The following is a 72,089-nucleotide window of genomic DNA, read 5'->3' on the forward strand; positions in this document are numbered from 1 at the left end:
ATCTCATGGTCATTTTGACTTGTCTTTCTCTGATTGCTAAGGACTTTGTACATCTCTTCAGGAGCTTTTCAGTTATTTGAGATTCTTCTCTTGTGAGTTTTCTGCTTAACTCTGTACCACATTTTTAAAATTTAGTATATTGGAGGTTAATTTCTTGAGTTCGTTATATTTTGGTAATTAGCCCTCTGTGGGACATAGGGTTAGTGAAGGTATCATCCCAATCCTTGGGATACACATTTATCCTATTTGTTGTGTCTTTTGCATACAAAAGATTTACAATTTCATGAGTTCCCATTTATCAATTGTTGATCCTATAACCTGAGCCACTGGTAGTCTGATCAGTAAACTGTCCACTGTGCCAATGATTTCAAAGCTCTTTCCCACTTTCTCTTCTGTTATATTCAGTGTATCTGACGTTATGTTGATCCACTTGGACTGGAGCTTTATGCAAGGTGATAAATATGGATCTATTTTTGTTGCCCTTCGCACAAACCACCAGTCAAACCAGTATCATTTACTGAAGGTGCATTCTGTTTTCTACTGTATATTTTTGTCTTCTTTGTCAAAGAAGTGTCCATAAGTGTATGGGTCTACTTTTGAGACTTCAATTCCATTCTGTTGATTGATTTTCTGGGTCTGTACCAATACTAAGCAGTTTTTAATCATTATGGCTTTGTATTACATCTTGAGGTCAGTGATGGTGATTTCCCCAGCAGTTCTTTTACTATTGAGAATTGGTTTGGCTACCTGGGGATTTGATGTTTTTCCATTTGAAAATTAGGAATTACTATTTTGATTTCTGTGAAGAATTGTGTTGGAATTTTGATGAGGATTTCATTGAATTTGTAGATTGCTCTTGGTAAGATTGTCCTTTTCACTATGATAATACTACCAGTTCATGAGCATGGGAGACCTTTACATCTTCTGAGGTCTTCTTTGTTTTCTATTTTCAGGGATTTCCAGTTCGTGTCATACAGATATTTAACTTAGTTTTTAAGAGTTACATCAAGATATTTTATATGATTTTTGACTATTGGAAAGGGTGTTAGTTCCCTAATTTCTTTCTCATCCTATTCATTATTTATATAAAAGAAGGTTACTAATTTGTTTGAGGTAATTTTACATTCTGTCACATTGGTGAACTTGTTTCTCAGCTGTAGTAATTCTTTGGTAAAAATGTGCGGTTTGCTTATGTACATCAATATATCATCTGCATATAGTGACATTTTGATTTCTTCCTTTCCAATTTGTGTCCCCTAAATATCCTTTTGTTTTCTAATTGCTTTATCTTGAACTTCAAGTACTATATTAAATAGATAGGGAGAGAGTAGGCAACATTTACTTGTCCCAGATTTTAGAGTGATTGGCTTCTAGTTTCTTATCATTTAATTTAATGTTGGCAGTTGGTTTGCTATATATTATTATTATTATCTGTTTAGATATATGCAAGGAATTCCTGATCTCTCCAGGACTTTGAAAATGAAGGGGTGTTGTAGTTTTTCAAAGGTTTTTTTCAACATGTAATGAAATGATCATGTGTTTTGTTTGTTTGTTTGTTTTGTTTTTGTTTTGTTTTGTTTTTGTTTTTTTTTTTTGTTTTTGCATTGTGTTTGTTTGCCTAGGGTATTACATTGATGGGTTTTCTTATACTACATCATCCCTAAATCCCTGGGTTGGAGCCTACTTGATCTTGCTGAATAATGTTCTTGATGTGTTCCTAGGTTTGATTTGCAAGAATGTTATTGAGTATTTGTGCATCGATATTCATAAGCAAAATTGGTTTGAAGTTTTTGGTCTTTGTTTGGTTTTTCTGTGGTTTAGTTATCAGAGTAAATGTGGTTTCAGAGAATGAATTAGGTAGTGTTTCTTCTATTTCAATTTTGTGGGATAGTTTGAAGGGTATTTATATTAACTCTTCTTTGAAGATCTTGTAGATTTCTGCACTAAAACCATCTGTCTTTGGGCTTTGTTGATGTTATTAAGTTTATATGTGACCATTTCTCTTTCCTTAGGGGTTATGATACTGTATAGATAGTATACTTGCACTGGATTTAACTTTGATAAGTGGTATCTGTCTAGAAACTCATTCGTTTCATATAGATTTTCCAATTTTGCTACGAATAGGCTTTTGTAGAAAAATCTGATTTTTTTTCACTTTTCTCGTTCCTGTTGTTGTTTCCCTTTTCATTTTTGATGCTCTTAATTTGGATGCTGTCACTGTGCCCTTTAGTTAGTTTGCCTAAAGGTTTATCTATCTTTTTGTTTTTTACAAAGAGACAGAACTTGGACATTTTGTTGGTACTTTGTATTGTTCTCTTTGTTTCTAACTGGTTGATTTCACCAAGTGTTTGACCATTTCCTGTCTTCTGCTCTTCTTGGATGTGTTTGTTTCTTTCTGTTCTAGAACACATAGGTATGCTGTTAAATTGCTTGTATGGGATCTCTCCAATTTCTTTAGGAAAGCACTTAGTGCTATGAATTTTCCTCTTAACACTACTGCCTTGAGTCCCATAAGTTTGGGTATGATGCTTTGTCATTTTCATTGAATTCTATATGGTCTTTGAATTTCTTTCTTTATTTCTTCCCCAACTAAGATATCCTTGAGCAGAGCGTTGTTTAATTTTCATGGGTTTGTGGGTTTTCTGCTTTGTCGTTGTTGTTGTTGTTGTTGTTGTTGTTGTTGTTGTTGTTGTTGTTGTTTGTTAGTGAAGTCTAGGCTTAGTCTGACATGATCTGTTAGAATGCATGAGATTATTCCAATCTCCTTGTATCTATTGAGAGTTCTTTTTATGTCTGATTATATGATCAATTTTAGAGAAGACTGAGGTGCTGAGAAAAAGATATATTCTCTTGTTTTGGGGCAAAAAGTTCTGTAGATTTCTGTAAAATCCATTTGGTCCATAACTCCTTTTAGTTTCACTGTGTCTCTGTTTAGTTTCTGTTTCAATGATCTATCCATTATCAGATTGGAGTCTTAAGGTTTTCCACTATCATTGTGTGTGCTGTGAGCTTTAGTAATTTTGTTTTTAACAAATGTGGTACCCTTGCATTTGGTAATTTTAGGATTGAGAATTCCTCTTGATGGATTTTATCTTTGAAGAATATGAAGTGTCTTTCCCCATATCATTTAATAACTTTCAGTTTAAAGTCCATATTATTGAACATTAGAATGGCAATTCCAGCTTGGTTGTTGGAAGCATTTTCTTGCAAACCTTTTGTTCAGCTTTTTAGTCTTTGTCAATGAGGTGTGTTTCTAGTATGCAGCAAAATGCTGGATCCTGTTTACATATCCAGTCTGTTTGCCTGTGTTCTTTTATTGGGGAATTGAGTTGATTGATGTTGAAAAATATTAAAGACCAATGATTATTAGTTTTTGTTATTTTGTTAATGATTGTGGCATTATGTGTGTATGAATCATTTCTTGTGTGTTTATTTGTGAACTCTTAACTTTCTTGTGATTTGGGAAGAATAGTTACCCTCCTTTGTGTTGGATATTTCAGTATGTTGGGCTGGATTAATAGAAAGATGTTTAAATTTGGATTTCTCATGGAATATCTTGGTTTCCCCTTTTATGGTAATTGAGAGTTTTGTTGTGTATAGAATCCTTTGCTGGCACTGTGTTTCTTAGGGTCTAGATGAGATCTATCAAAGATCTTCTGAATTTAGAGTATCTGTTGAAAAGTCCGGTATAATTCTGGTAAGTCTGCCTTTATATGTTACTTGGCCTTTTTCCCTTACACATTTTAATATCCTTTGTTTGTTCTGTGTGTTTATTGTTTTGATTATTATGTGATAAAATTTGTATTGGATATTTTTATTTATATTTCAAATGTTATTCCATTTCCCAGTTTCCTATCCATAAGCCCCCTATCCCATCCCACTCCCATTCTTCTATAAGGGCATGCCCCTTCCCTGACCAACCCCCTTTCTGCCTCCCATCTCTGACATTCCCCTACACTGGGAGTCCTGCTTTGGCAGGACCAAGGGCTTCTCCTCCCATTGATGCCCAACAAGGCTGTCGTTTGCTATATATGCATCTGGGGCCATGGATTTGTCCATGTGTAGTCTTTGGGTAGTGATTTAGTCCCTGGGAGCTCTAGTTGGTTAGTATTGTTCTTCTTATGGGGTTACAAGCCCCTTCAGCTCCTTCAGTCCTTTCTCTAATTCCTCCAACTGGGACCACATTCTCAGTTCAATGGTTTGCTGCCAGCATTTGCCTCTGTATTTGTCATGCTGTGGCTGAGCCTCTCAGGAGACAGCTAAATCAGGCTCCTGTCTGCATGCACTTCGTGGCTTCATCAATATTGTCTAGTTTGGTGGAGATATATATATATGCTAGATCCCCAGGTGGGGAAGGCTCTGAATGACTATTCCTTTAGTCTCTGCTCCAAACTTTGTCTCCATATCCCCTCCTATAAGTATTTTTGCTCCCTTTTTAAGGAGGACTGAAGCATCCAACTTTAGTCATCCTTCTTCTTGTGTTTCATGTGGTCTTGGGGATTCAGACTTTTGGGATAATATCCACTTATCAGTGAATGCATACTATGTGTGTATTTTTGTCATTGGGTTACCTTACTCAGGATGATATTTTCTAGCACATTCCTTTTGCCTATGAATTTCATGATTTCATTGCTTTTGATAGCTAAGTAGTACTCCTACGACTGTGTAGATTTCACATTTTCTGTATCCATTCCTCCGTTCAAAGGCATCTGGGTTTTTTGCAGCTTCTGGCTATTATAAATACGGTTGTTTTGAATGTAAAAGAGCATGTGTCTTTGTTGTATGTTGGAGCATCATTTGGGTATATACCCAGGATGGGTATAGCTGGGTCCTCAGGTAGTACAATATACAATTTTCTGAGGAACCTCCAGACTGATTTCCAGAGTGATTGTACAAGTTTGCATTTCCACCAACAATGAAGAAGTGTTCCTCTTTCTTCACAGCCTCACCAGCATATGTTGTTACCTGACTTTTTGATCTTAGTCATTCTGACTGGTGTGAGGAGGAATCTCAGGGCTGTTTTCATTTGCATTAAAGGTTATGCTCACAACCCAAAATATAAGAGAATTTTTTGATCCAATCTATTTGGTATTCCATAAGCTTCTAGTACATTTATGTACTTCTTTTTATGTTAGGTAAATTTTTTCCTATGATTTTGTTAATGACATTTTCTAGCTTTTTAATCTGGGATTCTTCACTCTCTTATATTTCTATTATTCTTAGGTTTGATATTTTCATTGTTTCCAGAAGTTCCTGAACATTTTGAGTTAGAAGCTTTTTATTCTTTGTTTGTTCTTTGAGCAAATTGGCAATTTTTCTACGGTATTTTCCATGCCCACAGTTTTCTCTTCTATGTCTCATAGTCTGTTGGTGATGCTTTCGTCTGTAGTTCCTGATTTCTTCCTTAAGTTGTCCATCTCCAGGGTTGTCTTCATTTATGTTTTCTTTATTGTTTCTATTTCCAGTTATAGATCTTGGACCATTTTGTTCAATTCATTCATATAGTTGATGATATTTCCATACATTTCTTTAAGGGATTTATTTGTTTCGTTTTTAAGGGCTTCTACCTGTTTGCCTATGTTTTCCTGTATTTCTTCAAGAGAGTTCTTTATTTCCTCCTTAAAGACCTCTATCATCTTCATGAAGTGGAAATTTTAGGTCACTATCTTGCTCCTCATGCATATTAAGGCCTTGCTGTTGTGGGAGAACTAGTTCCTGATGGTGCCAATAATGTTGCCTTCTGTTGCTTATGTGCTTGTGCTTGGACCTTGAAGTTTGGTTCTCTCTGGTGTTACTGGCCTAGGGATCTCATTCTCCTTGGAGGCAAGTGGAGCTCTGTGACCTGAGTTAGAGCTCATCTTCTTGAATGCAGGTAGTGTTGTTTCTTGCTAAGGTGGGCCTTCTGTGCACTTGGTTTGAACAGGCCTTCTGTGCTCCTGTTTACTCTGAACTTCCTGTGTCTTTGGTCACCAAAGGCCTCCTGGGATGCAGGTAGGCTGCAGTGTTTGTCTGAGTTGCCTGAAAATTTAAATATATACATGTACAGTTATTGGAAGCATGTTTACAATTTCAACTTCTTTAATACCACTTAGCTTGAAATACATAGAATAACATTATGAAGAAATGGCAGAGTCAATGTACCCAATAAATCTTAATTTAAAGGGGTTGTCTATGAGTTAAAACATATGATCAAATTTCCAGCCTCGAAAAAATAATACTTCACAGAAGATATTGGTATACCTTTGTATTACTTTCATTTAGTATTTAAGACATATATTAGGACCACGAATTTAAAGGCAACCCTAATGCTTATCCATCTTGGCTTTTTAGTATTCAGATAGTGGGTGAAAGAGTAAAAAATTACCTGTTAAACATCAAGCAACTAATTAAACTTAAGTCTCACAGTTTCTTTCTCCCGGAATAAATTTTAGTACTTTTCCCCAATAGGAAAAATGTTTGTTTAATTAAATATATTAGTGTATCACAATATATTAGTTGAAATAATAGACCTGTTCACAAACAGATGGTGGGTATCTGGTATTTAATCACACTTCTTGAGTTATAAGATCTGAAAATTCCAATTTTTTAATCTAGAGCTAATTCATACTGGCCTTCACAATGTTTTCTATGTGATTTTAAAATGTTAATCAGTTAGAAAAAATTCTTCCATGATTATCAGATAAATGTATTTTTGCAAATGAGAAATTGATTGATAGTCCTAATCTAAAACTCACCTATAAAGGGCACAGAGCACAGAATCCACCCCTGCAGCCATAAGCTTTCCAGCAATATGTCCTTGGTCCCTCTGTAAGCTGTCAAAGCAGACAATTGCCTAGATCGATGATGGATGGCATGTTTTAGGTTTTTACTTACCCTCAGCGGTCTTTGGAATGATATATAAAATGTCTATTTTTCAGTTACTGTCTGAGTCATTGCCTGCTTGCTTGCTTATATAAAGAATGGCAGGCCTCACTTGGCATTATTGTTGTTACAAGGTCCCACTTACCTAGCCTTCCAAGTCTTAGAATGAGGAGGAAACAGTTCTACCAGGTGCATATTCATTGCCCATTAATGGTACTCAAAGACGTAGCCAAATATGCCACACCCCATAATAGAATACCCAATCCACACAAATTTGTTCAGATTCACTCCAGCATTACCAAATTCAGAGTAGGAAATGAGGATGGTTCTTTTTCTTTCATGCTACAAGATTTTTTTCCTAATATTTTTTCTTACTACCTTACTTGGCCTTTAAATATCTCTTAGGTAATTGACTTATACTGCAATCAGATTCTGTATTTTTTAGCACAGATTTCTAGGCTCTTTCTTGTCAACCTCTCCAGTTCCTTTCTGAGTAAAGACTCTAGTTGAATGGCTCGCCCAGTTGCACATCCTTTTCTTCTCTTCCTTTAAGACACTTGACCCCTTCACCTCTAAGCCCATGCATGTGCTGTTTTCTCTGCTCGAACACCAAGTCTGTTGTCTCTACTTTATTCACAGTTCTCATTTTATATTAACTGCCACCTCCATCAGAATCTCTTCTGTGACTCCAATATAACATGTCAGGAGCCTTTCTGTTATTCTTCCCACAAGATTGCTTAATACACTAATGGGAATGTATTCTTTCATCGTCTGTCTTGCCTTTTAAACTTTCAGTTTCAAGGGGGCAGAAAGTATGCAAATCTTTCTGATGTGGCATCTCCTGAGTGCCCCTTCTAACATCCCAGAAGAGTCAATAAATACACACATTTTACAGAATGAATTAATCAACTCCTGAGAATGAAGACTAAAGTTAAGGCAGGGACAAACAAGGTTAAGAGCAAGAAGAAAATTTTGCATGGTGACTATAGATCATGTAAAAAGCCAGGCTGTTGAAAGACAGGTGGTGCAGTCAGCTCTCATACTGAAAGGAAGTGAAGTTATTAACCGTTCAGATACAAAATAACAAAGGTAAAGAGAACGGCACATTAAAGGGCTGGGTTGAAATGGTAGCTATAGGGACACAAACACCTCCATTAAATAGTTTTATGAAGTATGGAAACAATGTAACACATAGTGCCTCTCTTATCTTTATGAATTAGTATGAGATCACTGGTTACTAGGGTACTTTAAAAGTCTCTGCGAATGCTTTAAAATACATTAAAAAGTACTGTGGATATGGAGCGTGTATTAATTATACTCAGTGGATTATTGATATAATTCAACTTGTTTTACCAAATAAGATAAACTTTTTTTTTGTTTTGTTATATTTTTTGTGGTTCACTTTAGTAACACATTTAGTGGTTAAACAATGATTAAACTCTAAAATGTAGCAGTGAATCTGTGTTATTCTAAGTATTTTGGCTCCCTTTTGTCTGATAGGCCATTCTATACATGCAAATATAATAGTTATTGTGTGAGTCAGGATTTTCTATGCCAGTGTTTCTCAAGCTGTAGGCTGTGGCCCTTTTCGGATCTAATTACATTTTCACTTGAGTCTTTTAAGACTATCAAATCCACAGGTGTTTACATTCTGATTCAAAGCAGTAAAAAAGATGACAGTTATGAAGTAGCTATAAAAGTAATTTTATTTAATGGGTCACACAACAGGAGGAATTGTATTAAAGTGTCCCAGCATTAGGAAAGTTGAGAAACATTGCTGTAGAGTTACAAAACTAACAGAAAGAATCTCTCTATATATAGGAAAAGAATTTCCTAGAATGACCTACAATCTATGGTTCAGGTTTTCAAAAAATGACTTGATGTCAACTGAAAGTCCAAAAATCCAGTATTTATTCAGTCCACAAAGCTGGATGTGTTGGCTGGTTATCATTATATGTTGGTATCTCAATGAGGTAGGCTCTAAAGCCAATGAATGTATGAATTTGTTTGAAAGTCAAGAGAAAGCAGACAAAAATCAAAAGCTCCCTTCTTCTGTGTCCTAAAAAGGCTTCTAGCATCAGGAGTGGCCCAGAACACACCTGGATTACAGAAATGTCTTCCCATCTCTTTCCCAGCTCTCCCCAAAATATCTGAATTAAAGACATGTCTTTTCACCAAAGGGATCAGTATTAGAAGCCAATCTTGCTTCCCCAGATTAAACAATATTTCCTTAGAGTTGTGCCCTCCATTTTATGTTACAGTTCCCAATGTAGTCAAGTTCAAAAACAAGAATACCTATCACAGATCCACTCCTTTTGAACTTGAGATACAATCATATCTTCTATGTTTATTCATACATTTCCAAATGAAAACCATAACCAGATCATATTCCATGATATAGCTATCCTACACAGCTATCCTATACAAAATTGCAAACACATTGTATATTTAACCAGATCATAATTATGCCTAAGGTGATATGACTAGCCTTCATGTAACTACAAACCCATTATACTTTTAGACTAGTTAGCAATGTCTCTTGAGGACCGTTATTTTAATATCTGAAAATGAAATATGATAATCATATTAGATCATATGATAAAGAACTCAAGGAGAGAAAAGACAAATATCTGTATAAATGCATTCTTAACAAAGTACTACAGAAACATTTTTGTCAACTATAATCCTCTATTGTGCAACTGGTAGTGTGTCCTTATCTGGTATTTATAACTATCTTCCTCAACTATACATTCTATAGTTCCTTCAACCTTGGCAAACAAATATATCAATAACCTGTACTGACGTTTCACAAGTTTCATGTCTTAGCTGTTTCCCATGACTATTTTATGCCTTCAAAACCAGTACTACCTGGGTAACACTTTGATGACCAAGTTTGGTTGCCAGTCCTTGGGAACACTACCAGAAACGTGAAATGAGGAGGAAAGTTTATTTTGGACTATGGTTTCAGAAGAAGAGTTCATAATGCAGGGGAGGGCCAGCAGTAGGAGACTGAAACAGGAAGCTGAGAGATCATATCTTTAACTACAAACAGGAAAGAAAGCAACCAAACCGAAAGTGGGAAGAAACTCTGAACCCACGAGGTAAACCTCCAATGATTTACATCCTTTACCAAGATTCCACTTCCTAAAGGTTTCATCATTTCCAGAGACAGCGCCATTAACTGAGGATCAAATGTCCCAATGCCTGAGGCTATGATGAATATTACTTAGACTGCCACACTAGGTATACACAAGTCATTAAAAAGGATCCTTAACAAATATATGTTATACAAAGGGAAAATATGTTGTTACATAAATATGCTCTCTAAACATATCTATAAGAATTATTCTCTATAATAATATGTTTTCTGTTTATATTTTTGAGAATCCTTCATATTAAACCTAAATTCTAGGAAAGCGTCGGTAATGGTCGTCTCCCATGTACTTTAGCTACACTGACAATTGAATTTTACAGCAGTGACAGTCATTCCCATTGTTCCTTTTAGATTTATTTATGCTTCGTATTTCCATGATTCTGAGCTCTATGCCTTTCCTTCTGAAAGTCAGTTCATCAAGTACCTGATTTCTTCAGAGCTGTGTCTGAAAGCTTTAGTAACCATTAATCTAGGACTCTTTCCCTTTCATTTTAAAAACTCACGTTTCTCCAAGGAAAATTCAATCCATTTAATCCTCATTGATTGGCATTTAGTGCTGCTAGATGATGCTTTGTGAGAACTCTGGGTGTCTAACCAGCAGTTTGATCAATTTGGTATGCTTCTTGTCATACTAATCTTATTTTGCACCTGGAATCCATGTTTCCCCTGAAGTCATCTAACTTCATTTAAAACCAGTGTTATCCTTAATTGGACAGTGAAGAAACTGAGGCACGAGCTTCACTGACTTTCTTATATGATTCTTGACTATTCTTACTCTATGATAAACAAATTCCTGCATAAAAAAATAGCATTATCTAAATGTCTTACTTTAAAAAAGAATGTCTTATTTTACCTTTATAATGTCTGCACTTTTGTGAACTTGAAAACACTAAATTTTTCTAATACTTTTAAATATTTGTTTGAAATAAGGAAGTCAACACTTATCTTTGAAACATTTTATAAAAATATATTTAAGATGAATTATGAGAAGGTAGTGCCTAGATCTGATAGTTTTAATAAATAGAGCCTAAAAATGAAAATAAGGAGTAGGGAATAATGATACCATTTGAGAATATCATAAGATATAATTTTTGAAGTCTGAAATGGAGTCCATCTTATCATGTTTAATTTTAATACAATACTTTTATTATTAATCTGAGATTTCACATATATATACATATATATGTATATTTTTTTCATTATATTCTCCTGACTCCTTCCTCAAACTCCAGTCTAATCTAAGTCTAATTCTCTTAAATTTCCTCCTAATTTCATGTCATTTAAAAAAATATATGCATTGGGACTAATTAGAGGTGTATATATATGGGGCTCCACACTGGAACATTGGTTATTTAATATATATTTTTGCAATTCTTTGAAAGAATACATTTTTCTTATCCATCCAGTGCTCCCTACAGCATCATACTTAATATCCTCCTCCTGACTTTATGTACTTCTCTTTTAATCTTTTTAAAAAATTGATTTGTTTTTAAACAACTAAGTCCAATTACTGCACCCATAAACATGTAAATGCAAACTCACCCACTGGGAGATGAGGTGAATAAAAGTGCTAAATAAAAGTGACTGTCCTTTCCTCAACATGCAGAAGCTTGCTAAATGATAAAGATGGAGACACTTTCTGTGGGAATAAAAATAATGAAGGGTAGAGGTCTGGATGAGTAGCTGTTGCTGCCGCTGCTGAACTGTAAAGGTTTCCGTAGAGTCAGACTGTAGGGCAATGTGGTAGAGTGGAAAGAATTGATGGTAAGATCAGGTCCAGAAGAAGTAAAAGCACAGATGAAGGAACAACAATTTATGTAGGTAAAGGTAACAGCAGAAACCAAAATAGGGAAAAGCCTCTGAGAGAGCCAGGAGTTCTGTGATATTTTGTGGTATAATAAGTTCATTCTTGATATTCACATCAAATAGTAAGATAGCCTGTTGTTGAGGCTGTCACCAGGAAATGTTGAGTAATTTCTTTATGAAGTCCACATAAGGGTTTTGTTCCCTTTCTTGGTGTGGCATATTTGGCGAGTTTCAGACCTTTCTTTATTGATGTGATTTCAATAGGCTTTTGGGCTCCTTCAGTCCCAATTTATTCTGGTACATTTGTTGGATGGGCATCTATCTCCTTCTAGGAATAAGTTCCGATTTTATGGGCTGTACTAGAAAGATGGTGTCATTTGTCCTCTAATGGGCAGAGTCTTCCTGCTTCTGCATTTGTACTGAAAATATTTAAAGGGTACACACATAATGGAATCCTTAAGAGTATGGCACGGGTCCTCTAAAACACTGTTTATCGAATATGAATTAACTCAGGCTAGTCCAGTCTGATTTTAATTAACTTTAACTGTAAAGTTAGATTATTATAATAATACATATGTAGTGTGCACAAACATTGAGAACTCCATTACAGACTAACATTTTCTATACATTGAAATAACTTAGAGAGATTTAAAATTCTGATACAAGAGTCCTATACTCAGACATCAGGATTTTGCATCTGGAAAGTGGGTTAGGCTTTAGAAGTTTTAAAACATCCTTGGGTGACTATATTGAACAGAATTGGAAATCACTGGAGTAGAAGCAATTGCAAGGCTTCAAGATTATTTCTTCTTTTATCACTTATTTTTTTAACTTACTTTTCCCCCTATACAGACATGTTTGTATTTAATTGGCTAAAATTTGAAAGTGTTGACAAGCTCTCAGCCTTCAACACTCTGGGATCTAGTTCAGGTGATGTCCAGTGTAGTCATAATTCTACCACTCAATAGAAAAAGGCTTGGGTTATTTCATCAGAGATCTGTTGTCTGATAGTCAAATGCCCCTTAGGATTGTGAGTAGTTAACCATAAATTCTTGAAAATTAGTTGTTTATTCTAATGGATTGTAGGTAAAAGATCAGTCTCCAGTGATGCTATGGTGGCTCAGAACTGGAAAAAGACCCATAACAGGAGAATACTATATGCATGCATGCATACAAACATACATGTATACATACATACATACATACATACATACACACACACACACACACACACACACAAGTACATTTATAATCTTTGTAGGCAATGGGTGCCCACATCATTTTATGTGTACTATACGTGTGAAAATACTTATGGAGCCCGAATTAAGCATGAGATACCCTGCAACTGATTTACATGGGTTGTGAGTTGGATAATGAAGGTGCTGAGAGCTGAACCCAGGTCTTCCACAGTAATAGTAAGCACTCTTTACCAATGAACCATCTTCATCCCCTCTGGATGAACATTTATATAGAAAGAAGGAATGAAGGTTTTGTAAGAGCAAGTCTTTGAGTCATAATCTTGGAAAGTTTGGCTAAATCTTTTCTAATTAAAATCCCTTATTTTCCCAAATACAAGTTGATGAATTAATGTAATTAAAGAAAACATAACCGATTGAAAATTTTCTATTCACATATGATTATTAAATGCGAGAACTTCAGTATGGCATACGGTATTTCAGGAGATAAATAACCTCAACTCTAATGTTAAATGTGAACTGCGAAAACAGAAATTACTTGCTGAAAGGTTAACACAAACAGTCCCATCCCTCTTGTTCCATGTGGCAACCATACCAAGGCAGCCCCATTTCACTCACATGCATCCTTAGAAAGGCTGACACTCAGGTCTTGAGACTTTGTCTCCATCCACTCGTTCATGGCCTCGCTGTGTTAATCTGCCTCTTGCAATGTCTATAATTAAGTGCTCCTTCATTTACTTCATAGCTGTTTCCTTATAAACATTTTTATTACATCTGTTAATAATTAAAATTTACCAAGCAATTTCTAAAAATATGCCTTCACTGGAAATAAATAAGAAATAACAAATAACTGTTAGCACTGTGGGATGTAGAGTTGCTCTCGGATGCCTGTGTTTATCTCACTGAATATCTGACATTTATTGCAAAAGCACATCTGCATTATATCAGCCCCATACTCCTACTGTGTGTTTCAAAGTCATCTACATATGAGGTCCTCATGAGGGGCTTTTGCCTACCCTTTCATCTACACGTGGGAGACACCACACTTTCCTAAAAGGAAATGTTAATATCTCTTACAATTCCTTAATAAGAGGCCCCTTGGGTATATAACAGAACTATTCTTAATCTTTTGCCCCTGGTAGTGCATAATATGACTAACCACTCCATTTGTACTGTATGTTATTGGGTGCATGCAGCTAAAAGAGGGAAAGCATAAAACAAAAATGAGCTTTTCTACTGTAGGTTACTAAAATATTTTTTTGAGGTGGCTATTGAAAGCAGCATGACATCACCTGCTTTAATGGTACAATATTCTACAGCTGCACTTGCTCCCAAGATCTTACATCAGCTCACTGATACCCGCAATTAGCATATACAAATAACCCTATCATCTCTCCAAGCCAATTAACCTCATTATGCTTATTGAACTGCTCTGATAACAGTCTTCTACATCATTCTGCCTACACAAAACCTATCTATCAAACGTACTTTGAGTTTTCATGTCTAATGATTACTGATCACTCATTTTTTTTTTACCAAGAATCATTAACTCTTTCTTTACAGGAGTGGAGTTGGAGTTGACTTCTGGCTGTTCCACTATATCTTTCTTAGGATATCATAGTTGGTTATGAACATAGATACTGATTCATTTTCACTAAATAATGACAGAAATTCTGCATGTGCCTTCAGCATCTTCTCTCGAAGCTGAAAATAATGAATCTTAATTATACATTTTTTTATGCTAACAGAAACATGGTCAGGTCTGAGAACCAATTCAAAGGGAACAAAAGAGGTCAGGAAGAAGGGACAAGACTGAGTAATCCACATTCCTATACGATTTCATGGAATAGAGGAAATAATGTTTGTTAGACAATGGTTTGTGTAAGAGAATAAACTTTCCTGTTGATTGGGAATTTTCATTTTGAAATATATTTCTTAACTGCCAGACATGTATTTCACTCATTCAATTTGTATGTGATACATTATATTTTTCCCATTCAACTAGGTTGAATTTCAGGCAATGGAAGGAAGACACTTCTCTCTCGTTTTTAAATTAAAAACTTCTCCCTCCCTTTCCTTTCATTGCTCCAACCCTTTCAATTACCTAAATCTGTAATACTTAAAAAGCGTGGTTATCAGAAAAGTAAAATAACATAAACTAGAATAGTAAATTTTACCAGAAATGTAAAACTTGTATGATTTGATATAAACATAAAGAAGATGGAGCACATACGTGTCAGCTCTTTGAACACTTCTTGGTAATAGAAGACATGGATTTAGAGTGTCTATTGCACCTAGCTCATAGACTTTGTTTATAGACTAAACAATTAATATTTCATATGTTTCAGTATATAGTGAGGTGAGCAGAGAATGATAAGAATTCTCAATCTCAAAGGAGAGTCTGAAATTAAATTAATTGTAGAATAAGTATGTAAATAGTTGAGGTATGGAGTTTCATGTGAGACAAGAAAAGAAATATAAATGTAAAAATCTAGATCCCAGCCCGCAGCAGCTCTCTGCTCCCAGACCCGATGAGAGACCCAAACGCCTGGTCAGGTGGGCACTCCTGAGGCTGCAGAGCGGAAGAGACCACCAACACTGCTCACCTCTTCCCACATCCCTGGCCCAAGAGGAAACTGTATAAGGCCTCTGGGCTCCCGTGGGGGAGGGCCCAGGAGCAGCAGGACTCCTGCAAGAGACACCTCCAGAACCTGAAAGAAACAGACCGGATAAACAGTTCTCTGCACCCAAATCCCGTGGGAGGGAGAGCTAAACCTTCAGAGAGGCAGACAAGCCTGGGAAACGAGAAGAGACTGCTCCCTGCACACACATCTCGGACGCCAGAGGAAAAAGCCAAAGACCATCTGGAACCCTGGTGCACTGAAGCTCCCGGAAGGGGCGGCAAAGGTCTTCCTGGTTGCTGCCGCTGCAGAGAGCCCGTGGGCAGCACCCCACGAGCGAACTTGAGCCTCAGGATCACAGGTAAGACCAAATTTTCTGCTGCAAGAAAGCTGCCTGGTGAACTCAAGACACAGGCCCACAGGAACAGCTGAAGACCTGTAGAGAGGAAAAACTACACGCCCGAAAGCAGAACACTCTGTCCCCATAACTGACTGAAAGAGAGGAAAACATGTCTACAGCACTCCTGACACACAGGCTTATAGGACAGTCTAGCCACTGTCAGAAATAGCAGAACAAAGTAACACTAGAGATAATCTGATGGCGAGAGGCAAGCGCAGGAACCCAAGCAACAGAAACCAAGACTACATGGCACCATCGGAGCCCAATTCTCCCATCAAAACAAACATGGAATATCCAAACACACCAGAAAAGCAAGATCTAGTTTCAAAATCATTTTTGATCATGATGCTGGAGGACTTCAAGAAAGACATGAAGAACTCCCTTAGAGAACAAGTAGAAGCCTACAGAGAGGAATCGCAAAAATGCCTGAAAGAATCGCAAAAATCCCTGAAAGAATTCCAGGAAAACATAAATAAACAAGTAGAAGCCCATAGAGAGGAGACACAAAAATCCCTGAAAGAATTCCAGGAAAACATAAATAAACAAGTAGAAGCCCATAGAGAGGAGACACAAAAATCCCTGAAAGAATTCCAGGAAAACACAATCAAACAGTTGAAGGAATTAAAAATGGAAATAGAAGCAATCAAGAAAGAACACATGGAAACAACCCTGGATATAGAAAACCAAAAGAAGAGACAAGGAGCTGTAGATACAAGCTTCACCAACAGAATACAAGAGATGGAAGAGAGAATCTCAGGAGCAGAAGATTCCATAGAAATCGTTGACTCAACTGTCAAAGATAATGTAAAGCGGAAAAAGCTACTGGTCCAAAACATACAGGAAATCCAGGACTCAATGAGAAGATCAAACCTAAGGATAATAGGTATAGAAGAGAGTGAAGACTCCCAGCTCAAAGGACCAGTAAATATCTTCAACAAAATCATAGAAGAAAACTTCCCTAAACTAAAAAAAGAGATACCCATAGACATACAAGAAGCCTACAGAACTCCAAATAGATTGGACCAAAAAAGAAACACCTCCCGTCACATAATTGTCAAAACACCAAACGCACAAAATAAAGAAAGAATATTAAAAGCAGTAAGGGAAAAAGGTCAAGTAACATATAAAGGGAGACCTATCAGAATCACACCAGACTTCTCGCCAGAAACTATGAAGGCCAGAAGATCCTGGACTGATGTCATACAGACCCTAAGAGAACACAACTGCCAGCCCAGGTTACTGTATCCAGCAAAACTCTCAATTAACATAGATGGAGAAACCAAGATATTCCATGACAAAACCAAATTTACCTAATATCTTTCTACAAATCCAGCACTACAAAGGATAATAAATGGTAAAGCCCAACATAAGGAGGCAAGCTATACCCTAGAAGAAGCAAGAAACTAATCGTCTTGGCAACAAAACAAAGAGAATGAAAGCACACAAACATAACCTCACATCCAAAAATGAATATAAAGGGAAGCAATAATCACTATTCCTTAATATCTCTCAATATCAATGGCCTCAACTCCCCAATAAAAAGACATAGATTAACAAATTGGATACGCAACGAGGACCCTGCATTCTGCTGCCTACAGGAAACACACCTCAGAGACAAAGACAGACACTACCTCAGAGTGAAAGGCTGGAAAACAACTTTCCAAGCAAATGGTCAGAAGAAGCAAGCTGGAGTAGCCGTTCTAATATCAAATAAAATCAATTTTCAACTAAAAGTCATCAAAAAAGATAAGGAAGGACACTTCATATTCATCAAAGGAAAAATCCGCCAAGATGAACTCTCAATCCTAAATATCTGTGCCCCAAATACAAGGGCACCTACATACGTAAAAGAAACCTTACTAAAGCTCAAAACACACATTGCACATCACACAATAATAGTGGGAGATTTCAACACCCCACTCTCATCAATGGACAGATCATGGAAACAGAAATTAAACAGTGATGTCGACAGACTAAGAGAAGTCATGAGCCAAATGGACTTAACGGATATTTATAGAACATTCTATCCTAAAGCAAAAGGATATACATTCTTCTCAGCTCCTCATGGTACTTTCTCCAAAATTGACCATATAATTGGTCAAAAAACGGGCCTCAACAGGTACAGAAAGACAGAAATAATCCCATGCGTGCTATCGGACCACCACGGCCTAAAACTGGTCTTCAATAACAATAAGGGAAGAATGCCCACATATACGTGGAAATTGAACAATGCTCTACTCAATGATAACCTGGTCAAGGAAGAAATAGAGAAAGAAATTAAAAACTTTTTAGAATTTAATGAAAATGAAGATACAACATACCCAAACTTATGGGACACAATGAAAGCTGTGCTAAGAGGAAAACTCATAGCGCTGAGTGCCTGCAGAAAGAAACAGGAAAGAGCATATGGCAGCAGCTTGACAGCACACCTAAAAGCTCTAGAACAAAAAGAAGCAAATACACCCAGGAGGAGTAGAAGGCAGGAAATAATCAAACTCAGAGCTGAAATCAACCAAGTAGAAACAAAAAGGACCATAGAAAGAATCAACAGAACCAAAAGTTGGTTCTTTGAGAAAATCAACAAGATAGATAAACCCTTAGCCAGACTAAGGAGAGGACACAGAGAGTGCGTCCAAATTAACAAAATCAGAAATGAAAAGGGAGACATAACAACAGATTCAGAGGAAATTCAAAAAATCATCAGATCTTACTACAAAAACCTATATTCAACAAAACTTGAAAATCTTCAGGAAATGGACAATTTCCTAGACAGATACCAGGTACCGAAGTTAAATCAGGAACAGATAAACCAGTTAAACAACCCCATAACTCCTAAGGAAATACAAGCAGTCATTAAAGTTCTCCAAACCAAAAAGAGCCCAGGTCCAGATGGGTTTAGTGCAGAATTCTATCAAACCTTCATAGAAGACCTCATACCAATATTATCCAAACTATTCCACAAAATTGAAACAGATGGAGCCCTACCGAATTCCGTCTACGAAGCCACAATTACTCTTATACCTAAACCACACAAAGACACAACAAAGAAAGAGAACTTCAGACCAATTTCCCTTATGAATATCGACGCAAAAATACTCAATAAAATTCTGGCAAACCGAATTCAAGAGCACATCAAAACAATCATCCACCATGATAAAGTAGGCTTCATCCCAGGCATGCAGGGATGGTTTAATATACGGAAAACCATCAACATGATCCCTTATATAAACAAACTGAAAGAACAAATCCACATTATCATTTCATTAGATGCTGAGAATGTATTTGACAAAATTCAACACCCCTTCATGATAAAAGTCCTGGAAAGAATAGGAATTCAAGGCCCATACCTAAACATAGTAAAAGCCATATACAGCAAACCAGTTGCTAACATTAAACTAAATGGAGAGAAACTTGAAGCAATCCCACTAAAATCAGGGACTAGACAAGGCTGCCCACTCTCTCCCTACTTATTCAATATAGTTCTTGAAGTTCTAGCCAGAGCAATCACACAACAAAAGGAGATCAAGGGGATACAGATCGGAACAGAAGAGGTCAAAATATCACTATTTGCAGATGACATGATAGTATATTTAAGTGATCCCAAAAGTTCCACCAGAGAACTTCTAAAGCTGATAAACAACTTCAGCAAAGTGGCTGGGTATAAAATTAACTCAAATAAATCAGTTGCCTTCCTCTATACAAAAGAGAAACAAGCAGAGAAAGAAATTAGGGAAACGACACCCTTCATAATAGACCCAAATAATATAAAGTACCTCGGTGTGACTTTAACCAAGCAAGTAAAAGATCTGTACAATAAGAACTTCAAGACACTGAGGAAAGAAATTGAAGAAGACCTCAGAAGATGGAAAGATCTCCCATGCTCATGGATTGGCAGGATTAATATAATAAAAATGGCCATTTTACCAAAAGCAATCTACAGATTCAATGCAATCCCCATCAAAATACCAATCCAATTCTTCAAAGAGTTAGACAGAACAATTTGCAAATTCATCTGGAATAACAAAAAACCCAGGATAGCTAAAGCTATCCTCAACAATAAAAGGACTTCAGGGGGAATCACTATCCCTGAACTCAAGCAGTATTACAGAGCAATAGTGATAAAAACTGCATGGTATTGGTACAGAGACAGACAGGTAGATCAATGGAATAGAATTGAAGACCCAGAAATGAACCCACACACCTATGGTCACTTGATTTTTGACAAAGGAGCCAAAACCATCCAATGGAAAAAAGATAGCATTTTCAGCAAATGGTGCTGGTTCAACTGGAGGGCAACATGTAGAAGAATGCAGATCGATCCATGCTTATCACCCTGTACAAAGCTTAAGTCCAAGTGGATCAAGGACCTCCACATCAAACCAGACACACTCAAACTAATAGAAGAAAAACTAGGGAAGCATCTGGAACACATAGGCACTGGAAAAAATTTCCTGAACAAAACACCAATGGCTTATGCTCTAAGATCAAGTATCGACAAATGGGATCTCATAAAACTGCAAAGCTTCTGTAAGGCAAAGGACACTGTGGTTAGGACAAAACGGCAACCAACAGAATGGGAAAAGACCTTTACCAATCCTACAACAGATAGAGGCCTCATATCCAAAATATACAAAGAACTCAAGAAGTTAGACCACAGGGAAACAAATAACCCTATTAAAAAATGGGGTTCAGAGCTAAACAATGAATTCACAGCTGAGGAATACCGAATGGCTGAGAAACACCTAAAGAAATATTCAACATCTTTAGTCATAAGGGAAATGCAAATCAAAACAACCGTGAGATTTCACCTCACACCAGTGAGAATGGCTAAGATCAAAAACTCAGGTGACAGCAGATGCTGGCGAGGATGTCGAGAATGAGGAACACTCCTCCATTGTTGGTGGGATTGCAGACTGGTAAAACCATTCTGGAAATCAGTCTGGAGGTTCCTCAGAAAATTGGACATTGAACTGCCTGAGGATCCAGCTATACCTCTCTTGGGCATATACCCAAAAGATGCCTCAACATATAAAAGAGACACGTGCTCCACTCTGTTCATCGCAGCCTTATTTATAATAGCCAGAAAATGGAAAGAACCCAGATGCCCTTCAACAGAGGAATGGATACAGAAAATGTGGTACATCTACACAATGGAATATTACTCAGCTATCAAAAACAACGAGTTTATGAAATTCGTAGGCAAATGGTTGGAACTGGAAAATATCATCCTGAGTGAGCTAACCCAATCACAGAAAGACATACATGGTATGCACTCATTGATAAGTGGCTATTAGCCCAAATGCTTGAATTACCCTAGATCCCTAGAACAAACGAAACTCAAGACGGATGATCAAAATGTGAATGCTTCACTCCTTCTTTAAATGAGGAAAAAGAATACCCTTGGCAGGGAAGGGAGAGGCAAAGATTAAAACAGAGACTGAAGGAACACCCATTCGGAGCCTGCCCCACATGTGGCCCATACATATACAGCCACCCAATTAGAGAAGATGGATGAAGCAAAGAAGTGCAGACCGACAGGAGCCGGATGTAGATCGCTCCTGAGAGACACAGCCAAAATATAGCAAATACAGAGGGGAATGCCAGCAGCAAACCACTGAACTGAGAATAGGTGCCCTGTTGAAGGAATCAGAGAAAGAACTGGAAGAGCTTGAAGGGGCTCGAGACCCCAAAAGTACAACAATGCCAAGCAACCAGAGCTTCCAGGGACTAAGCCACTACCTAAAGACTATACATGGACTGACCTTGGACTCTGACCCCATAGGTAGCAATGAATATCCTAGTAAGAGCACCAGTGGAAGGGGAAGCCCTGGGTCCTGCTAAGACTGAACCCCCAGTGAACTAGTCTATGGGGGGAGGGCGGCAATGGGGGGAGGGTTGGGAAGGGAGCACCCATAAGGAAGGGGAGGGGGGAGGGGGATGTTTTCCCGGAAACCGGGAAATGGAATAACACTCGAAATGTATATAAGAAATACTCATGTTAATAAAAAAAAATAAAAAAAATCTAATAAAGTTCCAAAGGCAGAAAACATTATTTCTAGTTTGGGGAAGGTGGTGCATACCATTTATTACAGTTCTTGGAAGACAGAGGCAGAGACAAGTGGATCTCTGTGAGTTAGAGACCACTCGGAGGTACAGAGTGAGTTCCACACCCATTAGGACTATATAATGGGATTATCTCAAAAATAGAGAGAGAGAGAGAGAGAGAGAGAGAGAGAGAGAGAGAGAGAGAGAGAGAGAGAGAGAGAGAGAGAGACACAGAGACAGAGAGAGACAGAGACTGAGACAGAGACAGAAAGAATATCTTTTTGCCCTTAGAGCTATCTTTTAGATAATGTGCAGGAGAAAATTTTTTTCTTGGCTTTAGTCAGAGTGCAGGTATAATACTTAAGTCATATACATACAAACAAGTCTGTTGAGGAATGCTAAAGAATAGCATCAAACATTGTGAATTGATGTTAAAAAAATGAAAATGTTTGTAGATGAAGTTAAACTTGATTTTTGACTCTTTGTTTATATTAATGTAGCCAATTAAGAAGTGAAATCTATAATCTTTATTTCGTATCAAAGGAATTATTTTTATTTCCTCTTGTGAACAATCATAATTAAGCAATTTCGTAGCATTACTTTACTACAGATTCTAAACAAAACAATGACTTAAAGCAAACTTAACATAGGGCTGGAGAGATTGATCTGTTGTTAAGGGCATTTATTGCACTTTCAGAAGAAGACTGAAGAGAAAGAGAGATGCAAAAGTTTGAAAGAGACAGGCAGTCAGGACATGGGTGGGAAACGAAGAAGATTATGTCTTTATATGAACAGTTATGAACAATTATTCCCAGGTTCCTCTTTATTTTGTATATCTGTAGAAGGAAGAAAATTGGGGTAATCCAGTCACTTCTGGTAACACCAGTCAGTTATGTGGAGTATGAGTAATAGTGAGTTTGTGTTAGACCTGCAACAGTATAGCCTAGGTGCTTAAACAAGAGAATGAAATAAAGAGAATTGTTTGCACTGAAGAGCAACATTTACAAAAGTCTTCTTGCTCCTTATTTCTTCTTTTTCTTCTCCTTCCCACATTCCCCAACTCTTTCCTATCTACTCTTTATTTTGATTATGTCATTTCTACTATCTGTGTAGTGTGTGTTGCTAAGATATTGTTGCTCCTTCTTAGTCACTGAAATAAAGGAAGCCATGAGAAATTATTTATTTCATATTAGTGTGTTTGCCTCCTACATTTCTTCTCCCATTATGGCTTTTAAATTAGTTTATGTAAATAATGGTCTCTAAATGAACTTATTTGCACCTCTTGAATGCATCTTGGAAAGAAATCTTTTAATAGTGTGCATTTAAAATTTTGACTCATGATTTAATTAAGAAAGATAAAGCACTTTTCTAAAATGTAGTGTGCTCAATTTCAGTATGTTTCTTAATCCCCTTTCTTAAAAGGTCTTAACCCTAATTCTATTCCTTGTCTGTCACTAGAGAGCTGTGAGACATTGTTAAACTTCTTCACTTTTCATCTTTAAACCCAATTGTGTTTAGTAGTAAAACAAAGAAATTGAATAAGATTATTTCCAAGAGCCATTTCATCTCTGTTGGCCTACAAGTAAGATCAAATAAACTAAACACACAGAACTTGGTAGGTGGCAGGCAAATGCACTCTGCCTTGAAGACATTTAGATGTTTTTAATGATGTTAAGGTGAAATTTGGAATGGAACCTACACGTATTTGTCCTCTTCTCCATTCTGTGGTGGTAATTTAGATAATGTATTTGAGAAAGCAAGTTTTGGATCTATACAGAATTAAATATGATACAATGAAGAATCTGATAGTAATTGTCTCTTACTAATCTTTTTTTTAAAAAGAACCATTTATTTATTTTACTTATATGAGTACACTGTAGCTGTCTTCAGACATTTCAGAAGAGGGCCTTGGATCCCATTACAGATGGTTGTGAGCCACCATGTGGTTGCTGGGAATTGAGCTCAGGACCTCTGGAAGAGCAGTCAGTGCTCCTAACCGCTGAGCCATCTCTCCAGCCCTCTTACTAATCTTATACTATGCATCCTTTCTAAGTCACTGCCTTAGTGGCACCAGAACAGTGATATTCTGTTTTTCCATCAGAAGGGAAGCATTATATGTTAGTTCTCTTTGACAATCTCTTGTCCCCAAGCCTCTGCCACAATTTCTTTCTAACATACTGTTTACTAAGACTGAAACATGAACATTTTATCCATTTCCTATTTCTCCCGAAATTTTCAGATTTTTCACTCTCCTAGACATTGTATTTTTCAGTTCTGCAGTTTGATTAGTTGACAAGTATGCTTACCTTTCTTATGTTTGATTTGTAGTGCAGGCTTGCCTTGAACTTGTCACATAGCCTATGCTGACATTTAACTTGCAATTCTCCTTCCTTTAGCCTCAAAGTACTGGAAGTATAAGAAAGCAAAGTAGCCACTTGCCTGTCCCTTTTTAAATAATCAGTTTTATTATCTAAATCTATGTTTAAGACGTCAAACCTCAGCTCACATCAGTGGGTTTTAAAATGAAGTTTGAGCAACTGTAAATACTACCTAAGAGAAAACTGGAGTATTAACTGTATTCTAATTGCTTCCTGGGCCTGTTGTTTTATTTGCTTGTTTGTTTGTTTTCTGGAAATCTTGTGAAAGAAGGTGGGCTGTACCAAGGCATCCTAAAACATCATAGCTTAAGACAATGCCCACAGTCCTCCACCACACAACAGTGGCTTAGCTTCCTGAAGTGAGCCAGTGCAATTCAAGCTCTCTAGGGCTTCAGCCTGATCCTAAAGTCTGAACTCAGAAGCTTGGAACCAACTCTGACACTTAGTACTGGGGCTCTTTTCTTGCTAATCAATTCTGACCTTCTGTTTTGAAGTTTAAAAGCCTCCAAAGCTCTTTGGACATCAAATAGCTCCTACCAAATGCCATTTGGACAATTTAAATGCAAATGAATTGGCAATATTTGGTCTGCTTCCAGTTAACTCACATGCATTCTCCCAAAAGAAAAGGGAAACTCTACCAGAGCAACCTTTTGTCCTAAACTGTGTGCTATCCAAATAAAATCGCACAGGACACTTGTTAAAAATGGCAATACACATTTTAGTTGTTATTGTTAAGGCTTGTGTGACACAAGAAAGAGATCTTCAGAATATTGAGCTCAACTCTACTGAAGAAAAAAAAGGCTGGATTTTTCTTTAGCATTGCAAAAAATAGTGGAAAATTACTGCAAATAATTAGTGTGGGGGCTGGGGGGTGGGTCAAAGTGAGGGCATCTGCATCTGCTAATTTTTTTCCTAAATGAGCCTTGCCAACTATCCTCCCATAAAGCACTAGGAAAGGGAGTGTGGCCCCCAGGGTCTCCAGGAAAGCTCTTTTCTTTTCTTTTGGTTGTGAAGTGGTATCAGGCTCGGCTCAGTTTATATATCAAGAGCTCTGGAAGCAATTTAAACTCACACCTCTTCCAAATTAAACATCCTAAGAAATCAGGATCTCATAGTTATGGTGAAACTTCTCTAAATTTAACCAAGTTAAGGAAAAAAATTAAAGCAAATTTGATCAGTAGACTTCAAAGTTCTTTCCAAAAAATCAAGAGTTTGGATTGGTCATAGGCTCTGAATAAAGTATGCTTTGATTTCAAAATGAGCAGATGTATTTTCATTCAAGAAAAGAATTTGGTGGTGATACATTCCCCAGGAATAAACATGCACGCACACACACAAACACACACACACACACACACACACACACACATACATACATATAGGTATGTATATATGTTGGAAATCATAGCTTCTATTTCATCTCATATTAACTGTGTGAGTGTTCTTGGAAAATTACATTCCCGTTTTGAGTATCAGTTTCATCAGAGAAATGAGGAAGTTATCCTTTATAGATCCCAAAGGAACATTTCAGATTTATGTTTTCCTATGATTACTTGATTCTTCACAACTATGGTAAGAAAAAATATACCTATAGAAAAATTCTGTATTTATTTTAGGGATAAATCTCTTTGCTTTGAAAGACAAATAGACTTTAGGAAAGAGTGTGAACAGAGGGACTAATGCAGCATAAATAGGAACAGGTAACACAATCCGTGTGAGTCTTAAAATGAATTCTATGTTCCTCTAGGGTCTTGTGGGAAATGAACATACACACACACACCCACACCTACACACACACACACACACACACACACACACACACACACACACACACACACACACAGAGCTGTCATTTGCTGGGAGTCATTCTAACGTTCATAGCTAATAGTAGTCTGATACTCTAGAAAGACAATAGGTGAACTTGTTTAGTCTTTTATATGAACTTGTTCAGTCTTTAGTATAACTCCTTGTGGAACATACTGTTGTTTTTATCTGACATGAGAAGGAATTGTTCAGATTCTCATATCACTACTGTGAAGGCACTGAGTTATTCTAACAGCAAAATAAGAGCATGTTATAGGAGACACACCTGGAGGGGTCAGTGAATGAGCTATTCTATGTCTTAAATTGTGCTGGTTTGTGATATAAATTTTTATTCATTTATTTCTATATATTTCTTTAAAAGAACACTTTTTTGTACACGTTCTCAAGAAATTTATTTTATTAAGATTTTTTCAAAGAAGTTCCTTATCTTTGAAAAATTATTTAATGTATAAAGTGTATCATTCTTATATGTACCCCTACTTCTCTCTGTGTGTCTGACCCCACACAGATACACAATACATCACTCTCTCTCTTCTCTCTCTCTCTCTCTCTCTCTCTCTCTCTCTCTCTCAATTACACATATGTTCTCTCTCCCTCTCCCTCTCTCCCTCCCTTTCTCCCTTTCTCTCTCTCTCTCTCTCTCTCTCTCTCTCTCTCTCTCTCTCTCTCTCCTCTTTCCCTCCCACTGAATCCAATATGACATTTCCATATGAGCATGTGTATCAACTTATCCATAGGGCCATAATCATTTTAGCAATCTCCACCAACTAACCTGACTCTTCTCCTCTCATTACCACCCAGCCGCCAATTTATTTAGCTGCAGAGGTATCCCCTAAGAGAACTAGCCACCCCACACCATGATACAAGTTTCTTGACTATATTCATTGTTTTAATGATTATGTATGTGTGTTTTGAATAGATTTTATTGCCAAATTCTAACCACCTAAAGTCATTTGGGAAGACAGAATCATTTGAAGAATTGCTTAGATCAAATTGGCCTGTGGCCATATTTGTGATTAACTGTCTTGATTGATGATTAATTTAGGAGAGTTTAGCCATTGTGAGAAATATCATCCTAGAGCAGGTAGGACTAAACTGCATAAGAAAGATAGTTGAGAGTAATCCAGAGCGCAACCAATAAAACACATTCTTTCATGGCTGCTGCTTCAAGTACATGCCTTGAGCTCCTACCATAACTTACCACAGCGAAGGCCTCTTCTCTGTAACTAGAAATTGAAATACAACCTTTCCGGCTTCACAATACCCCTGGCTATAAAATTTTACCACAGCACCAGTAAGGAAACTAGAGGATAGCACCAAAGGAAGAAGTAAGGTATTGCTGAGATGGATCTGACAACATGTTTGGAGGATGTTTGTGAAAGAGTTTTGAACTTTGAATTGGAAAAGTCAGTGAATTATCAGAATTAAATGACCTGCTTTAGTTGAAGTGTGGAAGATAAGAGTTTTAAGAGAAATTGCAAATAATGGTGATTTAAATTATATTCATAATGAAACAGATACTCATTTGGGGTCTTTTCTGAGACATATTTGGCTCAGAATTTGTGAAAGTGATACATTTAAAATGTTGGGAAATAGATACTATTCAGCTGAAATGGAACAACAAGTTGTGATTAACAAGAGATCAATAGCATTGAGGTAAAATATTTTATGCTTCCCTGGGACAATAAAATTAGCATAGAGAAACTGTGTTCCAAAGACACTTAGGCAGCATCTCGAGATGACAGCAGAAGTTGGAAAATAATGTGCAAGAGTCTCCCATATAGTATTGGTTCAGAAGACATGAAAATGTCAGGTACAGAAACTGAGTACAATGCCTTGGTGTTAAAATCTCTTTAGAGAAGCTCTGGGAGTGTTTGGTGTATCAAGACTGTACTTGGAGCAAAGATGGCAGAATGAAAGAAATCAAGGAAAGTAGTTGAACTTGGTATCACTGGACAAGGTCACAGTTCTTGAAGAAAGGCCATTAGTGTAAGTGTAGCCTTGGTTGCACTGTAGATAGCAGATATAAGAAATGCTGTAAACACACAATGCTATGATATCTTAGAAGAGCCCGAAGTGTGGAGAGTGAACCTATGAGACAAGTTGTGTGTATTGTAAATTGCAGAGCATGAAACCTAAAATTGCTCTTTTTTTGGAGTTCAAAAGCTTCTAAATTAAAATATTTCAGATGCTAAGTGAAAGGATTTGATTTACATTGCTACATTTTGATTTTTCTTTTATTTGTCTGTAACTATTCCCTGTTTTTTTTTTTTTTGCTTTTGGGTCAAGAAATTATGAAAATATGATCCATATAATATAAAATGTATGTATGTCTTTAGGTGTGAGTGTTTGGCAGTGAAACAATTAGTGTTTTCTTCTATATAGACTACCAGTGCTCTGCTTCCCGATTTTACTCAGTTTCTTGTAGAGTTTTGTGTAGAGTTAAGGCCTCATGGGATTTTCCCTGCCCACTTTGGCAAGTTTCTTGTTATCATCGTGATTTAGCTCATATTTGAGAAGTCATGTTCATGAGTTTTTAAACCTGTAGCTTTTGATGTCAATAGTAGATACGATATAATTTAAATATGTGAACACACACACACACACACACACACACACACACATATATATATATGAAAAAATTCAAATTCAATAGCTATTAGTAGGCTTTAAAAGTTCTAGTTTGTAAAAAGTTACAATTTTTTAAAAGTTATTTTTCAAAGCCCAAAGTCTGAATTCTAGGCTGCTGTAAAATTTAAAGCAAAAGAAAGCATACATCCAAAACTAATAAAAAACCCAAAAACAATAAATTTAAACATGTCCATCTTCCTTCTTTTCTTTCTCTTTCTCTGCCTTTGTCTCTCTGTTTCTTTCCCTTTTTCTTTCTCTTTTTCTGTTTCTTCAGCATTTCTTTCTTTCCCCTCCAAACCCTCTCAGATGTCCCTCCCCAGTCTCCTTCAAATTGAAATTTTAAAATAATTCTGTATCTTATGTTATGGCATTAACCTGAGATAGTAGGAACTAGCTAGACCTGAAGTAGTATGGTTGAACAATGATATGTTTTGACAAAGAATAGATTATACTAGGTCTTGTCTTAAGTTGTTGTTCTGACTTCCCTCAGTGATGCACTTGATGTGTCTGGTGAAATTAAACTCTTTTCCAATTATGTTTGGTTAAATGATTTATTACAGAGAAAGGAACCCCCTTCTCTGTGTGCATGTATATGCGTGCGTGTGTGTGTGTGTGTGTGTGTGTGTGTGTGTGTGTGTGTGTGTGTGTGTGTAGATGGACATGCCAGGACATTTGTGTGGAAGCCATTAAACTGGCCATATATGTGGAAGTCATTAAACTATTTGTAGAATTTGGTTCTCTCCTTTCACCATGTGGAACCTAGGGATCAAACCCAAATAAATCCCCATGCTTAGTAGCAAGTGACACTACAACCTTACAAGCAAAGTAATCTTACTGGACGCCAGGCTAGAACTCTTTACTGGTGGGATCTTGTGTAGATTAGTAGAGCTCGTATATGTACAACAGTCATGTTTTATTGAGAGTGTAGCATTTTATGTAACATTCTTCTCTATGCTATGACTTATACATTCTTTCCACCCCTTCTTCCAAGATGTTTTATGAGATTTTAAGAAAGATAATTCTTGGCCTTTTTATTCCTTTCCATTACTCCAATCTATCAAAGCTTATAAAAAATGAAGAAAACCTCTTGTAAACAATGTGGCTAGAGGTATTTCGGAAGTGAAGCATTGAAGAACACATTTATCTATATACTTAAGTGACTCATGAAGGAGATGAAACAGGGATAAGTCACAGATATGATGACTAAAAGTGGCACAGTGTGAATCTTGATGGTACAAAGTTATTCCAATTTGGAAAGAAACAGTACAGAGAAGGAATTTAGATACACTGTACCAATAAAACCATTGAAATGATACCACTGCTTAGGTAATTTTTAGGAACAGGAGGTACTCTACATGATGCTGAATCCACCTATGTCTGTCACCACAGAGAATGGGTATCTAGTGTCTGCAACCAGATTTAAGACTGTTCACATTTCATACATCATCTCTATCCTTGGAAATTCATTACAAATGCCATGTTGAAACTTTTTTTAATCTTCAGAGATCACTTCAAATATATTGTTAAGATTAACAATAAAGATCTCTTTCAGGTGATATTGATGTCTGCTGTCTTTGAATCCAAGAAGTACATAGGTACTACAAACCCAATCTAGCCTTTGCGTTAACTTTTTGTGGTGGAATGCATTTTGAAAAACTGTAATTCACTGTAGCTTTAATCTTATTTTCTGATTCTTTAAAATATCTAGTACATAGGCACATGGTGTTTGTAACAAAACTTACTTGCTCATATGTTCATACACTGGCATTTTGTGTATATGTGTGGTGTTTAGTGTGTATATGCTCATGTGATTGTGCTCATGTGTGTATATACATAGTTGGTATGCACACATGGACAAGCATGTATAATATACATCAAGAGGATGATTTGTGGTGTCTTCCTCAATAAGAACATCTCTCATTGAACACAAAGCTCATCAATTAATTCCTACTAGCTGGCCTGTAATCTCCTGGATTCACCCTCCCAGCAATGGTACTAAAGGCATGCCCCTCTGTCTGGTTTCTTATGTGGATGTGATCCAAACTAGGGTCCTTATACTTGCTTTGCAAGATGTTTATTGATGGAGTCATATCCCTAGACATAAACTTAGCTTTTAAGCATTCAGAGTTTTCTTAGAACTTCACAGTCTTTATAAACAGTACTGCTAGGTTAGATACTGTCTATATTTTTCTCCATTAGTCTAATAAAGGATTGGAGATACAATATTTTGCCCATGGGTACCAAGTAAAATCCTGTCTCCATCTGTCTGTCTCTGTCTTGTTCTCTCTCTTTATAATTGTGTATATATTTTATTTATGTTGTATATAAAAATACTCAACTATATGTGCCACTTAGGATGATTTCAATATCAAGAGCATGGGTAAAGGCACAGTCCTGATGGCAGACCTGCTGGTATTTTGAAGTTGAGCACTAGGGAAATATTGAAATGCAATCTTTTCTCTGTGCAAAGTGTACTTTAGTTTTGCATAATGCATTGTGCTTTAGGTGCCAAGTTCCAGATACAAGGAAAATTAATGGAAAAGCATCAGCAAAGGGCTTTAGACTTCTCAGAGGAAGTTCCCCAGCCTCATTTAGGGATATATTATTCAAGTTATTGAATTTAGTTAAAAACAACAACAAAATCATGTTTTCCTGTCTTTATTGCTAATATCTCTAGACTTGGAAAAATAAAAAAGGCACACTATGCATTCATTCACATCATCTGTGATGCTGTGTACCAAAGAACTGCATTTTAAAATGGCCATGACTAGAGTAGCTATGAGCAGCAATGGTAGTGAATACATACAGGTGTTTTCTGAATATTTTCACACACATAACTTTTCTCCCTCTAGACTGTATTTTTATAAGGCTTTCATTTCCTACTGAATTGATAATACCTTAAAATAGTCTTTCTTGTCTAGATCAATGATTTCTTCCAAAGACTAACACAATGTTTGGAACATAGTATTCACGTTCTAAACAAGAGACAATTCATTTGGCAAAAGTATACACTCCAGCTTATCAGATATAAAGACACTGTCACCATCATGAAGACATGAGTGTAGTTTCAATCCTCATAGCCAATAAGGAAAGAAAACCAACTCCTGAAAGCTGTCTTCTGATTTTCATAGCATGTATACACGGGAGTGCATGCATACACACACACACACAAACACACATACACACACACAATTTACTCAATAAAATTACTGAGAAATTGAAATAATATATATTAACCAATCTCTGTAATGTGGTGGAAAGACTCTATTAGATTACAGGAAAGCCTTTCAGAATGTTAGGTGAGACACCCACCACACTCTAATCAGTCCATCCTTAATGCTGTGCACACATGTCAACAGGGGATGTGACAAAGTGACCCTCTGGTATTCTCTCTCTCTCTCTCTCTCTCTCTCTCTCTCTCTCTCTCTCTCTCTCTCTCTCTCTCTCTCTTTCCCTCCTGCATTTACTGTGATCTCCATGTACTTCTTTAGCTGACAAGTCATCTGGTAGCTCAAGACCTTTGCATTAGCTGTTTTCTACTTTCAGTGTTCATTCAAATGCCTCCTCTTTTTCTTGAATTTGGTACTTACTTAAGATGAAATACTCTTCTCCCGTCTTCAACACAGAGCCTATACTAGGTTCCTGTATGTATTTCCAAATGTTTTAATAAATAATAAGCTTTAGTAGGCATGTGGTCCTACATTGGATACGAAATAAATGTTGCTTTTATTGGTAAGTCAATATCCTGTCATTTTTGACCTACTGGACAGTCTCTCTATTTCAGTTGTTTTAGCTAAAGTTCCATCACCTAGGAAATACTGTTAAGACTCTTGGGCCCGGGTGCAGAAAAAATTTTGATAATAAAATATTTTAAACAATATCTATAATAATAAGTAAAATGTATGGGGGTTGAGGATTTAGCTCAGTGGTCGAGCTCTTGGCTAGCAAGCACAAGGCCCTGGGTTTGGTCCCCAGCTCAGAAAAAAAAAAAGAAAAAAAATTAAGTTGAATAAGTAAAATGTATTTATACTTATTATATGCCTGACATTTTATGTAATATCTTGAATATATGTCTTTTACACTTTAAAAAAAATCAGTTGCTCTGTTAACCTTTCTATCTTTTATCTAAATAATAATTATATTCCTCTTATAAAAGACAAATGTAAATTAAAACCAATATAAAATTACATTTCAAACTAATACGTTTATTACCAATAATCATTCTGATCAATAAATTTCTCTTTCACAAATTAGACTTTCCTCATGAATTAGTCTGTGAAATTAGTCTTTTAGAATTGGTTTTTTATTTATGAGAAGCACTAAAGTAAATTTGACAACAATATGTATATAGAAAAAGGTTTACTAAACATTTTTAAGCTGAAATAATCTTAGCATCAGTCAATGTCTTTGTAGTAAATACAATAAACACATCAATTTCAAATTGCCAAGGTTAAATCACTGAATTAAGATTGGGACACAAATAGTGAGCATCATTTACGACAGAAAAACAGGTCTAATGCACTATCCTTTCATGTTAACATGCCTGTAGCATGCATGGATAACCAATAAACATAAACCCTATAGTCAAAGGAACAACTATTTCTTAATTATTTTATTTCACACATTGTGAATGGTCATTTTTCCCTACAATGTAGCTCGGGAGTATTTTGTTTATTCTGTATTATGCTTTGTTTACCAGTAAGTTTTGATACATTGTTTCAAATAATACAGCCTAGTCAAAATTACCTCGAACTTCTAAGTCTTCCTTCTCAAAATTTGGAATTACACGTGTGTCCCAGAATGTTCAGTTTACATCATGATTTGGATTAAACCCAGGACTTTGTGCATGCTAAACAGCCATTCTACCCACTGAGCTATATCTTAGTCCCTCAAGTGTCCTTTCAAAGTTGCAAACTACACCTTTTGTTTTGAAACTTTTCAACACTTGGCATTACTTCCACTTGCAAGGAAACCTTTAAACTTCTTAATGTATCTATCTTACAGGGCTCTATGAATTTACTTGTTTCCCCTGCAGCTTCATCTGTTATTTCCAAATAAAGTACTTTTTATGTTCCCCAATGTATGGCGAAAGACCACAAAATGTATGGGCTATTTTGTGTTTACTCTTGTGCCCTCAGTTCTGAGTTTCACGCCTGATACTTGTTTTTAGACTGATTATATCATCTGACATTGCATTTGTCTGTGCACATGTTTGCAACCAAGAGATTGTAAGTAGGTGGAGAACATTATTGAAGTGTCTTTATGTATGGTGCATTATCATTCAATTGCATTTCCCCTGGTGAAAAGCTGGCAGACTGCTCCTCTGTGACAGATGTGCTTGCTTTGGTTGAGTTACCACCACAGGGCGTATTATCAGTTTTACTAATGTTTGCTCCTTTATATTCTAACAGGTAGCATGATTCATCCGGTCCATTCAATTCAGGGGTCTGATGCACACATAAATCTGTACTGTAAGATGTTATGCACAGAGAATTTCAGTCATGTGTGACACATGACTGTTTCATGCATGGATAAGAATGTATACATAAACAAAAATACAGCAAGGCTGTATATTCAAAGGCATATATTACATGATTTTTTTCAATCACCTCACTTAATAGAGTAGTAAAAGAAAATATTATAGAGGTATTTGATTATATCTATATCTGTATATCTATATATTTATATATCAACTATGTATCTATGTATTTAAATATCTATATTTCTGTATATATAGATATCTATGAATCTATGAGCATATGTACCTAGTTGTGTGTATATGTGTGTGTATCTACCTATCATCTATATCATCTATATATTTATATATCATCATCCATATATCTATATGTCTATATAGTCTAGATATTTATCTATTTTATCCTATCTATAACTATCATCTACATCTATATTATCTATCTATCTATCTATCGATCTATCGACCTATCTATCTATCTATCATCTATCTACCTGTCATCTATTCTAGCTTTGTTTTATTTGTATTACTAAGGCTATGTTGCATTATCTGGACTTAATATTCATAAACAGAATTCTGGAACAAGATATTTTCCCAGTGCTTCTCAGTTGATGTATGGGAATTGGGGGACATAAGAGATTCTAAACTTCAGCATCTGATCTTATTGGCAACAAAGTTCTGAAACACTCCTTGTACTATTATATTTACATTAAGCAGAAGAACAATGCTGCCACTGTTCCTGGAAACTCTGATTCACTAGAAATGAACTCTTGCCAACGCGTGTTCACTACCTCTGCGTGGGCAACATGAAAATGTTAAGAATGCTAACAAATGCCTTTAATGAACTTGCAGGACATTGAAGTGACATATTTAGTTATTTCACTATAATTCAAACAGGTTGTAAGTATTTTAAACAAGGAAATTACTGTGACAATATGATGTTTCCTGAGTTATTTCTAAAGAAAATGAAGTTATAATACTCTGAGATAACTAAACTAAGTATGCATGTTAGCTTCCCAACTTACATAAAATTAATTTTAAAGATTCTTTCATATTAAACTATTACTAACCATTTAATTTTAGGACTAAATAAAGTAGTATTGCATTGTATTGAATTTCACTGTATTGTGTGCTCATAACATTTTTATCTGTCTTTGTAAGACTGTGACCAAATCACTTCAACCCATGTCTATCATACCTCATGACATACTTTTATTCTTCATAGACAAGTCATTCTCCTCCTAAAAAATGGTCTTTTTTTCCTCAAGGCACAATTTTGTTGGACAAATTTTCTATTATGTATTTGATACCCAGGATTAGAATAATTATCTATGTATGTTATAAGCCTGTATTTAAAGAAATAATATGATAATAGTTGTTCTCAGTTAAGAAATCATGCCCTTTCCTTTTAAGATTTTGGAAGAATCAGTATCTTCCTTCAGGCCTGAAGGAAGGCCTGTATCTTGTAAAGTTTTCATGAGTAAAAGTTCCCTGCTTATACATGTGACTGTCATTTTTACTAGTTTGAATTAGAAATGCTCTGAATAGCCATGTTTCCTCAGTTATAGGCACTATTTGTGTAGGTAAAGGGGATAGAGTCTTGCAATACAAAGTGTGTTACTGGTAGTAATCTTTGAGATTCAAAAGCTCTCCCTCTGACAGGTTTCTTCTATATCTGCTTTGTGCTTGTGGGTCAATATGAGCTCTCAGTTTTCTGCACCAGCCATCATGTCTGGTGCTTTCTGCCATGTCTCCTGGCCATGATGAACACTTATTCTTTAGAAACTATAAACAAAAATACACATCATTTTCTTTAAAAAAGCTGTTATCTGTTTTCTTTAATCTTCTTGAAAAATATACTCTCTGAATGACACTGATTTGACATTCTTTTGACAAAAATTATTTATCTTAGTGTTTTTTTACAGCTTAGCATTATGATAGTATTTATAAATCCTACACTATTCATTTTTACATTTAATATTTTAAATTAAGTCACTCTATTCAAAATTTTCACAATATTAATAAAACTGTGACTTTGAAATCATGATTAGATTTTTATATACTTTTTTTGTATATGTAGCAGTATGTATGTCTATGTATGATATTATGCTTTGTGTCCATGGAAGCCAGAGAAAGCATTGGATACCTGCAAACTAGAGACACAGACAATTTTGAAGTACCATTGGGCACTTCTGCAAGAGGAGGAAGTCCCCATAACTCTCTGAATTTCTTGTAGATGAATAATCAGATGAAGTTCATTGAAATCCTCAATTTCTATTTTTTCTTTCATCTATGAAACATATAAGTAAATAAATTTCCCATTATGACTACTGCTGAGTAGGGCCTCAAATACCTGGTCATAGATTGTGTACAGACTGAAAATCATCATATGCTGCTACAAAAGCCTTTACTCAACAAAACCAGAAAATCTGGAGGAAATGAATAATTTTCTAGATAGATAACAGGTACCAAAGTTAAATCAAGATCATATAAACCATCTAAACATTCACATAACTCCTAAAGGAATAGAAGCAGTCATTTAAATTCTCCCAACCAAAAATTCCCCAGGACCAGATGGGTTTAGTGCAGAATTCTATCAGACCTTCAAAGAAGACTAAATAACAATATCCATCAACAGTACCACTAAATAGAAACAGAAGAAGCACTACTCAATTTGTTCTATGAAGCCACAGTTATGCTCATACCAAAAGCACACGAAGACCCAACAAAAAAGAGAAGTTCAAACCAATGTCACTTATGAATAGAGATGCAAAACTACTCAACAAAATTCTTCCAAACTGAATCCAAGAACACAGCAAAATGATAATCTATCATGATCAAGTAAGCTTCATCCCAGGAATGCAGGGATGGTTCAATATACAAAAATTCATAAACATAATCAACTATATAAACAAACTCAAAGAAAAAAATTACATGATCTTTTCATTAGGTGCTGAGAAAGCATTTGACAAATTTCAGCACCGTTTAATGATAAAAGTCTTGGAAAAATTAGGAATTCAAGGCCCATAGCTTAACATAGTAAAAGCAATATACAGCAAACCAGCACCAACATCAAACTAGATGGAGAGACGCTTGAGGCAATCTCACTAAAGTCAGGAAAGAGATAAGACTGCCCACTATCTTCCTACCTATTTAATATAGTACGTGAAGTCCTATTCAGAGCAATTAGAAAACAAAAGGAGGACACAGGGATAGAAATTGGAAAGGAATAATTCAAAATAACACTATTTGCAGATGATATGATAGTATAATTAAGTGACCCCAAAAATTCCACCAGAGAACTCCTAAACCTGATAAACAACTTCAGTAAAGTGGCTTTGTATAAAATTAAAATTAACAAATCAGTAATCTTCCACTATCCAAAGGATATACAGGCTGAGAAAGAAATTAGGGAAATGACACCCTGTGGAACAGTCACAAACAATATAGAATATATTGGTGTGACTCTAACCAAGCAAGTGAAAGATTTGTATGATAAGAACTTCCATGTCTCTGAATAAAGAAATTGAAGAAAATAAGAGAAGATAGATACTCATAGATTAGCAGGATTAATATATTAAAAATGACCATCTTGCTGAAAGCAATCTACAGATTGAATGCAATCCCCATCAAAATTCCAACTCAGTTCCTCATAGAGTTAGAAAGAACAATTTGCAAATTCATATGGCATAACAAAAAACCCAGTACAGTGAAAACTATTTGCAGCAACAAAAGAACTTCTGGGGGAATCACCTTCCATGACCTCAAGCTTTATTACAAAGGAATAGTGGTAACGACTGTATGGTATTTGTACAGAGACAGAAAAGTATATCAATACAATAGAAATGAAGATCAGAAATTAACCCGCACACTTATGGTCATTTGGTCTTTGAAGTAGCAGAGAATAGCCTTGTTGGGTCACCAGTGGAAGGGGAAGCCCTTGGTTCAGCCAAGGTTGGACCCCCACTGCAGGGGGATATGGGGGGACAATAAGGAGGATGGATGGGAGAATACCTGTATGGGGATGGTGAGGGGATGGGGGTTTATGGAGAGGAAACCAGGAAAAGGAATAACATTTGAAATGTAAGTAAAGAAATATAGTAAATAAATAAATAAATAAATAAATAAATAAATAAATGGCACTGAAAACCATCCAGTTGTAAAATGATAGCACTTTGAACAAATGGTGATGTTTCTTCTTGTGGTAAGCTGTAGAAGAATGCAAATCGACCTATTCTTATCTGCTTGTACAAAGCTCAAGTCCAAGTGGATCAAGGACCTACACACAAAAACAGCTACACTCAAACTAATGAAGGAAAAAAGTGGGGAAGAGCCCTGTACACATGGGCACAGGGAAAAATTTCTTAAACAGAACACCAATGGCGTATGCTGTAATATCAAAACTCAACCAATGAGATCTCATAAAATTACATATCTTTCATAAGGCAAAAGACACTGTCAGAAAGATAAAATGGCAATCAACAGATTGGGAAAATGTCTTTATCAATCCTTCATTGAATAGAGGGTTAATATCCAATATATATACAAATAACTCAAGAGTTCGACTCCAGAGAATCAAATAACCCTATTAAGAATGGGATACAGATCTAAACAAAGAATTATCAATAGAAGAATATTGAATTGCTTAAAAGCACCTGAGGAAATATTCAACATCCTTAGTCATCAGGGAAATGCAAATCAAAATAAACCTGGGATTCCATCTCACACCAGTCAGAATGACTAAGATCAAAACCAGGTGACAACAGATGCTGGCGAGGATGTGGAGAAAGAGGAATACTCTTCAACTGTTGGTGGGATTGTAAGCTGGTACAACCACTCTGGAAATCACTCTGGCAGTTTCTGAGAAAACTGGACATAGTTATAGCTGAACACCACCTAAACCACTCCTGGGCATATAACTGAATGATGCTCAAACATATAACAACATATAACATATGTCCCACTACATTCATAGCAGCCTTATTTATAATAGCCTAAAGCTAGAACGAACCCAGATGTCCTTCAGTGTAGGAATGGATACAGAAAATGTGGTACATTTACACAATAGAGTACTACTCAATTATTAAAAACAATGACTTCATGAAATTCTTAGGAAAATGGGTTGAACTAGAAAATATCTTGCTTTGGGAGGTAACCCCATCACAAAAGATCTTATGCATTCACTGATAAGTGGATATTACTCCCAAAGCTTAGATTACCCAAGATACAATTCACAGACCATATGAAGCTCCAAAAGAAGATAGACCAACGTGTGGATACTTCATTCTTATAAGGGGGAACAAAATATACAAGGGAGGAAATATGGAGACAAAGTGTGGAGAAGGGACTGAAAGAAAGTCCATCCAGAGACTGCCCCACCTGGAGATCTATCCTATATAGAGACAATAGACCCAGACACTATTCTGATGCCAAGAAGTGCTTGTAAATAGGAGTCTGATATATCTGTCTCCTGAGAGGCTCTGACAAATACAGAGCTGATTGCTTGCATCCAACCCTTGGACTGAGCATGGAGTTTGCAATGGAAGAGTTAGAGAAAGGACTGAAGGAGCTGAAGGAGTTTGCAACCCATGGGAGGAACAACAATATCAATCAACCAGACCCACCAGAGTGCCCAGGGCGTAAATCACCAATCGAAGAGTACCCATGGAGGAACCTATGGCTCTAGCCACGTATGTAGCAGTGGATGAGCCTTGTCGGGCATAAATGGGAGGAGAGGTCCTTTGTACTCTCTGGCTAGATGCCCCTGTGTAGGAAATGACAGGGCAGAGAGTATGGAGAGTGGGGGGAGCACACTATTGTAAACAGGGGTAGGGAGGAATGGGATATCGGATTTTCTGCGGGGCTTCCTGAGGCAAATCCGGGAAATGGGATAACATTTGAAATGTAAGTAAATAAAATAACAAAAGAAATAAAACAAAAGAAAAGGGGAGGGTATTTGCTTTTCTCTTCATGTGATTTTACTTACTGATTCCTTGATCATGCCTCCCAAGAAAATGTCTTCATTATACTTTCAGTAATTTATTAAGACAAGTGAAATTCATTAATATTCTACTTGTGTCATATAATATATAATGAGATAAAGTAATCTCTTATATAAATGTGGAACTTAACAATGCATAGGTTAAAATACAAAGAAATAAATTACTGTATTCATAAGGCTAATGTAAAAAATAAAAGACATGGCTTTATGAGAGACATATATTTCTCCTGTTACATGTTAAATCAAAATGTACTGTAGAAAAATAAATGAATATCTCTCCGGCCTTAAATTTTGAGTTTAATTCCATGTTCTAAAGGGTGTATAGATGCAGGCCAAAGATGAATCATTTATGGACCTCAAAAGTTATGAGACTCATAGAAACAAAATATCATCTCTATCTTTCACTGATTTTCTTTTTTGATTATTTTATTGGATATTTTTTATTTACATTTCAAATGTTATCCCCTTTCCTGGTTTGCTGTCCTTAAGTCCCCAAAACCACCCCATCCCCTTCTTCTATGAAGGTGTTCCCCCACCCACCCACCACCACCATCCTAACTACCTGCCCTGACATTCCCCTACCCTGGGGTTGGTGGCGTTCAGCCTTGTCAGGACCAAGGGCTTCTCCTCCCAATGGTGCCAACAAGGCCATCCTCTGCTCCATATGCAGCTGGAACAATGGTTCTGTACATGTGTACTCTTTGCGTGGTGGTTTAATCCCTGGGAGCTCTGATTTGTTGGAAATTGTTGTTTTTATGGGGTGACAAACCCCTTCAGCTCCTTCAATCCTTTCTGTAAGTCCTCCAATGGGGACCCTATTCTCAGTTCACTGGTTGGCTGTGAACATCCACCTCTGTATTTGTCGTGCTCTGTCAGAGCCTCCTAGGAGAGAGCTATATCAGGCTCCTGCCAGCATGCACTTCTTGGCATCAGCAATATTGTCTGGGTTGGTCGCTGTCTGTATATGGGCTGGATCATCAGGTGGGGAAGGCTCTGAATGGCCATTCCTTCAGTCTCTGCTCTAAACTTTGTTTCCATATCTCCTCCTATGAATATTTTCAAGCACCTATTGACTACATTGGCAAATAACAATCAGTAAGAAAGAGAAAGGATTTTTTTGTCAGCTACATTGCTCTACCCTGACTGATTTTTCTCTTCAGTATCCTTTACCTCTCCATAAATAATGATGGTAAGGTGAGCAGCTGAGATGTAGCAGTTTATATCTGGTAATTTGGAACAGTCTTTAATTTGAATTTTTAAATTGAAATTGACCCAAAGTATGAGCATTAGGGCTTGTGGGTTTGTCTTTCTTATGATGATTTATTTGGCAGTGTTGACAAAATCCATTGCAGGTCTCTTGGAACATAACACCTTTTCAGCATATAAAGTTGTCACAGAGTGAAAGCACAGATTAAGCACTGTGGTGCTAATTGAGCTGCAATAAGGTGCAATGAAGTCATTTTATTTTCAGTCTTCAAATGTTGAGAGCCCTTTGCTGTATTCATTCACTGTACCATCTATGCAGTTAATGAGGATGTCAGTGATTTAATTCTGAACAAAGTTAAAAGATAAAATGCAGTGTATCTAAGATTTAAGAATATGTATGTATTTAAGTGTACATACGTGTGTGTGTGTGTGTGTGTGTGTGTGTGTGTGTGTGAATTTGTGTAAGTATGACTGATTGCCTGAGTGTACTTGGGCTACTTCAGAAATGGGAGAGAAAGCAGGGATTCAGTAGTGATTTCCTATGAACTAAGCAAGTTCTCCCACATGTGAATAATAGACATTCAAATTCAAGACCAAATCACCTAAGGAGCTCTGTTGTATAAAAGACAACGAGGAAGTACTCAGGACATACTCACAGCTTATACCATCTTCTAACATCTCAGATGTGGCTTGGTCCATGACACACGCAGAGCTGACAAACATGGGCCTCAGCAGAGGAATATTCTGACCTTAGGATGTTGAAAGCTGCCAGAGGAAGAATAAAGCTAGCTCTGTAGAACATCCATAGGACATTCTTTCTACTGAATGATGTATCCAGAGAGGGACATGGACAAAACATTTTACTTTATTGACCAACACAAGTCTGTTTCTATATCCACTAGAGAAGGTCCCATATGTTAGTAGAACACAGGGAAGGGATCTCAAAGAGGCAACATCCACAGAACCGCTAATGTTGTCATAGAGTTTCAATGATAAATTGGCAGATAATAAGGCCCACAAAGACCTCTAGCTTTGGTCATCCGAGGGAAGGGAACTGACAAGAGGCAGACAGGTTGCTAATTCTTTGGAAAGACACCATAATAACTTAGTCAAAAATCACCAGGTTCTATCTTTATGTATTATTTCTTTCTTCCTTCTTTGTTATCCTTTAAAATTTTTAACTGACTCTCTAAACATAAAATTATACATGTAATATAAATGTGATATTTCTATCCATGCATACATGCATTATGTAATGGTTTGTAAAGTTATATAGATATAACTTCTCAATCATGTATCGCTTTAAACAAAAATATTAATAATACTTTCAGCATGTATTTTAAAACATGTTGCTATTTTTTTGCTAACAATAATCACTTTGCAGTACTGAGTTGTATAGAAATCAATCAGTTATTTTTAAACACAAAGATAGTATTCACATAAATCAGAAAACATGTTCATCATTAAGAATATTTCTAGGGCTGCCTTGCCTGGTGACACTTGCCTTTATTCCCAGCACTTAGGAGGCAGATGCAGATGAAACTGTGTGCGTTAAAGGCAAGTGTGTTATACAGTATGATTTTCAGGCCAGCTAAAAGTACATGACAACTCCCTGTCTTCTGAAAAAAGGTATCTAATTCTTGGAAGATAACATTATTTAAAATAATGTGGAGAGTGCTAATAAAATTATATACAATGGGGTTGATTTTCAGAGTTTTAGATTTTTCTCTTTTAATATTCTTGTTTTAAAGTTCTTGATCTGCTGCGAGATATCATTTTTACATTCAGAATGCTGAGTTCCTAATTGGAGAAATTAATAGTGACTTTTTTATTTTTGAAATATGAATTTCTATTAAAGGTAGCTTGGCTTATTCCACAAAACACAGCTGAAACTCACTAAAGTGGAATCCTTAGTCCTTTGCTTTTTCCTGAAGTTAGTGAGTTTAGCTTTATATTTAAGATGTTAGTTTTTATTTCAAATCTCTTTAAAATTTATTTTTGTTGCTTAGAATTTTGGAAGTCACCAAGATGGGCAATTTCTTGTGTCCCCTCTTCAGCTCTATGTAAAAATCTTCTTTAAAATGATACATATCTACACATTGAAGTTTTCAACAATAATTTGTGTAGTCAATGTGTATTTACAAGTACAGATAATAGGAGAGAGGAAAGAGAATTAGGAATAGATATAAACTTCTAAACTCAGGTCCATTGCAGTGACACTACATAAAAAATAATATCTAGAGTTTGCCATGATCTTACTTAAATTACCAGAAGACAGAAAGTAGTTATCATTAGACACCAGAAGCATAGCAAGGTTAAATAGCCTGTCTATAGGTAGATGGTTAATGTGCTGAAGAGTTGGTGATTTCTACTACTGCAGACTTCCCGCAAAAAAAATATATAATGTCACTATGGGATCATACTACATTATTTCAGGAAAAGGATATCTGTGTTGTAGAAGAACCAATATAAATCCACACTTGTGTACTTTCCATGTGGTAAACACACATTCAGTTATTCATCCATTCATGTGTCTGTCACTTCTAAAAGCAAAAGACATGTTACCATACTGTTTGGATGGTTTTCTTCACATCTTATTTACTTAAATTTCATAAAAAGTTATTATTTCATTTCAGGAAAACTCACTGTTATCTTACAGTTCTTATTCTCCAGGAAAGATACAAAGCACCGAGTAGTCTAAATCACTACAGGCTCACATATTCTATGGATTTATTTGCTAATGAACACATAGAAACCAGTCTTAATGAAACTCAAATATTAGTGTAATAGGAATTTTCAATTGACGGTTTTCAATGCCTCATCTAGTAAGTATGGGTCACCTTAGAAATCACGGTGGGTCACATAAACATATAAAACATTTTGTATTTGTTGAGTAAAATAATATTTTCCATGTGAACTGGGAACTGTGTTTGGAGAATGGACAACTCAGAGCACAATTATTCAAACAATGCATATTCTTAACTTCGCCAGGATAGTTTATGTCTTCAGAGAAATCAATTAATCTACTTCCTTCAATATAGATGTCCTTCTGGCTTTTGCATTGGGTGCAATTTCACTTTATTATTATATTACACCAATAATAACTTTCCAAGCATTTTCTCTGTAGGGAGCAATAAAAGAGGCAGCATCCTGTGTTAGATAAAAATCTGTCATTATATATGACTAAAATGCCATGCATTCTGCAATGGTGAAATGTATTTGTGCATTTTTCATGTGTGATGTGAATCATTTTAAAAGCTATAATCACAACACATCAGGTGCCAATAAATTTTCAATCTGTTAGGCTTTGTTTCTTGGCGAATGAATTTGGGATACAAATATTTTGCAAGTGATTGTGTTTAGTCATGAATATTATTGGAGGTCTGTCGTGCTAACATTTGAGATGTTTGTTTTTGGAGGTTATTTGCAGAGAATTCATGTCGTAGGGAGCTGTGCTTTACTTCAACTGGCTTACTCACCTGCCTAAAGCTCTCTTAATGTTCTCTCTCTCTCTCTGTCTCTCTCTGTCTCTCTCTGTCTCTCTCTGTCTCTCTCTGTCTCTCTCTGTCTCTCTCTGTCTCTCTCTGTCTCTCTCTCTCTCTCTCTCTCTCTCTCTCTCTCTCTCTATTTGTGTATGTTTATGTTTGTGCCTTTGTCTCCTTGTCTACAATTTGGTGTAATGTACACCAAATTGCTCTTCAGAAATTTCAGTTTTCTAGTTGACACCATAAAAGAAAGGTGTTAGCCTGAGCTCTCTTAACCTTTCTCTTCTTGATTTCATTCTCAGTACTAGACTCTTGGCTACTCCACACCTTAGCCTCTGTATTACTTACAGTTTGTTACTGTCAACAAAATACCATATGATAGATGTAATTTATTTTAGCTTACTCATCTAGAAGGAAGGGTTATAATGAAAGGGGAAATCTTTGATTAAACCTGAGAATCACATTTTCAAGAACACAGAGAAAGCAGACATTGTGAATTAGAAGTGGTGTGAGGCTATAAATTTTCAAAGCCTATCTCCCCTGATGGATATACTTCCCTAAGCAAGCCTATAACCACCAAAACCAATCACTATCCGGAGATCAATACTTGAACCCATAAAGAGCATTTCTTTCAAACTACCTTATTCCTCTATTTAGCCTTGTAGTTGTGGTAGTAATTCATTAATTCCTTTTCACCTTTAAGTCTAATGTTTAGAGCATCTAGCAACAGTGTATAATAGCAAAATAGCAAAAAAAAATCTTTAAGGTCCCTAATCATGTAATCCAAATAGAGACTGAAGAAGTTCAATGAAAGTAATCTTTTAGTGCTCAGGATTACAATTGGAAGAAAGCGACTGGGCACGGGTATCATAGTATATGTTCATATGGGGCAATATGTCTATGGCAGATACCAAGTATGGCTGTGAACATGTATGAAGACAAGATCCTAAATTATTACCAGTAAGATTTTGTTTGAGGACCTTATATACCAAAGTAAATTGTGTCTGCTCCTCTCCAAAGGGATAGATATTATTCCTAAAATGCTTAAATTATTATGATTGAACTTTTTCAGTAGTTTCTAGTGAGGGTGTAGGAATGAGCTGGAAAATACATGGTCAAAGAGATCTCTTGATCAAGTTAGATTCCTTTTTGAGAGCTAATAAAATACTTCTTATCCACTCAGATCAAAAGCTTTGGGAAAATGTACAAAGAAAAATCAACATCTCTAATTTTAGTTTTTTGCTTGTCATTTTCATTTTTTATTGATTGTTATAATTATGTACATTTTAAATGTTGTCCCCTTTACTGGCTTCCCCTCTGCAAGCCCCCTATCACAACTCCTCCCTCCTGCTTGTATGAGAGTGGTCTTCAACCCACTCACCAATCCTGCCTCACTGCCCTAGCATTCCCCTACATTGGGGCTTTGAGCCTTCACATGACCAAGGGTCTACTACCCTATGTTACATATGCAGCTGGAGACATCAGTTCCTCCATGTGTACTCTTTGACTGGTGGTTTAGAACTTGGGAGATCTGGTGGGTCTGGTTGGTTGATATTTTTGTTCTTCCTATGGAGATGCAAACCTCTACAGCTCTTTCAGTCCTTCCCTTCCCTCTTCAATTGGGGTCTCTGTGCTCAATATGATGGTACACTGCAAGAATCCACATCTGTATTGGTCAGGCTCTGGCAGAGCATCTCAGGAGATAGCTGCATCAGGTTTCTGTCAGCAAGAACTTCTTGGCATCAGGAATAGGGTCTGGCTTTGGACACCTAAGGATGGATCCCTAGGTGGGGCAGTCTCTGGATGGCCTTTCCTTCAGTCTTTGCTCCATTCCTTGCCCCTGTATTTCCTTTAGACAGAAGTAATTCTGGGTTAACATTTTTGAGATGAGTGGGTAACCCTATTCCTCCCGGGAGCTCTGCCTAACCTCTGGGTATGGTCTTTACAGGTCTTTACAGTTCTCTCTCCCCTTTGTTTGCTATTTAGGTAAACCAACCTTAATCATTTAGAATACATTAAATTTCTTCACATTACTATACCTCATTTCATAAAAATATATATTTTTATACATGGTTTAGAAGACACAGAATACAAATGCATAACCCTTTTATTTGGGCATGATATCAAAAATGTTTTTCAGTAATCTACAACAATGGTTTTAAAGTTCAGGATATAATATAAAAGTATTTTGCAAAAAGTATCAAATAAAATTAATATATTTATGACTATACTAGTTAATTCTATTATCTCTCATATCTGCACACGTGTACAACTAAATAATTTAACTTTTCAAGCAAACTAACCCTTTCAATACTTTATTCTTAAGAACATATTGAAGTGTCAGAGTTGGAAATGGTTATTAGAAACAGTTAGCCCATTTCGCTTTTTTTTAAATTCAAGAAACTAAGCCATATAAAAAGCCAGTGATTTATTCAAGATTATTTAAGTACATTCTTTTGAAGCAGAAAACTGAGTATTGATTTTTCAACATATTCAGTGTTTCAATATATCACCCCCTTTCCGAGTCCGTTGGCATGTGTATAACTAACATAATTTTTAATATTTTGTTAACATATTGCAAAGGCATGTATTCATACACAAATTTAAGGCATGCATTGTCCTTTTAAAAATAACCTTAATAAATTGCACTTGTTATTTAGAATATTGTTTGTAATGTTAAGGAAGTCTACCTTTAATACCTCGATATTGCTTGGTATCATTTTTTTCTTCCTCATCATATTTCTTTGTAATGGAGAGTATTTTAGGCAGAATCCTGAATAGCTTCCTCTTGATATATCAAACTTAGGTTGTGTTGTGGAATTTGCAGATATAATACACTGCAGGAACTAAGAAACTGATTTGAGTTACATAAATTATACACATGGAATTATTTAAAGCATACTAGCCCTTCAAAAGCTACATTTTGAAGGACTTCAAAACACGTATGATGTGGTTGACACTGTTAATTCAATATAACATAATATCTGAAAAAGAGAATCTCAGTTGAGGGATTATCCAGATCAGGTTGATCTATGGCCTTGCTTGATTGCTAACTACTATACGATGATATAACCCACTGGGGAGCTAGTTTGAGGAGTATAAGAATTTTAGTTAGAATGGGTCTGTAAGGGAGATAGAGAGCAACATTTTTTTTTCATGGATTCTGCTTCAACTTACTGCTTGGATTCCAGCTCTGATCTCTTTCATTCAGTGATGGACATTGATCTAAAGAATAAGCCAAATAAAACCTTTCTTACCTATGTTGCTTTGGTCAAAGATTGCCACAGATAGAGAAACGAAGTGAGAACAATACACATGGTATGAAATTTCTGAAAAGGACTCTAATAGCTCAGAAATAATTCCAACATTTGGCAAATTGGACTGCATGAAAACAGACAGATTCTGTACCTTAAAGAAAATAATCTTTCTAAAGAAAGAACACACAGAATAGAAACCTTACATATTTATTTTTTGAAAAAATAAAGAATTAAAGGTGAAAGAAAAAGTTTATAAATATCAAGGCAAATGGGATGCAAAAAAATTTTGGAAAAGATGATCGATAGATATACTAAAGACACATGAAAACATGCTCAGTATCGACAGCATAGAATCCAGCTACTTCAGTCCTGGTAATATGTCAAAGGGAATCTAAGTCATTATACCAAAAGGACAGAAGGACATGTACTAATCGATGCTTATTGGTACTGTTCACCATAGCCCATAAGTTCATACCATCTCACTGAAGGAAGAGAATGTGATATGTAGAGGAATGGAATTGCATTGAACCACAAAGTAGACTGAAATGGGTTTTTGTATGAACATGGATACAATAATGGATCATGATTTTAAGTCTCACGATTTCTCTCATGTGTAGGACATAGCTTTATAAACACACAGGTATGCCATAATATAACTGTTTAGGAATTGAAATTGAAGCAATGAGAGGACATAGGGTAGGGCAGCATAATAGGGAACAAATATGATCAAAGCCCAGGATCAACTGAACAAAAATTTCCTTATGAAACTCATGCCTTGTTCCTTGAACATAAACTAATTGTTTTTTTTAAGATCTTTTGCCTTGTTAAGCTTTACATGGTCTATTTATTGTATCATGGGTATCCAGAAATTTTATCAGTGAGTATATACCATGTATGTCCTCTGGAGTTTGGTTTACCTCACTCAGGATAATATTTTTTAGTAACATCCACTTCCCTGCAAAATCCATTGTATCCTTACTTTTAAAAGCTGAGTAGTATTCATTGTGTAAATGAACCACATTTTCTGTATCCATTCTTCAGTTGAAGGACATCTGGAGTGTTTCCAGCTCCTGGATATTACAAAAATGCTTGCTATGAACATAGTGGAGCACGTGTCCTTGTGATATGGTGGAGCATCATTTGGGTATATGTCTAGGAGTGGTATCACTGGGTCTTTAGGCATAATTTTGCCAGTTTTCTGAGGAACTGCAAGATTGATTTCCTGAATAGGTGTACTAGTTTGAAATTCCACCAGCAATAAAGGAATGTTCCTCTTTCTCCACATCCTTGCTAGTGTGTGCAGTATTTTAGTTTTGGGCTTTGCCATTCTGATTGGTATAAGGTGGAATCTCAGAGTCATTTTTACTTTCATTTCCCTGTTAATAAAGGAGCCCAAAGGACCAGGAGAATGAATAAAAATATGCAGCAATGGGGGGTGGGGAGCAGGGTAAATATCTAGAAAGTTCAAGACACCAGGGATTTGAGAGACTTCTAGGACCCAATTGGATAACCTTAGTTGAAATGCTCAACAGTGGTGAGATGGAAGCTAAAAAGAAATCCACCTCCAGGATTCCATTTGAGACATGAGTCTACCCACGTATCTTCAAAATTCTTCCTAAAGAAAATGTAGAGACAAAAATGGAGCAGAAACTGAAGGAAAGACCATCCAGACACAAGCCAATATTGAGATACATCTCATGTGCAGGGCCCATGCCAGACACTATTACTGGTGCCATGCAGACAGGAACCTATCATTGCTGGTTTCTGAGGGGCTCTACCATAAGCTGACTGAGACAGAAACAGATACTTACAGTCAACCATCAGACTGAGATTGGGTATACCTATGGAAGTGTTATGGCAAAGACTTGAGGCACAGAAATAGATGAGAATCCCAGAGAAAGAACAATATCAACTAACCAGAGATCCTCGTAACTCACAGAGGCTAAGCCACCAACCATACATAGGCTGGTCCATGGCCCCCCACTACATATGTAGCAGAGGTCTGCCTTATCTGACCTCAATGGGAGAGGATGAGCTTAATCATGTAGAAATTTGATGCCTGGGGAAGGGGGAGACTGGTGCTGTGAGGTAGGACTGGCTGGGTGTTGGAGCTAAGGGGAGGGGGAGCATGTGAAGAATTCATGGAGGGGAGCCCAGGGAGCAGTACAATATTTGGAATGTAAATAAATAAAATAATTAATAAATTTAAAACAAAATAAAACAGCTCCTTTCTCAATTGGTAGTCAAAAAAAAGCCACAGAGACTGAACCAGAATATGGCTTTGAAAAAAATTTGTATACATACAGCAAAACTAAATGCCAGGATCTCAGATTCTGCAGGAGCAAAAAGTGACCTCTAACTCAAAACAGCAAGCAAACAGCATGCCAGGATGTGATTTTTTATTCATTAATTTATTATTGAGTTAATTTACTTGGTCACTTTACATTTAGATCACATAGCCCCATTGTTCTCTCCCTTCAAACCCATCCTCCCACTCCATCTCTCTCATTCTGCCATCTCCTTAACTGAGGAGGCTCTCCTTCTCTGGGGAGACTGTCCTAACCATGCCTCCCTGGCATATCAATTCTCATCAGGCCTAAAGCATCCTTTTCCACTGAGGCCAAACAAGATAGCCTAGCTAGCACCAAGGAATCTAAAGGCAGGCAACAGAGTCTGAATGAGAGACACACTCCAATTGTTGGGGAACCCGCATGAAGGCTAAGCTGCACATTTAGTACATATGTGCAGCTTAGCCTAAATTCAGTCCATGCATGCCCTGTCGTTGGTGGTTCGATCTTGGTGATTACCGGTGGGTCCAGGTTTGTTGAGTCCGTAGATCTTCGTGTGATATTCTCGATTGCTTTGGCTTCCTCAATCCTTCCCCCGACTCTTCCACAAAACTGCCTTCAACCCAAAAATTGCCCTGCCTACAAGAACTACAGGAATAAAGATGGAGCAGAAATTTTGGGAAAGGCCAATGACCAGCCCTCTTCCAGGCACACCCCATGAGAAAGAACCAATATTTCACACTATCCATGATACTTTGCTATGTTTTCACACTAAAATTTAACTCAAAAGTCACCTGAGAAGCTTCATTTAACAGCTCATAGAAACAGATGACGAGACTCATAGCCCAAAACGAGGCAGAGTTCAGGGAGTCCCAGGATCAGAATTTTTCAAACAATTGGATGATATAGCAGACTTTTTAAAACAATCTGATGAACTTGGAAGAAAGTTCATACCAGAGATTCCAAATGATAGTTTAATGACGGCACCATCCACTTTTGGCCATGAGAGACTTAGTAGAACGTTCAAGTAAGTTTGCTGCGACCTCTTAGGTACATTATTAATAAGTATATGTTATTAGATATCTAATTGTTGATAATTAAATAATTGTTACTTTTTATATGTAAATAAAATTGATTTTTAGAGGGTATTTGAGGATGGCTATACTCCTTCACAGAAGCAAAAGAGCAAAAGGACACTTTCTCCATATCATTAAAAGGATACGTAAGTATGTGGCCCAAATCATCTAATTTTTCTTGTATTTTTGCATTCGTGAACCAGACTTCTGTGTGGTAGGAACTTTTGGAACCCAGAGATTAAACAACCCAACCTTTTCACCTTATATTCCTCCTAGTAAAGTTGGCAGGTTGTTTATTTGCTAACCATCTGAATCAGACTATGATATTGAGTCCACATCTTGGACTTTCAGATATTCATGGTATCTTGATAAACTTCACAGTAATTATATTTTTATTAGATTTCCAATACCACTTTAATTTTGCCACTTAAGAATAAACCAAACCATACAATCACTAAATATTACATACACCAATTATTTTCTAAATATTTTAGTGACATTTAGTAATCTAATCAGTTTCTTTCAGTTATCTAATGGATTATATTCTGTCCTCGTAGTGTCTGTACAAATTTTCCTTAAATAAAATTGTTCTATTCCTGTTCATAATCCTATAGCCATATCTGTCTATTCAAGCCCAGGGTAAGAAGAATGAAATGCTATGTTGAAAGTTATACTTAGTCAACTGTCATAATTTTAATCACAGGGTGTCATCTAAAACAAACATGCCTTTTATTTTTAATTGATAATCTTCTCATATATATATATATACATATATGAGATATCTATGACAAAAATGGGAATGCCAATATCTAGGAGAGACATGAATAGGTTAAAAATTAGGCTAAAGTACAAATGAAAAAATTCTTAATGGCAGGAGATATTCAAGGACAGATTTTAGTAATCCAAGGAGTTTGTTATTATTTGAGCTACAATAAAAGTGATCCTGGGGACTTTTAAAAAGAAAAGTAATAACTTTGGATGTCTTCTCTCTGGGGTTATTCTGAATGAATAGACAGATATATAATTTTTTAATAATTTAAACTGCTCTATGAATTTTTGTGGGCATTATTAGATTTTACACATTCAAACTTACTAAGGTATATGTATGCGGTTTTATGCCTCCATTTTATTCATTTTCATTAGTTATTCTTAGGAATTCTAGAAATGTCTTCAGGTAGAAAGGAAATCACTGAGCCATTGTGATCAGCTTAGTTGTAAAACATTACATTCATCTAAAAATTTGCAAAGCAACCCACTGGTTAGAGTTTGCCTCTCAGTCTTGTCATTTCTTCAATTCTTGTATCAAATAGGAAAAATACTTTGTTGGCTCAATAAAATTTGATTAGTAGGGAGAAAAACACAAAGGCCTTTCAGCCATATCTAATGTGTATAATTTATTGATGAAAACTTTCCAAATAGGAAGTGTATTTGACAACATTAAAAAGGGTTCATTGAGGGTGGCAAAATGGCTTAGTAGTTAAGAGCATTGGATGCTCCTCCAGAGGTCCCGAGTACAATTCCCAGCAGTCATACGGTGGCTCATAATAATCTAAAAAATAATTCAGTACATTCAGCTGTACATGTAGCAGAATGATCACACTAAAGAAATAATAAAATTAAGCAATAATAATAATATAAAAAGGATACTCTAAAAAATAACAGAAAAAAATTGTGTATCTTTATGGGATGAAAATTGATTGCTGTTGTCTGTCTTGTGGCTTAGAGATGTCAAAGAACTGTACAGAGGTTGACTGTAAGCTCTCATAGTCTGAGATAAGAATTTTATAAGAGATGAGTGCTTATAAAATGTTAATAGAGGGTTGGAGATTTGGCTCAGTGGTAGAGGACTTGCCTAGCAAGCGCAAGGCCCTGGGTTCAGTCCCCAGCTCCGAAAAAAGGAAAAAAAATGTTAATAGAGAGGCATAAATAAAGTTGAGAAGTTTTTTTTCTTCAGAACATGTGATGATAAAAGACTCCTTGAATGCAGAACAAAGAAGCTTGGTTAAAAGGATGTATAATTTCACAGAAGATTTAATTGAAGCATTTAATCTGTCAATCATGTAGGGCAGAAATGATAAGAACTTTAGTTCTATTACAAAAATATCCATATAATCTTACTATATACCAGAGTTCTCTTGACCAACTGCAAAATATCAGGTTGTTTCTCCAAATTTCATCATGAGAAACAAGGGTTTCATCTTTAAGATTTGGCTTTTTGATATCATAATTAATCTTTCTATTGTTGTAGGAAATTCTTGAGATCTATTGACAATGAGAAAGGTTGTTTTGTTTGTTTGTTTTACAGTTTAGAGGTTTCAGGCTGTGATTGGGGAAATAATTGTTCTTGCGTTCTTAGAACTTTAGATGGTAGGAGGTATAGTCCTTCATGGTAAAATGGCATGACAGAAAAAAAAAAAAACTACAAAATTTGAAAGACAATGGTTCTGGGAAATAATGTAATGCTGTGGTATTTAAGAACATGAGCCCAGGGAGAAGAAAAATGTCTACCACTTCTCAACTCATAAAGTTTCCACTACTTCTGAAATACACAATATGGGCCCTAAGTGTCTAAAATATAGAGCTTTGAACAATATTTGTGATAGCCATCTGCTTCTGTTCTCAAAATGTCTGAGTAAATTGCAATGCATTTAGTCCAAATCCAAGTCTTTTTTTTCTATTGAATATTTTTAATTATTTACATTTCAAATGTTATTCCCTTTTTCATTTTCCTGTCCATAAACCCCCTATTCCATTCCCAGTCATCCTTCTTTTATGAGGGTGTTCCCCCACCGATCCACCCACCCATTCCTTCCTCCCTGCCCTGACCTTCCCCTACACTGGGGGTGAGACTTCGCAGGAATAAGGGCTTCTCTTCCCATTGGTGCCCCGAAGGCCATCCTCTAATACATATGCAACTGGAGCCATATGTCTGTCCACGTTTAGTCTTTGGATGGTGGTTTTGTCCCTAGGAGCTCTGGTTGGTTGATATTATTGATCTTATGCAGTTGCTAACCGCTTTAGTTTCTTCAATCCTTTCTCTGACTCCTCCAATGGAAACCTAGTTCTCATTTCAATGGTTGGCTGTGAGTGTATGGTTCTGTATTTGTCATGTTCTGGCAGAGCATCTAAAGAGACATCTATATCAGGCTCCTGTCAGCATGCTTCTTTGCATTCTCAATAGTACTTGGTTTGGTGGCTGTATGTACACGGGTTGGATCCCCAGGTGGGGCAGTCTCTGTCCATTCCTTCATTCTCTGCTCCAAACTTTGTCTTTGTATGTCCTCCTATGAATATTTTTGTTGCCCCATCTAAGAAGAAGTGAAGCATCCACACTTTGGTCATCCTTCTTCTTCTTCTTGAGCTTCATGTGGTCTGTGGATTGTATCTCAGGTAATCCAAGCCTTAACTATAGCCTTTTTCAAATGTGTTGGTCCAAAATCCCACCTGAGCCTCAAGATGCATTTACCTGTGAGTTCCTGTGAAAATCAAAATAAAAATGTACTTTCAAGCTATAATATTATAGGGTACATACTCCCAATTTGTTCAAAAATAGCGGGAAGACCAAAGATAAAGTAGTTAAATTAAATTTCCACTCAGATATCTTAAAGCCTGAGATTGAAAGTGAGTTAAACAAGAAAGGCTGAACTGAGACACAGTGGGACAGCAAATGATTAAAAAAGAATCAACAAAAAGAGTCCAAGAAGATACAAGTAAATGGGGCTGAAGTCACTCTTATTTCTACTGATTAAATTATATGTCTTGATTCTAATAGGGTACAATTAAAATAGCTCTATTATCATTTCATAACAATCTTCCCATAAAACTTTGTCCCTTGAGATAAAGTGCCAGAAAACTGCTAACACAATTACATTCCTTGACCCAGGGTAAAATTTCAAACTTAGATCCTGTAAATAAGGAAGATTATATCCAATAAGTAGAGAATGAGAACAGGCAGAAATAGAGATAATCGTGTGAAGATCAAATTTTCCCAAGAGGCACATGTGTTCAACAATCGGTCCCTGGTTGGTGATGCTACTGAGCTTACAATGTTCATGAACTTTGAGGAAGGTTCCTACATGGAAGAATTGTATTACTGCATATATGTATGCCATAAGAATTTTATGCCTAGAGTTCTCTGCACCCAAATCCCGTGGGATGGAGAGCTAAACCTTCAGAGAGGCAGACAAGCCTGGGAAAGGAGAAGAGACTGCTCCCTGCACACACATCTCGGACGCCAGAGGAAAAAGCCAAAGACCATCTGGAACCCTGGTGCACTGAAGCTCCCGGAAGGGGCAGCACAGGTCTTCCTGGTTGCTGCCGCTGCAGAGAGCCCCTGGGCAGCACCCCACGAGCGAACCTGAGCTTCGGGACCACAGGTAAGACCAAATTTTCTGCTGCAAGAGAGCTGCCTGGTGAGCTTGGGACACACGGAAGCAGAATTTCTCTAGGACCGGGCACGTCTGTGTTTACCGGAAGTCCCACACCCACGGATCCCGGCCCGCAGCAGCTCTCTGCTCCCAGACCCGGTGAGAGAGAGACCCAACCGCCTGGTCAGGTGGGCACTCCTGAGGCTGCAGAGCGGAAGAGACCAACAACACTGCTCACCCCTGCCCACATCCCTGGCCCAAGAGGAAACTGTATAAGGCCTCTGGGCTCCCGTGGAGGAGGGCCCAGGAGCAGCAGGACAGCTGCCTGAGACACCACAGGAACCAGAAAGAAACAGACCGAATAAACAGTTCTCTGCACCCAAATCTCCTGGGAGGGAGAGCTAAACCTTCAGAGAGGCAGACAAGCCTGGGAAACCAGAAGAGACTGCTCCCTGCACACACATCTCGGACGCCAGAGGAAAAAGCCAAAGACCATCTGGAACCCTGGTGCACTGAAGCTCCTGGAAGGGGCTGCACAGGTCTTCCTGGTTGCTGCCGCTGCAGAGAGCCCCTGGGCAGCACCCCACGAGCGAACCTGAGCCTCGGGACCACAGGTAAGACCAAATTTTTTGCTGCAAGAAAGCTGCCTGGTGAACTCAAGACACAGGCCCACAGGAACAGCTGAAGACCTGTAGAGAGGAAAAACTACACGCCCGAAAGCAGGACACTCTCTCCCCATAACTGACTGAAAGAGAGGAAAACAGGTCTACAGCACTCCTGACACACAGGCTTATAGGACAGTCTAGCCACTGTCAGAAATAGCAGAACAAAGTAACACTAGAGATAATCTGATGGCGAGAGGCAAGCGCAGGAACCCAAGCAACAGAAACCAAGACTACATGCCATCATCGGAGCCTAATTCTCCAATCAAAACAAACATGGAATATTCAAACACACCAGAAAAGCAAGATCTAGTTTCAAAATCATATTTGATCATGATGCTGGAGGACTTCAAGAAAGACATGAACACACTTAGGGAAACACAGGAAAACATTAATAAACAAGTAGAAGCCTACAGAGAGGAATCGCAAAAATCCCTGAAAGAATTCCAGGAAAACACAATCAAACAGTTGAAGGAATTAAAAATGGAAATAGAAGCAATCAAGAAAGAACACATGGAAACAACCCTGGATATAGAAAACCAAAAGAAGAGACAAGGAGCTGTAGATACAAGCTTCACCAACAGAATACAAGAGATGGAAGAGAGAATCTCAGGAGCAGAAGATTCCATAGAAATCATTGACTCAACTGTCAAAGATAATGTAAAGCGGAAAAAGCTACTGGTCCAAAACATACAGGAAATCCAGGACTCAATGAGAAGATCAAACCTAAGGATAATAGGTATAGAAGAGAGTGAAGACTCCCAGCTCAAAGGACCAGTAAATATCTTCAACAAAATCATAGAAGAAAACTTCCCTAACCTAAAAAAAGAGATACCCATAGACATACAAGAAGCCTACAGAACTCCAAATAGATTGGACCAGAAAAGAAACACCTCCTGTCACATAACTGTCAAAACACCAAACGCACAAAATAAAGAAAGAATATTAAAAGCAGTAAGGGAAAAAGGTCAAGTAACATATAAAGGGAGACCTATCAGAATCACACCAGACTTCTCGCCAGAAACTATGAAGGCCAGAAGATCCTGGACTGATGTCATACAGACCCTAAGAGAACACAACTGCCAGCCCAGGTTACTGTATCCAGCAAAACTCTCAATTAACATAGATGGAGAAACCAAGATATTCCATGACAAAACCAAATTTACACAATATCTTTCTACAAATCCAGCACTACAAAGGATAATAAATGGTAAAGCCCAACATAAGGAGGCAAGCTATACCCTAGAAGAAGCAAGAAACTAATCGTCTTGGCAACAAAACAAAGAGAATGAAAGCACACAAACATAACCTCACATCCAAATATGAATATAAAGGGAAACAATAACCACTATTCCTTAATATCTCTCAATATCAATGGCCTCAACTCCCCAATAAAAAGACATAGATTAACAAACTGGATACGCAACGAGGACCCTGCATTCTGCTGCCTACAGGAAACACACCTCAGAGACAAAGACAGACACTACCTCAGAGTGAAATGCTGGAAAACAACTTTCCAAGCAAATGGTCAGAAGAAGCAAGCTGGAGTAGCCATTCTAATATCAAATAAAATCAATTTCCAACTAAAAGTCATCAAAAAAGATAAGGAAGGACACTTCATATTCATCAAAGGAAAAATCCACCAAGATGAACTCTCAATCCTAAATATCTATGCCCCAAATACAAGGGCACCTACATACGTAAAAGAAACCTTATTAAAGCTCAAAACACACATTGCACCTCACACAATAATAGTGGGAGATTTCAACACCCCACTCTCATCAATGGACAGATCATGGAAACAGAAATTAAACAGTGATGTCGACAGACTAAGAGAAGTCATGAGCCAAATGGACTTAACAGATATTTATAGAACATTCTATCCTAAAGCAAAAGGATATACCTTCTTCTCAGCTCCTCATGGCACTTTCTCCAAAATTGACCATATAATTGGTCAAAAAACGGGCCTCAACAGGTACAGAAAGATAGAAATAATCCCATGCGTGCTATCGGACCACCACGGCCTAAAACTGGTCTTCAATAACAATAAGGGAAGAATGCCCACATATACGTGGAAATTGAACAATGCTCTACTAAATGATAACCTGGTCAAGGAAGAAATAAAGAAAGAAATTAAAAACTTTTTAGAATTTAATGAAAATGAAGATACAACATACCCAAACTTATGGGACACAATGAAAGCTGTGCTAAGAGGAAAACTCATAGCGCTGAGTGCCTGCAGAAAGAAACAGGAAAGAGCATATGTCAGCGGCTTGACAGCACACCTAAAAGCTCTAGAACAAAAAGAAGCAAATACACCCAGGAGGAGTAGCAGGCAGGAAATAATCAAACTCAGAGCTGAAATCAACCAAGTAGAAACAAAAAGGACCATAGAAAGAATCAACAGAACCAAAAGTTGGTTCTTTGAGAAAATCAACAAGATAGATAAACCCTTAGCCAGACTAACGAGAGGACACAGAGAGTGCGTCCAAATTAACAAAATCAGAAATGAAAAGGGAGACATAACTACAGATTCAGAGGAAATTCAAAAAATCATCAGATCTTACTATAAAAACCTATATTCAACAAAATTTGAAAATCTTCAGGAAATGGACAATTTCCTAGACAGATACCAGGTATCGAAGTTAAATCAGGAACACATAAACCAGTTAAACAACCCCATAACTCCTAAGGAAATACAAGCAGTCATTAAAGTTCTCCCAACCAAAAAGAGCCCAGGTCCAGATGGGTTTACTGCAGAATTCTATCAAACCTCCATAGAAGACCTCATACCAATATTATCCAAACTATTCCACAAAATTGAAACAGATGGAGCCCTACCGAATTCCTTCTACGAAGCCACAATTACTCTTATACCTAAACCACACAAAGACACAACAAAGAAAGAGAACTTCAGACCAATTTCCCTTATGAATATCGACGCAAAAATACTCAATAAAATTCTGGCAAACCGAATTCAAGAGCACATCAAAACAATCATCTACCATGATCAAGTAGGCTTCATTCCAGGCATGCAGGGATCGTTTAATATACGGAAAACCATCAACGTGATCCATTATATAAACAAACTGAAAGAACAAAACCACATTATCATTTCATTAGATGCTGAGAAAGCATTTGACAAAATTCAACACCCCTTCATGATAAAAGTCCTGGAAAGAATAGGAATTCAAGGCCCATACCTAAACATAGTAAAAGCCATATACAGCAAACCAGTTGCTAACATTAAACTAAATGGAGAGAAACTTGAAGCAATCCCACTAAAATCAGGGACTAGACAAGGCTGCCCACTCTCTCCCTACTTATTCAATATAGTTCTTGAAGTTCTAGCCAGAGCAATCAGACAACAAAAGGAGATCAAAGGGATACAGATCGGAAAAGAAGAGGTCAAAATATCACTATTTGCAGATGACATGATAGTATATTTAAGTGATCCCAAAAGTTCCACCAGAGAACTACTAAAGCTGATAAACAACTTCAGCAAAGTGGCTGGGTATAAAATTAACTCAAATAAATCAGTTGCCTTCCTCTATACAAAAGAGAAACAAGCCGAGTAAGAAATTAGGGAAACGACACCCTTCATAATAGACCCAAATAATATAAAGTACCTCGGTGTGACTTTAACCAAGCAAGTAAAAGATCTGTACAATAAGATCTTCAAGACACTGAGGAAAGAAATTGAAGAAGACCTCAGAAGATGGAAAGATCTCCCATGCTCATGGATTGGCAGGATTAATATAGTAAAAATGGCCATTTTACCAAAAGCAATCTACAGATTCAATGCAATCCCCATCAAAATACCAATCCAATTCTTCAAAGGGTTAGACAGAACAATTTGCAAATTCATCTGGAAATACAAAAAACCCAGGATAGCTAAAGCTATCCTCAACAATAAAAGGACTTCAGGGGGAATCACTATCCCTGAACTCAAGCAGTATTACAGAGCAGTAGTGATAAAAACTGCATGGTATTGGTACAGGGACAGACAGATAGACCAATGGAATAGAATTGAAGACCCAGAAATGAACCCACACACCTATGGTCACTTGATTTTTGACAAAGGAGCCAAAACCATCCAATGGAAAAAAGATAGCATTTTCAGCAAATGGTGCTGGTTCAACTGGAGGGCAACATGTAGAAGAATGCAGATCGATCCATGCTTATCACCCTGTACAAAGCTTAAGTCCAAGTGGATCAAGGACCTCCACATCAAACCAGACACACTCAAACTAATAGAAGAAAAACTAGGGAAACATCTGGAACACATGGGCACTGGAAAAAATTTCCTGAAGAAAACATCAATGGCTTATGCTCTAAGATCAAGAATCGACAAATGGGATCTCATAAAACTGCAAAGCTTCTGTCAGGCAAAGGACACTGTGGTTAGGACAAAACGGCAACCAACAGATTGGGAAAAGATCTTTACCAATCCTACAACAGATAGAGGCCTTATATCCAAAATATACAAAGAACTCAAGAAGTTAGACCGCAGGGAGACAAATAACCCTATTAAAAATGGGGTTCAGAGCTAAATAAAGAATTCACAGCTGAGGAATGCCGCATGGCCGAGAAACACCTAAAGAAATGTTCAACACCTTTAGTCATAAGGGAAATGCAAATCAAAACAACCCTGAGATTTCACCTCATACCAGTGCGATTGGCTAAGATCAAAAACTCAGGTGACAGCAGATGCTGGCGAGGATGTGGAGAAAGAGGAACACTCCTCCATTGTTGGTGGGATTGCAGACTGGTAAAACCATTCTGGAAATCAGTCTGGAGGTTCCTCAGAAAATTGGACATTGAACTGCCTGAGGATCCAGCTATACCTCTCTTGGGCATATACCCAAAAGATGCCTCAACATATAAAAGAGACACGTGCTCCACTATGTTCATCGCAGCCTTATTTATAATAGCCAGAAAATGGAAAGAACCTAGATGCCCTTCAATAGAGGAATGGATACAGAAAATGTGGTACATCTACACAATGGAATATTACTCAGCTATCAAGAACAACGAGTTTATGAAATTCGTAGGCAAATGGTTGGAACTGGAAAATATCATCCTGAGTGAGCTAACCCAATCACAGAAAGACATACATGGTATGCACTCATTGATAAGTGGCTATTAGCACAAATGCTTGAATTACCCTAGATCCCTAGAACAAACGAAACTCAAGACGGATGATCAAAATGTGAATGCTTCACTCCTTCTTTAAATGAGGAAAAAGAATACCCTTGGCAGGGAAGGGAGAGGCAAAGATTAAAACAGAACTTAAGGAACACCCATTTAGAGCCTGCCCCACATGTGGCCCATACATATACAGCCACCCAATTAGACAAGATGGATGAAGCAAAGAAGTGCAGACCGACAGGAGCCGGATGTAGATCGCTCCTGAGAGACACAGCCAGAATACAGCAAATACAGAGGCGAATGCCAGCAGCAAACCACTGAACTGAGAATAGGTCCCCTATTGAAGGAATCAGAGAAAGAACTGGAAGAGCTTGAAGGGGCTCGAGACCCCAAAAGTACAACAATGCCAAGCAACCAGAGCTTCCAGGGACTAAGCCACTACCTAAAGACTATACATGGACTGACCCTGGACTCTGACCCCATAGGTAGCAATGAATATCCTAGTAAGAGCACCAGTGGAAGGGGAAGCCCTGGGTCCTGCTAAGACTGAACCCCCAGTGAACTAGTCTATGGGGGGAGGGCGGCAATGGGGGGAGGGTTGGGAGGGGAACACCCATAAGGAAGGGGAGGGGGGAGAGGGATTTTTGCCCAGATACCGGGAAAGGGAATAACACTCGAAATGTATATAAGAAATACTCAAGTTAATAATTAAAAAAAAAATTTTATGCCTAGTATTCTCTCTCTCTCTCTCTCTCTCTCTCTCTCTCTCTCTCTCTCTCTCTGTCTGCGTATTCCTCTTTCTTTGTATCTGTCTCTCTGTGTGTGTGTGTGTATTACTAATTCTCTATATGTGCCCTTCCTTTTCTCCATTGTATCCTCTTGTCTTCCATAAGGTAAACATCTTTCTTCGTCTTCAGATTCATTAACATCATGTATTCTGCCTCATCATGAGCTGGGAATTACTGGAGTCAAAGGACAGTGTACTGAAATTCTTAAGATGTGAACTCAAATAAGCCTTTCTTTCTCTAAGTTATTTATATAATGTATTTGGTGACAAATGTATAAAACTAACCAATATGAGGAAGCAGCTTATGAAAATCATGACGATGCATTGTATAAAGTTGATATTCACTGGTATGGAGTAAAGGGGATTAATGTTGGCACATGGCACTGAGTCTAAAATAACAGGTAACACCAGGTGAGAAATGGACCTTATTTGTAATTGTGGAATAAATACAAGGAGAATACTGAGGAGAGAAACCTGAATTAAACAATTATCTGAAAGAACTAGAGTAGAAACTGACACTTGAGGCACTGGAAGAGAAGAGGCAGAGATCATAGTTCTAACGTTTCCATTTAATTAATCTGCTCTTTCATTTTTTTAATCGTAGAAATTTCGAGTTCTTAAGTATATTTTTTAATTTTGTTTTTGCAACTACTATTTAAATTTTGTATTATTTTATCCTGAACCTTGATGATTTCACATGTTTGTTTTTACTATTTCTTCCTATCTCTGAGAACTTTCATGTAAAATAAATGGACATCATTTTTCCCTGTTCATTCTATATGGTGAAGTAAAAATTTTGTGTCCTAAATAGAAATGCTTCACACACACACACACACACACACACACACACACACACACACACACACACACGAGAGGGAGAGAGAGAGAGAGAGAGAGAGAGAGAGAGAGAGAGAGAGAGAGAGAGATTGAATCTATACCATGAGAAATGAAACTCAAGCTTATTTGGGTCAAGATTTGGGTTCAGGTTCGTTTTATTTTATAATTGAATTTATTCCTTCATTTGACCATATATTGAATAACAGTGGAAAAATTTACAATTGTAGATGGACAAAAGTTTAATTATTTCTCAAATTTTATGAGTAATTGGACTTCCTCACATCTGAAAATGTGATTAATGAGAAATGTAGCACCTTCCTGATTGTCCTTTCCCACTTCTGAACCCTGGTGTGTGAGTCATGTTTCTTGTCTTTATCTTTTTAGAGAAAACTCTCCTACTGTAATGTTTTTATTTCTTATCGAATCAATATTTCAAAGTGACAGCAAAAATAAATATTATCCATAGGAAAAGTTGGTGTTCTGATGGAAAGATGTTACAGTGGTTACGGGCACTGGCTGCCCTTCTAGAGTACCTAGGTTTAATATAATCATATGTATGGAAATTCATAATGATAGTTTTAGTTCTAAGGTATTCAATATGCTTTTCTGTACTCTGTGAACACTGTACATGCATAGTATAGACATATATGATTGGGTAAAACATATGCATAATAAAATGAAATAAGTATAAAGAAATAGGTACTGTGGAGTTTAAAACTAAACCATAAAGAAAGTTAAGTAATCAAATGTCAGTTATTTTCATCATGCTTGTCCCCATGTTTACCATTACCTTGTTTGGCTAAGGTCAAGAGGAACTATGTTTTGACTGATTATCCTAGATATTCATTGTTTCCAGTTTTTCTGAAGTTAGAAAGTTCAGTTATACAGTGATGATACCAAATTCTCTAGACCATTTTGATGATTAAATAAGAAGTTATTGGACTTCTAAGTACTGTTAATTACTTTCACCTAAATCATTTCCAGGCAAGTCCAAAAGAAATAGAGGTTGTAGATGGAATGAGAATATAAAGACCATATATACTGTGTAAATTCCATGTAGATTCCAGTTTTATATTAGCCTAGTCATCCTCCCTTTGCAGACAAGATATGTAGGAATATGTTAACAGAAAATATACCTGCTCGGGACAGAAAACAATGAATTTCCATGACAGAAATCCCTATGTACTTCAATTTAATCTACATGGATGTGATCATCTCCAGAGTTGATGTGCTTCAGAAACAAGAGCCAAACAGTCTATATTTTTGTACGTAAACTTTCTTTATAGGCCAACCCAAGCACAATGACTGTCCTGTAATTCCTTTTGAAGATGCTTCCAAAACCTTTTTAAATGTCCTATAGGTAGATTTCCATTTTCCAGTGGAGTACTGAACTGAATCAGAATAATTATATTTTAAGGTACCAAAACATTTTTTGGTTCAGATCCATCATTAACTTAATGAATTCTACATTAATAATATAGAATAAATTATTTACTCTCCATTTACAATCTCTACTTCTTTTGCACTTGTGTGGAAATGATTCAGTTTAAAGTAATTAACAGTACTTACAAGTCCAGTAACTTCTTTAATCATCAAAATGGTTCAGAGAATTTGGTATCATCACTGTTTTTATTATATAGACATAAAAATTATAGTCTAGAGAGTTTACATAGCTTTTTCCACTGTTAGTTGATAGACATATCAGAAACATCCATTGCTTCTTGGTCTTTTGGCTAAGATCAAGTGAAGGAGCATCCACTGTCAGCTGATCATAGATGGCATGGCAAATTGTAATTACTGAATTAAGTTTAATTCTATGGTGCATTTGTTAAAATCTGCTGTGCTTTTCAAATATTATGGAGCGTGGTTCTATCTGAGGCTCATGAGTGAATGAATGAGTAAATGAGTGAATGAATGAGTAAATGAGTGAATGAATGAGTAAATGAGTGAATGAATGAGTAAATGAGTGAATGAATGAGTAAATGAGTGAATGAATGAGTAAATGAGTGAATGAATGAGTAAATGAGTGAATGAATGAGTGAATGAGTGAATGAATGAGTAAATGAGTGAATGAATGAGTGAATGAGTGAATGAATGAGTAAATGAGTGAATGAATGAGTGAATGAGTGAATGAATGAGTAAATGAGTGAATGAATGAGTAAATGAGTGAATGAATGGATGGGGAATATGCACTAGTCTCAGTGTCCGGCTCTGTCATGCAATGATAATTACATCATTTTACCATTGATTATTGGAATTAGTCCATGTGAAACCCATTTTATTAAGTGAACAATAAGTGAACGAGTATGCAATATTTCTGTACTAAATACTAAATAAGGATATTCAAACTTTTAGAGATTTCAAATAACTACAGTCACCATTGTTGCAACTTTTAATGAATTGCATTTAAAATGTTTCAGGCATTGTGGAGAATACAAGGGAGACATGACCCAGTCTCACAGATACACCATCAAAGTGGGACAAAGGGCATCATGGTAACAGAAGGAGAAGGTGAATAACTTGCTCCAAGAGGAAACAGCTGGAGCTAGTTTCTGAATGCTAAACAGTTTCTTTGATTCAAGGAAGGCAAATCTTCACAACTTAAACTTTGAGGTGTGTTCTGAACATCCACAAGACCCTCAGACTGTGTTGGGAATCTCCTGTGGAGAGGTTTCCTTGGGTCATTTTCTTAACTGTTTTCTACAGCATTGGCTCAGGGATGTAAGAGAACTGGCCTTTGTCTGATATTTTCTTCTCTGATCCAAGCACAATTCTGAAGGGGCAAAGGTCTGCCAACATACAATGGAGAAATAGAAGATAAACCAACTGCTAAGATGTCTCAATGGAAGGCAGCATCAATAGCCTCCATTTATTTCATTTTTTTAAATATACATTAGGTAATGTGATAAGTGTTTAATACAGGCTTTATTTTAAGAGCAGGGCAGCTATTAAGACTCATACTCTATGTTCACTAGGTGAGGAAACTGAGGTGCAGATAAAGGTAGTGTTTCTCAGACATACTGAGCATTGAGTAGGAATTCAAAGCCAATCATAGAAAATCCTGAAAGTTGAAAGTCTAAACCAACTGTTCTTATTGTCCTTTTCAGTGCAGGCTTTCCAGTCATTGTCTCACACAGTAATTGCTTTCCTAGCTCTGCTCTCATTCAAATGTCCGTAAATTGTGTAACTCCTAAAATACCTGTTTTGGATGTAAGAGTATATAGCACAATTCAGGGTTCCAAAGATTCTTCTGTATGTCCTAGAAAATGTTATTAAAAATAAAGTTATTTGTGTATATGAGTACTTCCCCTGCCTGATGTATGTATTGTATCCATGATAGGTGTTGGAGGAATCCAGAAGAGGGTGTCAGATATGCTGGAGAGAGTGTTACAGATGGTTATGGGACATTATATATGTATTGGGTATTGAAACCCTGCTCTCTGAAATGGCAGAAAATCCTCTTAACTGACTGTACTAAGCCTTTCACTTTTAAAAGGCTGAATAATGTTTAAATTTTTTGTTTCCCGAATTTGGGACCAATTACTACAACCAGGATGTCTTTCTTGTCTAGTCTCAATAGCAGAGGATGTACCTAATGTTACAGCAGCTTGATATCCATGGGAGACTTCCCCTTTTCTAGGAGAAACAGAGGAGTAGATGGGAGTTGATGGTGGGAGGAATGGAGGAAAGGGACACTCTAGTCAGGATGTAAGGTTAATTAATTAATTATGTTTTCTTTCTACCAACAATTCAGAAAACATTGAAAGATAATATAAATCAAGTATTTATTGAGTTTAAGGACATTTAAGTACTTAGAGAAGATGAAGAAGTAGATAAGGCAGTCTGGAAAGAATATGTTTCAAATTTTATTAAGACCATGGGTTAATCAGAGAGATGTCTTGATTAACAAATTCAAAAAGTTTTTTATTGTATAGGATGAATAAAAAGGGAGGAATTTTACAAGTAGTCACTACTAGCATATTATTTTTCATATATTGAGTAAATTTTGTTTTTTCTCTAAAATAGTTTATAACTGACAAAGGAGAGAACCACACCTCTTTCCATGTATTTATGTACTTGGATGTATTTCTTCAAAGCCTATTACATGATGCATTTCATGTTAATGCTGGATAGAAATGTGTTGAAAGAAAAAAAAAACAAAAAAACAAGCGAACCGTGAATCAGTTATAGTCTAATCACCAGTAATATCCAAATTGTAGCCCTTTTAAAACAAATCTGCATAAAATCTCACTGTGTGCAAAATCATAGAAAATGCAGCTCAAACCTTAACTCATTATGTCCTTTCCATATGATTTTAATTACTAGACTTTACATCGTTTTAAAAATTTTTATTATTATTTTTTTTATAAAGGACAACATTTAATTGGGCCTTGCTTACAATTTTGGAGGGTCAGTCCAGTGTCTTCAAAGTGAGAACATGACAGTCATGGTCCAGTAAATCTGAGAGTTCTACATCTTCATCTGAAAGCTGCTAGCAGAATATGGACTTCTAGGTAGCTTGGGTGAGAGTATTAAGCCCACACTCAGAGTGACACACCTACTCCAAGAAGGCCACACCTCCTAATAGTGGAACTCCCTGGGCCAATCATATACAAAGAATCACATGCCATTCCCTGGTCCACATAGGCTTGTCCAAGCATGAGTCTATGGGGATCATACCTGAACATAGCATAATGCAGAATACATTTAAAGTGAGATCATTTTCTTAAACTTGCAAGCCTTATCCTCCCAGAATTGAATTCTCTTTCAGAAAACAAGTGACTTTCTTTTTTTTTTTTTTAATTTTTTTTTTATTAACTTGAGTATTTCTTATATACATTTCGAGTGTTATTCCCTTTCCCGGTTTCCGGGCAAACATCCCCCTCCCCCCTCCCCTTCCTTATGGGTGTTCCCCTCCCAACCCTCCCCCCATTGCCGCCCTCCCCCCATAGACTAGTTCACTGGGGGTTCAGTCTTAGCAGGACCCAGGGCTTCCCCTTCCACTGGTGCTCTTACTAGGATATTCATTGCTACCTATGGGGTCAGAGTCCAGGGTCAGTCCATGTATAGTCTTTAGGTAGTGGCTTAGTCCCTGGAAGCTCTGGTTGCTTGGCATTGTTGTACTTTTGGGGTCTCGAGCCCCTTCAAGCTCTTCCAGTTCTTTCTCTGATTCCTTCAATAGGGGACCTATTCTCAGTTCAGTGGTTTGCTGCTGGCATTCGCCTCTATATTTGCTGTATTCTGGCTGTGTCTCTCAGGAGCGATCTACATCCGGCTCCTATCGGTCTGCACTTCTTTGCTTCATCCATCTTGTCTAATTGGGTGGCTGTATATGTATGGTCCACATGTGGGGCAGGCTCTGAATGGGTGTTCCTTCAGTCTCTGTTTTAATCTTTGCCTCTCCCTTCCCTGCCAAGGGTATTCTTTTTCCTCATTTAAAGAAGGAGTGAAGCATTCACATTTTGATCATCCGTCTTGAGTTTCGTTTGTTCTAGGGATCTAGGGTAATTCAAGCATTTGGGCTAATAGCCACTTATCAATGAGTGCATACCATGTATGTCTTTCTGTGATTGGGTTAGCTCACTCAGGATGATATTTTCCAGTTCCAACCATTTGCCTACGAATTTCATAAACTCGTTGTTTTTGATAGCTGAGTAATATTCCATTGTGTAGATGTACCACATTTTCTGTATCCATTCCTCTGTTGAAGGGCATCTGGGTTCTTTCCAGCTTCTGGCTATTATAAATAAGGCTGCGATGAACATAGTGGAGCACGTGTCTCTTTTATATGTTGAGGCATCTTTTGGGTATATGCCCAAAAGAGGTATAGCTGGATCACCAGGCAGTTCAATGTCCAATTTTCTGAGGAACCTCCAGACTGATTTCCAGAATGGTTTTACCAGTCTGCAATCCCACCAACAATGGAGGAGTGTTCCTCTTTCTCCACATCCTCGCCAGCATCTGCTGTCACCTGAGTTTTTGATCTTAGCCAATCGCACTGGTGTGAGGTGAAATCTCAGGGTTGTTTTGATTTGCATTTCCCTTATGACTAAAGATGTTGAACATTTCTTTAGGTGTTTCTCAGCCATTCGGCATTCCTCAGCTGTGAATTCTTTGTTTAGCTCTGAACCCCATTTTTTAATAGGGTTATTTGTTTCCCTGCGGTCTAACTTCTTGAGTTCTTTGTATATTTTGGAAATAAGGCCTCTATCTGTTGTAGGATTGGTAAAGATCTTTTCCCAATCTGTTGGTTGCCGTTTTGTCCTAACCACAGTGTCCTTTGCCTTACAGAAGCTTTGCAGTTTTATGAGATCCCATTTGTCGATTCTTGATCTTAGAGCATAAGCCATTGGTGTTTTGTTCAGGAAATTTTTTCCAGTGCCCATGTGTTCCAGATGCTTCCCTAGTTTTTCTTCTATTAGTTTGAGTGTGTCTGGTTTGATGTGGAGGTCCTTGATCCACTTGGACTTAAGCTTTGTACAGGGTGATAAGCATGGATCGATCTGCATTCTTCTACATGTTGCCCTCCAGTTGAACCAGCACCATTTGCTGAAAATACTATCTTTTTTCCATTGGATGGTTTTGGCTCCTTTGTCAAAAATCAAGTGACCATAGGTGTGTGGGTTCATTTCTGGGTCTTCAATTCTATTCCATTGGTCTATCTGTCTGTCTCTGTACCAATACCATGCAGTTTTTATCACTACTGCTCTGTAATACTGCTTGAGTTCAGGGATAGTGATTCCCCCTGAAGTCCTTCTATTGTTGAGGATAGCTTTAGCTATCCTGGGTTTTTTGTTATTCCAGATGAATTTGCAAATTGTTCTGTCTAACTCTTTGAAGAATTGGATTGGTATTTTGATGGGGATTGCATTGAATCTGTAGATTGCTTTTGGTAAAATGGCCATTTTTACCATATTAATCCTGCCAATCCATGAGCATGGGAGATCTTTCCATCTTCTGAGGTCTTCTTCAATTTCTTTCCTCAGTGTCTTGAAGTTCTTATAATACAGATCTTTTACTTGCTTGGTTAAAGTCACACCGAGGTACTTTATATTATTTGGGTCTATTATGAAGGGTGTCGTTTCCCTAATTTCTTTCTCGGCTTGTTTCTCTTTTGTATAGAGGAAGGCAACTGATTTATTTGAGTTAATTTTATACCCAGCCACTTTGCTGAAGTTGTTTATCAGCTTTAGTAGTTCTCTGGTGGAACTTTTGGGATCACTTAAATATACTATCATGTCATCTGCAAATAGTGATATTTTGACCTCTTCTTTTCCGATCTGTATCCCTTTGATCTCCTTTTGTTGTCTGATTGCTCTGGCTAGAACTTCAAGAACTATATTGAATAAGTAGGGAGAGAGTGGGCAGCCTTGTCTAGTCCCTGATTTTAGTGGGATTGCTTCAAGTTTCTCTCCATTTAGTTTAATGTTAGCAACTGGTTTGCTGTATATGGCTTTTACTATGTTTAGGTATGGGCCTTGAATTCCTATTCTTTCCAGGACTTTTATCATGAAGGGGTGTTGAATTTTGTCAAATGCTTTCTGAGCATCTAATGAAATGATCATGTGGTTCTGTTCTTTCAGTTTGTTTATATAATGGATCACGTTGATGGTTTTCCGTATATTAAACCATCCCTGCATGCCTGGGATGAAGCCTACTTGATCATGGTGGATGATTGTTTTGATGTGCTCTTGAATTCGGTTTGCCAGAATTTTATTGAGTATTTTTGCGTCGATATTCATAAGGGAAATTGGTCTGAAGTTCTCTTTCTTTGTTGTGTCTTTGTGTGGTTTAGGTATAAGAGTAATTGTGGCTTCGTAGAAGGAATTCGGTAGGGCTCCATCTGTTTCAATTTTGTGGAATAGTTTGGATAATATTGGTATGAGGTCTTCTATGGAGGTTTGATAGAATTCTGCACTAAACCCGTCTGGACCTGGGCTCTTTTTGGTTGGGAGACCTTTAATGACTGCTTCTATTTCCTTAGGAGTTATGGGGTTGTTTAACTGGTTTATCTGTTCCTGATTTTACTTTGATACCTGGTATCTGTCTAGGAAATTGTCCATTTCCTGAAGATTTTCAAATTTTGTTGAATATAGGTTTTTATAGTAAGATCTGATGATTTTTTGAATTTCCTCCGAATCTGTAGTTATGTCTCCCTTTTCATTTCTGATTTTGTTAATTTGGACACACTCTCTGTGTCCTCTCGTTAGTCTGGCTAAGGGTTTATCTATCTTGTTGATTTTCTCAAAGAACCAACTTTTGGTTCTGTTGATTCTTTCTATGGTCCTTTTTGTTTCTACTTGGTTGATTTCAGCTCTGAGTTTGATTATTTCCTGCCTTCTACTCCTCCTGGGTGTATTTGCTTCTTTTTGTTCTAGAGCTTTTAGGTGTGCTGTCAAGCTGCTGACATATGCCCTTTCCTGTTTCTTTCTGCAGGCACTCAGCGCTATGAGTTTTCCTCTTAGCACAGCTTTCATTGTGTCCCATAAGTTTGAGTATGTTGTATCTTCATTTTCATTAAATTCTAAAAAGTTTTTAATTTCTTTCTTTATTTCTTCCTTGACCAGGTTATCATTGAGTAGA

Source organism: Rattus norvegicus, chromosome 5 (assembly GCF_021556685.1).
Source record: "Rattus norvegicus strain SHRSP/BbbUtx chromosome 5, alternate assembly SHRSP_T2T, whole genome shotgun sequence".
Lineage (NCBI taxonomy): Eukaryota > Metazoa > Chordata > Mammalia > Rodentia > Muridae > Rattus > Rattus norvegicus.